This window comes from Labrus mixtus, chromosome 16 (assembly GCF_963584025.1).
Source record: "Labrus mixtus chromosome 16, fLabMix1.1, whole genome shotgun sequence".
In the NCBI taxonomy this organism is placed as follows: Eukaryota; Metazoa; Chordata; class Actinopteri; order Labriformes; family Labridae; genus Labrus; species Labrus mixtus.
The window spans coordinates 17,663,250-17,732,261 of NC_083627.1; the positions used below are offsets into that span (position 1 = coordinate 17,663,250).

The 69,012-nt window shown below is 40.3% G+C and overlaps 8 protein-coding genes across 10 annotated transcripts in view; 5 read left to right on the forward strand and 3 right to left on the reverse strand.

Annotated features, from left to right (window-relative positions):
* The first annotated feature begins 3,951 nt into the window (after positions 1–3,951).
* On the forward strand, positions 3,952–5,981 carry npvf (neuropeptide VF precursor). The gene is made up of 3 exons (XM_061059931.1): positions 3,952–4,435; positions 5,371–5,729; positions 5,828–5,981. Exons 1-3 carry the CDS (start codon positions 4,172–4,174, stop codon positions 5,889–5,891), a joined length of 687 nt encoding a protein of 228 aa, XP_060915914.1. The 5' UTR covers positions 3,952–4,171; the 3' UTR covers positions 5,892–5,981.
* A 4,279-nt stretch (positions 5,982–10,260) lies between these two features.
* LOC132990702 (cytochrome c-a-like) lies at positions 10,261–12,918 on the forward strand. The gene is made up of 3 exons (XM_061059071.1): positions 10,261–10,468; positions 10,893–11,070; positions 11,710–12,918. Exons 2-3 carry the CDS (start codon positions 10,902–10,904, stop codon positions 11,853–11,855), a joined length of 315 nt encoding a protein of 104 aa, XP_060915054.1. The 5' UTR covers positions 10,261–10,468; positions 10,893–10,901; the 3' UTR covers positions 11,856–12,918.
* Positions 12,919–13,321: 403 nt separating this feature from the next.
* On the forward strand, positions 13,322–23,550 carry wu:fc38h03 (acetylcholinesterase collagenic tail peptide). Of its 2 annotated transcripts, XM_061059067.1 has the most exons (18): positions 13,335–13,748; positions 14,349–14,470; positions 14,583–14,692; positions 14,795–14,914; positions 15,159–15,203; positions 15,334–15,360; positions 16,510–16,581; positions 16,653–16,715; positions 17,352–17,378; positions 17,472–17,516; positions 17,788–17,823; positions 17,896–17,976; positions 18,386–18,482; positions 18,862–19,001; positions 19,102–19,221; positions 21,283–21,412; positions 21,865–21,967; positions 22,693–23,550. In XM_061059067.1, the coding sequence occupies exons 2-18, from the start codon at positions 14,368–14,370 to the stop codon at positions 22,760–22,762; spliced, it is 1,389 nt and encodes a 462-aa protein (XP_060915050.1). In that variant the 5' UTR covers positions 13,335–13,748; positions 14,349–14,367; the 3' UTR covers positions 22,763–23,550. The 2 variants fall into 2 exon arrangements, with proteins under 2 accessions (XP_060915049.1, XP_060915050.1); XM_061059066.1 differs by having other exon boundaries at positions 13,322–13,748; positions 14,583–14,914.
* Positions 23,551–23,648: 98 nt separating this feature from the next.
* Positions 23,649–27,706, forward strand: LOC132990701 (peptidyl-prolyl cis-trans isomerase FKBP14-like). The gene is made up of 4 exons (XM_061059070.1): positions 23,649–23,963; positions 24,784–24,935; positions 25,396–25,523; positions 26,286–27,706. The coding sequence occupies exons 1-4, from the start codon at positions 23,770–23,772 to the stop codon at positions 26,442–26,444; spliced, it is 633 nt and encodes a 210-aa protein (XP_060915053.1). The 5' UTR covers positions 23,649–23,769; the 3' UTR covers positions 26,445–27,706.
* On the reverse strand, positions 27,694–37,033 carry wipf3 (WAS/WASL interacting protein family member 3). Of its 2 annotated transcripts, none has more exons than XM_061059069.1 (8): positions 36,724–37,033; positions 34,935–35,056; positions 33,473–33,623; positions 31,309–31,461; positions 30,465–31,175; positions 29,267–29,404; positions 28,859–28,960; positions 27,694–28,779 (listed from the first exon to the last, which is right to left on the reverse strand). In XM_061059069.1, exons 2-8 carry the CDS (start codon positions 35,037–35,039, stop codon positions 28,739–28,741), a joined length of 1,401 nt encoding a protein of 466 aa, XP_060915052.1. In that variant the 5' UTR covers positions 35,040–35,056; positions 36,724–37,033; the 3' UTR covers positions 27,694–28,738. The 2 variants fall into 2 exon arrangements, with proteins under 2 accessions (XP_060915052.1, XP_060915051.1); XM_061059068.1 differs by having other exon boundaries at positions 28,859–28,963; positions 36,724–37,029.
* Positions 37,034–38,332: 1,299 nt separating this feature from the next.
* On the reverse strand, positions 38,333–40,387 carry LOC132991378 (proline-rich protein 15). The gene is made up of 2 exons (XM_061060144.1): positions 40,126–40,387; positions 38,333–39,650 (listed from the first exon to the last, which is right to left on the reverse strand). Exon 2 carries the CDS (start codon positions 39,628–39,630, stop codon positions 39,253–39,255), a length of 378 nt encoding a protein of 125 aa, XP_060916127.1. The 5' UTR covers positions 39,631–39,650; positions 40,126–40,387; the 3' UTR covers positions 38,333–39,252.
* Positions 40,388–47,445: 7,058 nt separating this feature from the next.
* Positions 47,446–56,125, forward strand: oxnad1 (oxidoreductase NAD-binding domain containing 1). The gene is made up of 8 exons (XM_061059173.1): positions 47,446–47,596; positions 48,385–48,502; positions 49,733–49,799; positions 49,944–50,047; positions 52,216–52,357; positions 54,166–54,411; positions 54,552–54,660; positions 54,864–56,125. Exons 2-8 carry the CDS (start codon positions 48,396–48,398, stop codon positions 55,019–55,021), a joined length of 933 nt encoding a protein of 310 aa, XP_060915156.1. The 5' UTR covers positions 47,446–47,596; positions 48,385–48,395; the 3' UTR covers positions 55,022–56,125.
* Positions 56,126–58,128: 2,003 nt separating this feature from the next.
* Positions 58,129–69,012, reverse strand: part of rftn1a (raftlin, lipid raft linker 1a) — a 27,834-nt gene continuing 16,950 nt past the window's right edge. The window contains exons 3-10 of the mRNA XM_061059172.1: positions 68,790–68,973; positions 65,610–65,718; positions 62,319–63,012; positions 62,003–62,206; positions 61,312–61,421; positions 60,965–61,068; positions 59,568–59,643; positions 58,129–59,276 (exon numbers count right to left, since the gene is read on the reverse strand). Of these exons, the coding sequence (XP_060915155.1) occupies positions 58,851–59,276; positions 59,568–59,643; positions 60,965–61,068; positions 61,312–61,421; positions 62,003–62,206; positions 62,319–63,012; positions 65,610–65,718; positions 68,790–68,973 (1,907 nt within the window). The 3' untranslated portion in view covers positions 58,129–58,850. The remainder of the gene's footprint in view (positions 59,277–59,567; positions 59,644–60,964; positions 61,069–61,311; positions 61,422–62,002; positions 62,207–62,318; positions 63,013–65,609; positions 65,719–68,789; positions 68,974–69,012) is intronic.

The following is a 69,012-nucleotide window of genomic DNA, read 5'->3' on the forward strand; positions in this document are numbered from 1 at the left end:
GGAACTGCAGTTTTTCGGACCTTCTCATTGGCTTTAGTAATCAGTCTGGAGATTCCAGCTTGAGTGTGTGGTTCATTTACTAAGATAAATATATTTGGGAGGTGACAACACATTCTGTACTGTAATGGCACTCACTGCCTCTAGATGTCAACACTGTCACCATTTTTGTATCTTATAAAAGGAGGTTGTGCGCCCATCTTTTTAGTCGATTTCTTTTGAGTTATTTTACAGCATTAGTCAAAGTTTCTATCATTGTTTTGACTCGAGCTTTATATCTGTTCATTATTTTTTTCTTATAAAACCTTTAACTTACTTTTTTTTTTAAAACGTTTAATAATGTTAACTGTTGAAATTTCAAATTTCAAATTTTTGTACATCATTGTCAAATGTATCTTATCCAACTGCTTTTTTAATATACAGTATATGTGAAGCCCCTTGGCTGCATGGTTGCATGAAGAAGGTTCACAAATACAATTGACTTGAACTCAATTTGTTCTAATCTTGTGTTTTTGTGTTTTTGGATTCTCTACAGCTCTTTTTCATGAATTAGGACAATGGATCAGGGTTACAGTATAACATGAAATTATTCACATTTATATTCTTTGGATTTTTGAAAATATAACTATGGTGATTGGGGCACTCTTATTAACCAATCAGCTGTGTTGTGAATTTGAATTTGACTGTGAGGTCATAATAATTAATCTTTAGTTAAGGACTGGAGGATTTAAATCTCTCATTTCACACAAATCCTCTCTACAAGAAAGTCACATTTTGATCGCGTCTGCTTGTTTTCTTTCACTTTGTTGTCAACTTTTGCTTTTAGCAAACTTTACTGGTAGCTAATCAGTAATCAGCGTCTCCAAAGTTCTGCACTGTTTGTTTGATCACTTGGTTGAGACCATGGACTTCAGTTTGTCTCTTGAGCTGCAGAGAGCTAAGGCTGAGACCTGCAACTGCTCAAAAACTTCCTTTGTGGAAGGAAGTTATGTCCAACCTTGCTGTCCCTGCTGTGCTCACTGTCAGCAGTGACCTGGTCGAGGACCTGATGGTCCAGCTGATGCGGAACTGCACCCTTTAAAGAGCTTCAAAACACCTCACCTGGACCAGCAACAACTGCTGACACTCTGTATCCACATGAGTGCAGCAACTCTAGAGACCCTGAGGAAAGTCCCTGGTGTCTCTGGGAATGAAGACCTCCCTCCTTCCTTTGATGTCCGGGAAGCTGCAAGGCTTCTCCAGTGCAGCACCATAGGAAAAGTTTTGGACACTGTACACGGTGAGGAAGCTGTCGGTAAGCAAAGACCCAGCACTACTGAGCTTCATCCCAAACCAAACCATCGAGGCTGTCCTGAAAATATACAAGGAGCAAGCTTGTGTGTGGATTCCCCCACCGTTACCCTGTGATGAGGAAAGCTAGCCGTTCACACAGTGTCTTCCTGACAACGTCAAGGAGAAGATAGTGGAGCAGCATGGAGACTGGATAAGACGTACCAAGGTCTTCCAGATAGCTTTCCAAAAGACAACAGACGAGGAGATCCTGGAGAACCAGAAGATTCTAAGTGAGCCTCTTCTTCTCACCCAGGATGTTGTGTCTGTTGATGAGAAGGACTGTGTGGCTGATTGTAAACAGGAGGTAAAAACTGAAGCTGAACTCCACTGCATGCAGCAGGAGCCTCAAACTAACAGTGCAGACCATGAAGAAGTCTCCTGTTCAGAGGAAAAACAACCTGAATATGGAGCTGAAAGCCTCCAACCACCTCAGCTTTGTGTTGACCAGCTTCAGGCTGAAGAGTGTATAACTGTAGAAGAAAATCTGCAGACAGCCAGACATTTGGTGCCAGAATCCACCATCAGAAGTGTCCTGGTGAAGCTTTTGAAAGCTCAGCACCTTTCCACACAAAGGAGCCAGAGGAGGCAGGACATAGAAGATGAGCTGGTGGAGCACATTCACATGCTTCTTAAGGAGGAGGCCAAGAAGTATGGAAAGAACCGGGTCTTCCTAAAACACCTTAAATGCCTCAAAGACCCCAATCAAGAGAGTAGTAGAGTAGAGTAGAGTAGAGTATCAATCAAGAAGTAGACCAAAAAACAATCAGCCCAAGCATCAACACATTTTGTTGAATGCAGAACACTTTGGCTTTTGTGGGCATTTCTTCTTCTTGTTGCTCATTACATTTATACAAAATAAAATGTTTGTTTAATTGTCTAAATGAAGTCTTGACTCTCTCATGTGGCAGCTAAATGTCCAGGTCTAATTGATCACAGCTTTTGGTGCTGTGTTAAAAGACAAAAAGTCTGAAACAAATCCAGATCAGCAAGAATTAAATTTGGCTCCGTCTAGTGGTCAAATATCAGAAAGCACTGCCTGGTGGGACAGCACTTTTCATACAGTTACCCTTCCTATTCTGGTTATATTTTAAAATATCTGAGTGAAAGGGGTTTTCTAGTCAACCTGATATTTTCCTACTACAGTGACACTTATTTCTCTTATCCGGATTCACTAGGCAATTACTTGGTTTGCAACACAGGTTTTTCATTAAATTCATCAACACTTGCTGTGATTTAATCACTCTGTTAATAGTTGAGTAAAAGACTGTATTAAAGGTTATTGTGCATAAAAACCTGCAGTCACACGTGATGGTTTAAAGGGAAGCAGCGTTTGATTACAAGAGGATTTAGAAGAGATCTAACAAAATAATCTTTTATATTAATTTATGTGATCTTTAACTCTGATATTCAATTAAATATTTAGCATGCAAAGTTGTCAATCACATTTAGAAATATGATTATCTACCTTGCTGTGGGTAAGGTCCCACATGAGTACAGTTTAGTACATTTAAGTCAATGTACTCTTTTATATTTCCTGTAATTATCAAGAAGTGAAAAAATACTTATCCTGTGATAGTTGTCTTTACGTAACATTTCAAGCTGTCAACCTTTTTTAACGCTAATGACTCTTATTAAGGTGCAATGCCAAATCCAAAAGAAGACCTTAACATTTTGTTTTTGGATGTTGTCTTAAAGCTGCAGTGCCCTGCTGTTTAATAAAATGCTTCCTATCATACATCTGTTTTTCACCTCCTCCAATGGTAACCAATGTTAATTATAAGTGCAAACCAATCCCCTCTATAAAGCTTCTAATGGGTGAATTATGAACTGGTTTGTGACATGTGTTCTAATCAAAGCAATAACCAATGTCCAGTGTGAATGATTATTTTGGATATATCGATCTGTTAATTTTGAAAGTCAATGAAATGGATCATATCATCCACAGAAATAAATGTTTCTATTTAATCTAATACAAAATAAATCATAAAATGGATAAACTTAAACCAAAACCAGGGTCAAAAAGCAGTTTGTTCTTTTTACACCCACTAAACAAACTCTACACATCGAGGCTCCAGCTAAAGGGTCTCATACTGAAATAATCAAAAACGTATTAATTGCATGATGACATAAATTAAAAAGACAATTAATGTCTTTCAGTGCTGATTTTTCAATATGAAATGTTGGTGAAATCACGAACATGGAATTGATAACAGGAATAATAAATCAAATGGGTCATGTGTTTCATGCATGACAAAAAAAAAAACATTCAAATGAGCTCAAAAGTGGATTAAAAATGTAGTTAAGAAATGTATATGATTTTTTCTTTAATTGAACTGAAAATTGTGAAAATGTTCATAATCAATAAAAAAACAGGTGGATAATTAAGAAAAAAAACAGATAAAAGAGTTCAATATAACAATGTTCTATCTTTTCCTACAGCTCTTTCAGTGCTGCATGCCTTGTTTCTACACATCAGTCCTTGAACACAGCCCTTATTTAGGCTCATTGCTCCCTAATAGACATTGCAGAGCTGGATATAATTAGTGAGTGTTTGGTGAAGAAAAAATACAACATGAAACTGAAAGAGACTAGACATTCAAGTCTCATTGAGTCTGAATGCTGCTACCATTCTGTTTCTATTGATCACATGTTTTTGGTTTAGTGTCCAGTGATCTGCTCTTATGTTGTTGTTTGACTGAAATATGCCGACAGGTTCATTCTCATTATGAGCCTCATTAGGACATGCATGCCATTTCTAATGTATTCCTCAGAGCTGGATGATTACTGAGGCAGGAATTCACTGTGTTTAAATAAAGAGAATGAAGTAGTATGTAAGTGACGTATGTTTGCAGGGTCTTTAATAACTGGGACAGAGTGGTTTAATACAGGCACGAGTCCTGGTTCCGTCCTGAGAGACACTGAGATGTCGAGCACAGTGTTTCTGTCAGTGCTGCTGATGCTGGCGGGGCTCAGAGGGGCAGTTGCGTCTGACATGCAGGTTTTTGAGAAATCAGCTCACAGGGGTAAAAGTTTTCTGGGCAGCGGTGACGAGAGACACAGTGTGAGGAGGCAGCTGCACCAACAGGTAAAGGAGACATTTAAAGCTGTTTGTTCTTTAAGGTGAAATGAATATTTGATTGATCAACTTCTTAACTGATGATTGTTTCAGTTGTTTTTATGAGCTTACAGTCTCTGTTTCCAGCCTTTCTATTGTGAAGACAGTTTATCTTTGTCTTTTTTATTACCTCATCAAATATTGGGATTGGTGCTGGTAGGAAGAAGAAAGAAAAACCCAGCATCTTATAGTCTTAGAAGTTTCCTGACATTAGTCACAACTATCCATTTAGACAAACAATTAATGAAAGTGAACAGTTTTAAAGTTACAGCCATTTCTCCTATTTAGTACTTCTGTCAAGGTCATGAATGCTTTTTTTAAACAAGAAACAGTGTCCAAAATATGCATTAAAAATGTTTCCATTTTGCATATAACAGCTATATGCTTCATCTCTTCAAATGTTCTTGCAACGATAACTGAGTTGATGCTTGATAACGTCAGCAACCCTAAACAGGGAGGAGAACTGCACTAGTATTCAAAATGAACCAGCGACTTACTATTTATTTGGATAGCAATGTATTTGTCAACTATTTATAAAGACAACAAGAAGAGAAAAGACAACAGCCCAAGATAACATATAATGCTGATAACTAAACCATTTATTATCTTATTAAAATAAAAAGCAACAAACACACAGATGTGAGAAGGTGGAAGCATCAAACCAGTTTGCTTGAATATAACAGAGAGATCAGTGAATGATGAAATAGTTTAACTGCAAAGCCTAATATTCTTGAATTTTCAATCAACAAGAGTTTCTTTGTGATATCTCTTATTCCTATTTCTGTTATATTTTGTATCGCTCCCTCTCTACCTTTTCCTCTCTCTCATTCGCTAATAAGAGCAACTGGCTGCTGTGTTTCCCTCCCAGTAATTAATAAACTAGTTTTGATCCTGATCCTGATTCTTGAATATTTTTTTGTCTGCAGACTAGAAGTTTGGCTCTCGAGAGCTTCAAAATCCAATCGACCCCTACCAGTAAAATCAGCCTCCCCACCTTCATCAAGTTGTACCCGCCTACAGCCAAACCCCTCCACCTGCACGCCAACATGCCCATGCGCTTTGGGAGGCAGAGCAGCGCGGGTGAGGACGGAGAAACAAACTCCACCCCTAACTTTCCGCAGAGGTTCGGAAGAGCATGGGACTCGATTCAAATGTGTGCCGAGAGCCCCTGTGTCCGAGCCGCAGCGAACGCACCGCTGCCTCAGAGGTTTGGGAGAAACAAGCTGAACTGGAAACTTCTCATGATGCTGGTCAATAAACACTTACTGGACAACGGCAAGCACTGGTAGGGCCCTATTGTCGTTATTAATACAGAATATAAGATTACACATGTAGCACTATGAGTGTTATAAAAAACACAAACTGTGTTTTCTCCTCCCATAGGACTGAAGGTGATGTCCTATCAAGCAGCTCAGAAGAGATGGAGACGCCAGACAAAAATCTTTGAAGGATTATGTCAACACTCCAATAAATAATGTACATAAAAACAGTGTTTTTACTGTAAAGGCAAATGAATAAAATACAAATAAATATTAAAGATGTTTTGTTCTTGAGTATATGAAAACAAATGCAGATGATTGATTTCAAATAAGAATACATTATATAAGTGTTTTATTTAGTTGTATTCATTGAAACACTATCAGATACATCATTGCTCACTTAGACATGTCAAAATTATCTTCCAAATTTAATGAATTAAAGCAAGATATCAAAAATACTGGATCTGAAAAGATGCTACACAAAGTCACACATTCTACAAAAAATATGAAGTAAGACAATGTTTGCAACTCTACACTTCATGTGTGTGTTTGTGTGTGTGTGTGTGTGTGTGTGTGTGTGTGTGTGTGTGTGTGTGTGTTTTAAAATGAGTCTGATCTACCTCAGCCCGAACGGATGGACAAAAGATGCCACACATTTAATTAGTAAAGTTGTCATACAGTTTAGTGATTGGCCACTAGGTGGAGACAAAGAGGAAAATTCTAATCAAAACAAGGTCCCAAACAAAAACAGAAATCAAATCATGCTCTTCTTCTTACTGCTAAAAACATTTTCATGACTTATTCAATGGCAAAATGTAAGCATAAAATGAACTACCTGTTGGATTAAAATAAAATATTGTCATGCTTTGTTTCCAAATCTTTACATGTAGGCCTAAATGTTGATAAAGAATCGAGAGATAAAAAGGGCACATCCTTGTGCTTTGGTTAAAAAGTGTTGTGAGAGAAACCTTTATGCTCCATATGAAATGGACCAAACTTCTTCTTCAACTGTAGAAATCCGCTATTTGAAAAACAATCTGGGTGGAGGTTTCAACAGGCCAAATCTGGAATAAGCAGACCTCAGAAATCCATTAAATCCCTCTCTAAACATAACGGCGAACTGATATATTCAACTTACTTAACCCAACTCATCGCGACTGTACATCTTATTTCTCAAACAGGCACTCTGTATGCCCCTCTTATTGATTATTTCTAAGTTAAGTGGTCAAGTTCAACTTGATGTAGTGCTTTAAAAACAAACAGGGTTTTTGCCTAATTGCTTTACATAAATTAAGAACATGTAAAAATAAACCACCAGTTGAAAAATCATCATCATATGGCAAAAAAAACAAGTGTTGGTTCAGGCACGGAATAAAATGTAAGAGAAGGTAAGGGAATAAAAACAAGTCTTTAGATCTTTTTTAAAGCACTCCAGAGAATCTGCTGATATGTAACGGCAGGTTGTTCTACAGTCTTGGTACAGAGAAGGCCCTGTCTCTGAAAACGTTTTGATTAGAACGCGGGATGGTTAGAAGTCCTTGATCTGATGAGCTGAGGGGCCATAGCAGTACTGTATGGTGATCATAGTTCAGCCATGTATACTGGAGCACAGGCTTCGAACTCAAACAAGAAGTCTATAAATCTGGGGACACAACTGATATGAATAACTATAGGCCGATTAGTATTTTACCCGTCATGTCTAAGATCTCTGAAAAATGTGTGGCTGAGCAATTGACTGAGCATCTTAACAGTAGTCCTTTTACACTACACCCCATGCAATTCTGCTTTAGAGCCAATCACTCCACTGAGACAGCAAATTGTTTTTTTGTGGAAAACATCAAATCAAAAATGGACAAAGGAGGCATAGTTGGAGCAATTTTCTTAGATCTTAAAAAAGCTTTCGACACTGTCAATCATCAAATACTCATTCACAAAATGTCTTATTTTAATTTCTCATTGACTGGATGAGATCATATCTGTTAAATAGAGTTCAGTATGTAAGGGTTAGTGGTGAGACATCACCACCCCTGAGGAATGAACTGGGTGTACCCCAGGGATCTATCCTGGGCCCTATTCTGTTCAGCCTTTATATAAATGACCTGCCGTCAGTCTGCACTGGATGTGAGGTTCAGATGTATGCTGATGATACAGTAATTTATGTTCATGCAAAAACCAAAGCCCAAGCTGCTGCCAAACTCAGTGATACAATGGTACATGTACATAAATGGCTTGCTCACTCACAGTTGTATCTCAATGTAAAAAAGACAGTCTGTATGTTTTTTAGCAAGACTAACACTGTATCTCACTGTGAACCCAAGGTCTATGTGTCTGGGGAGGTCATTCAAACAGTTACACATTTTAAATATCTAGGTATTATCCTTGACACTACTCTATCCTTCAAAAACCAGGTGCGCAAGGTAATGCAAATAACCAAATACAATCTAGCCAACTTTAGATATATAAGGAACTGTTTGACAACACCTGTAGCAAAGCTTTACATGAATGCTATGATCATTCCCCACTTAACATATTGTATGACGAGCTGGACCCAGGTGAATAGCACAACATTAAGGCCTATCTTATCACTACACAAACAAGCGCTTAAAGTTTTGGACAGAAAACCCAAGCTTTACCACCACTGTTACATCCTTGACAAATATAACTTGCTCAGCTGGGGAAATATTTTAAAGCACACTGATGCATTCCTAATTTTAAATATTATCAATGGCAAGGCTCCCCCACCACTCTGCACTTTTATACAGCAGAAAAAATCCAACAGCAGAACCACAAGGTCTGCCCTAAGAGGGGACTGTGTAGTCCCTCTTAGGTCCAGCTCCTTTGGTCAATTATGTTTCTCTGTGAGAGCCTCTAAATTATGGAACCAATTGCCAGTGGAGATTAGAAATTGCACCTCCCACCATACATTCACCCACCGTCTTAAGGACTGGCTTTTACGCAATCAAAAATGTGAACACCTTTTATAGTATTTAATCTGAGTGCATGTTTGTCTGTTGCTATGTATTGTTGTAGCTGTGCTGTCTAACCTATGGTGGTTTGTATGAATGGTTGTATGGTTATATGTTTTAATGGAGCCAGTATATTGGCATCATGTTATACTGTTGTTATCTGTTGCTGTGTGTATTCTTTAACATGTTTTTATTTTTTAGCCATCCTGTGCCTACCTTAACCTCTTGCCAAAGGACTACAGTTGAAAATTAGCCTGCTGGCTAACACTGGCACATTTACAGAAATGTTGATTAATGTGCACTGTCCTTTACATAAATAAATGAAATGAAATGAAATTGAACTGGGAGACAATGCAAGGATGCTAAGTAAAGATGTGATATATATGATCCCTTTTTCTGCCTCTGCAAAGAAGTCTGACAGTGTCATTTTTAGCGAGTGTTAAACGGTGTATAGAGGATTAATAAAATACAGTGAATTACTTTTGCCCAATTTTCACATGACGGTTTTGTTTTACAACTCTGTTCCAAAATGTTGCTTGCTGGTGTCTTAAAGTTTAAATGAAATAATCATCCGAAGCCTTGGCCTGAAGTGTCTGAGGTGTCAACTCTTCAGTGGAAACTTCATTTATAATCCACAAAGTGGCTGTCTTCAGAATCCGTGTTCTTTTTAATAAAAAAAATATATATTGAATCTGTTCTGTTTTGACGGACATCCTACACAGCAGACACTTGTCAGGGCAAGAAAAGTCACCTCTGTTCAAAAACACATTAAAGGCTGCATTCTTTTTCAGTGTGTCAGTTTTTTCAGACCATGGCATTTTGCTGATTCGCTGTTACAGTATAACTTGCTGTGAGGTGCCTCAATAAAGAGGGGTGGGTAAATAGTCATGATGGTATAGTTCACTTTTACTAAGTCAAAAAGTCAAGGAAAATAAATAAATAAAGGTTAATGTGACATTTCAAAGCACACTAAAGCAGCTTCTTACTATTCAAGTATAATCAGCGTGGCATATGTGCATGCACCGTATCTGTTGTATTGTGTTTGTGGGCGAGACAAACAATTCTGCAAGTTTTAAACTCCTAAAGAGTTACTCTCTGTGACTTCAAATTCACTAATACACGTGGGACTATTTTCTACAAGTAGGCCTGCAAATGCCACTGGCAGGTGATCAGGAGTTTTGCTCAGAAAATACCTTCATACCTACATATTTTCACAACACAACATATTTTCATATAGCCTATAGCCACTGCAGGGAAATTACTGCGCGTTTAACCCCAGTGGCAGAATGTAAACCAGGGGAAAAACCTGTTCTACTGCTAATGCTTCACTGCATGTATCAGTCATGCATGAGCACAAACACAACACATTAGCGAACATTATAAATACTAATATTACACTAAAAAGTCAGATGACACAATTGAACATATATCAATAATATTGATACACTAATTTCTGAACAGCCAATGATAACTGTCGCCTATAAGCTACATAGGAAACAAACCTCACCTGCAGTTTAAGTCATAATGGGTGTAACTCAAATATTCTGTTTCGTCCTCTTTGAGTTGCGCCCTGACTTTTCTCCGAGTCAGCCACTCCCTTACGGAATTTGAGATTCTTCAGCATGAAGGTTCAGATCCGATCGTGTCCCCGAAGCAGCTAGTTTAAAAGCAGGCTAAAAGGAAGATAGGCCTACTTCAAGATAACCGAGAGTTATACAACTCTCGAGTCTACCAAGTTTGACTCTGAAAAAAGGAGGAAACTTTTACCTGGAGGTCCTTGAACTACACACTGCCGTCAGGTAGGCTACTGTAATGATTTAAAAAAAAAATATTCATATTAGCCATGGTTGATGTCCATTTACTGCCTAAATTGTGTCACTTTGTAACAGCCTTTCGTACATTTCATTATGCGTGTTCCAGTTTGAACAGGCTACTTCTTTCCGATATAGTTAGTCTATACGACACAACTATTACCATTCAACGAGCAGTCTTTTTTTTAATCCACGCTGGTAAACAAATTATAAGTTTGTGCTCAGTTTCAGATACAAACTGTTCAGGACTGTTTTCCTCTTAAATTTAGCGTTTTTCATCTTTTTCCTTCGAACCCGGAAGTTTGAGGGTAACTCAGTTTGCTCTACCCTCTGTGCCTTCGGCAGTCAGGCTATTGTGCCTGAAATACACTTTGAACACATTCTGTGTTTTTCATCATTTCACCTCCTCCAGCTGCTCGTCATGGGAGACATCGCGAAGGGGAAGAAGGCGTTTGTGCAGAAATGTTCGGCGTGTCACACAGTGGAAAAGGACGGCAAACACAAGCAGGGACCCAACCTGTGGGGTTTGTTTGGAAGGAAGACTGGACAGTCACCTGGCTACAACTATACAGCAGCCAACGTCAACAAAGGTACAGATAACTGTTTACTCATTAGGCTACATCGTGAACGGGCCACACAAGAGCATACACAACAAAAGAAAAAGGTTTCATGTAAAATAATAATTCCTCCTTAGTGTCTAAAGCTTTCGTTTTGTTTACACGTATACTCCAGGTTGTCACAGAGCATATTACAACATATTACCTGTCAAAGAGCATCATGCAGACCTGTGTATAGCCTATACCTAAGTGGAGAGAAAAGAAATGTGTCTTTTATCAATGCAGAATGGCATCATCATGCATATTAAGGTATTGTTTCATTTAAAAAAAGGTATTCCAGTTCACTTGTTCACTAAACTGACAATTTTAATGTGGTTTTAACATGATGACATATATCACTACTCTTTACTTAAATATAACATTAAAATGTGCCTCTGACTGTAAGAGGGCGACTGTTACTTGTAAAGAGCTTAGGAGCTACTGTATGTTGTGTTGCTGTCAGTCAGAGCAGCAGGTCTGAACAGGCTGAACAGCTCTGCTCGAACACGAGGCAATAAAACTAAACACAAGCAGGAATCTCAAGTGTGACAATGCAAATGTGTCCTTAACACTCCGAATGCGATAATGTTCAATATGACAAACGCCTTGAACATGTGTGTTTGTTTCATTCAGGTATCGTTTGGGAGGAGAAAACTCTGGATGTCTACCTAACAAACCCTAAGAAGTTCATTCCTGGGACCAAGATGATCTTCAGTGGACTCAGAAAGAAAAGCGACAGGAAGAATATCATCGCTTATTTAAAGGATGCCACCTCCTAGTGTTGTCAATGCACAGCACACACACACACACACACACACACACACTGCTGTGGACATAAACGCTAAACTGTAAGATCACAATGTGTTCTTTGTTTTAAGTTTGAGTCATAATTTGCATTAGATTTTTTAAATTCACATGACTATGTTGTGTTACCCTGGAGCATTGTTGCCACAGTGTTTCTGTGTGTGGGAGACTGTTTTTAATTATCACATGAGTCCGCCTTCAAGTTACATGTGGATTTTCCAGACTGTTCTCAGTTAAGGCTTCTTAAAGGGGCAGCATTGCATTCGGACTTTCTGAGTTGTTTACCTACAAATAAGACTACTGCTTGCACCTAAACTACACACTTAGTGGCATTTTTTGCCACTAGTTCTCCAGCTGCATTGTTTGTGGTTGTTGTTTTTTTACTTAATTTAAACGGGTAAACTTTAAAATTTCTCTATTTTCTTCTCTTTGGTAAGCCGGGTCATTACTTTGATTTTAGAAAGCTGCACTACAAAATACGGATGTTGGAATTTTTTAATGTTCTACTTTAATTTGACTTAAGAACGGTTGAGTTAGTCGTCTCTCAGCTGACAGGTTGGGGGTTCGATCCCCAGCTCCTGCTGCTACATGTCTAATGTAATGTAATGGCAAGAGACTTAACCCCAAATTGCTCCTGCTGCTTTGTCTGCGACGTATGAATGGGATTATTTACTGATGGACATTTTACATAGCAGCCTCTGCCATTAGTGTGTGAATGGTGTGAATGTGTAGGTGTGACCTGCAGTGTAATAGTGCTTTAATAAGACTAAAGCACTATACAAGCTCAAGTCCATTTTCCATTCAAGAACAGAATGTTCAGATGAAACTATATGTAAGTAACAAAGGTTTATGTAAGATTCATTACCCTAAAACTCAATGTATAATAATAGGCTAAATGTTTACATTTATATACACTTTTTACAAGTTACTGTTTTCTACCTTTGTTTTTTCTTTTTTAAGCAATACCTTGACCTTGTATTGAGTAACAGATGTGGCTTTATAAACTGTCTTTGTGATACTAAAGTACTCTCACTGGGATTGCATTGTTTCCTTCCTCTTTGAAATGGCATACCTACTCGTTCAGTCACTTGCTGTACTTAATATATGTTTGTAGTTTGTGAGGTCATAAAACAGTTAAATTGAAACATATTTATAAAAGCAAAACTAAAATGGATGAATGGATGATGGTTTAACTTGACACAGCCTAGATACAACTATATGTGAAATTTCTAGATCAATATACTGTCCCTTTAAGGGAATGAAGGTTATTTTTTCATTCAGAAAGCTAGCCTTTGTGTGAACAGCGTGGGGGTAAATTCACACATCTACACGGTGTATTTGCATGTCAAAATGCAGAGTGAAGGTATATGTAACATTTCTGAATATTGATTTTATTGATATAGTTTCCATTAACTGATATGTCCAGCAGAGGGCGCCATTTCGCTACTATAGAGCACATCAGCGCCACACATCGTGCCAAACGACTGTAAGCATTCTGATTTGAAATGTCAGAGCCATGCCAGCTATCCAGCACGTTGCTCTGAAGTCGATCCAGATTTGACAGCGGTTAATGAACCTATCATTCAGAGCCGCTGAGACGGGGCTGCCACCGCTGTGTTGGCCCCACTAGTGAGCATTTAGCACCGGGATTTAAAAAAAAAAAAAAAAAAAGGGCCCCTCCCTCCTCAATACTGGTGTTATTGATCAGCTGAGGGAAAGAAGCAGGCCAATAAGTGGATCAGATTTATTAGATTTCCATCTTGCCAGAAGTCAGAGGAGCTACAGTCTGCAGGGCTGCACACCGAGCAGGTCACTTCGAGGAGCGCGAGCCTGCGTGTCTACAAGTGCGGCATCATCTCAAGTGGAAGGTAAGTGGTGCTCGTGCATTAAAAAGGCATGGGTGTAAACGACACTGCTTCTATTTGTGCATTAAGGCATGCTTCACCTTTAATTACACGAGGAAGGGGAGGACATTTGAAGACAGTAATGAAGTTATGAATAACTGATTGAACACAGTGCAGCATGTTTTCTGCAAAACACGTGTCTAAACGTTGGATCATTTTCAGGATTTGTATCTTCTATCCAATATCATTAACTTGCATCCACCAGATAAAATGTGACCACACGTTGTTTGTGTGCATGGACCTGTGTCAGCCGCAAGATTGTTCTTTTATTTCTGTCATAATAAGCCTGTTTGTGTAGCCCCCCCCTTGGTCTAATTCTGGCACGAGGCTGAGGGGGTTGGTGCACGGCTGGAATTACAGTGGTGGCTGTATCTGCTGCAGTCTTGAGCTGCAACAAGTTTATTATGCTATGAGGAGAGAGAGAGAGAGAGAGAGAGAGAGAGAGAGAGGCTTCAAAGGACTAAGGGAGGGACAATAAGGAAAACTGACAGCTACCAGTCAGTGCATTACGTTCAGGCTGCAGAAATAGAGTGCATGTATGACAGCTTGTGGTGTATGTTTTAGGGGAAGTTAAACCTGCACGATGGAGCTGGTCAAACTTGCAGTGTCCTTGCACATTTTTCTGTGTCCTGCGTGGGCTCTACCCCGTCACTCCTACATGGACAGCATCCTGTCAGCACACTCAGGTGAGTAGTGTAAGTGTGCAAAAGGAACACATGTTGCATGCTTTTTCCACCATCTCAATTCATCATGACAGACTGATCACTAAATGCTGTTGGATGGATGTCTTTCTCTCAGTTCTCGGCTTGCTGGATGAGCCGGTGAGGTTTGACCCCTGCTGCCTCATGTCAGCCCCTCCGCCACCACTCTTCCCTCCTCCGCCTCAGCTGTGGAAGCGGGGCATCCCCGTAAGTCACACATGCATAAATACATCCCATTTACACTTGTGTAATCTCACAGTGGATCACTTCCTTAACTTCCTATTTTTCTTTGAATTTATGTTTCAAAAGGACGGTATAAGCGTCTTAGAGCCGAGTGTTTTTGGAGAAAGAATACCGGAAAAACAAAAACCTGAGACACCTGGGTGTTCACCTGGACCTCCAGGACCTCCAGGACCCGAGGGGCCTGAGGTAAAAAGAAAAATGTTGCAAACCTCCGATAAGGGGCTGCACCACTTTCAAGTCTAATTAAATCACAGCACATTAATCAGACATTGTACTCTGCATGCTGAAGCCACTTTAAGACAGTGGATGGAAATATTATTTTAAAAAATCTTGAAATGAAAAATTACCCTTTTAGTATTGATTTTTAACAAATGTACCATGTTTTTTTTAGAGTGTGTGAGCTGGATACAAATATGCTGTAATTTTTCAGGGTCAAAGCGGATTACCAGGCATTAGAGGACCAAAGGGGGAGAAGGTGTGTTGATAAAGCTCTTAAAATAGGCTTGTGATGTATTTTGCTACAGAAGTATTTCTGTTTGTGTCCTTGAGTTCCTCTTTGCTCCAAAGACTGCTTCATCTCCTCTACTCTCATTTGTCCTCTCCAGGGAGAAATTGGACGTCCCGGGTTGAAGGTGAGCCGCTCCTCCCCTCCTGCATGTCTTGATTCCTTGCTCATCTCTCTCTGGTCCATCTTGCATGTCCTTGGAATAATGGGATCTCAATATCCCTCTTTCTGCCTCTGTTGTCCCCTCAATGCATTCTAAATCTCTATGATGTGATTTGTCTATTGATGCGCTCAGAATATCCTCTGCAGCTGCTAAATGGGTCAAGCTACATTCGTCTCAGAAGCTGCTCTGACCACGCAACGAAGGTTGATCACAACCCTGAAGGTCTCCTGTCACTCTTCTGCTCCTCACCTCTCTCTCATCTTTTCTTTTTCCTTGGTGTCTTCCTTCCCTCTTTTCCTTTCCTTGGCCTGGCTCCATTAGTCCTTGTGCTGGACTCAAGTCCTGCTGATCCAAGCTCTTCAGCGATCCACTTCTGTACTTTAATCTCCCTAAGTGCTTTCGCTCTCCATGATAAATCATTCCACACGGCGGCAGGTCCGTGGTTTCTCTATAGGCTGCAGTTTTAATGACAAGGAGCTAAATGAGAGTACACTGCTAGCATGGCAGCAGCTCTGGAGTTCTTGTCCTGGTGTCACTGAGATGTGGGGCTATTGTGTAATCTGTTTGGCTTTCCTGCTTTCAGGGAACTGGCAACGGAACAAGTTCTATTAAGCCTTTATTCCTGTCCACTAAAAAGCCAGTCTTAGTGGCAATATTGTGGTTTGGCATGTATGTTTTTTTACTCTATTACTTCTGGTTAAGAAATCTCAGGAGGTCAGTTTGATGTGCTTCTGCCCCTTATTGATTCGCAAGAAAATCCTTAAGTCAGTTTTTCAGGGAAAACTGGGCCATGAAATGATCATTTTGATCAACAGAGATATTTGTATCAGCATATAGAGTAATGTACAATAGCAGAACCAAGGAACATAAAACAATAACAGCTTGTTATTGTCACAAAGCTATGCTAGCTGTTCCCCTGTTTTCAGGATTTAAGCTTAGCTCAGCATGCTAATATAACAGGGTATTAGCAATAGCCTTATGAATTTGAAGTCGACTTTAGAGGGATGCAGATCATGTTCTGTAACTCTTGTCAAGACAGTGAATGGTAATGTTTGATCCAAAGTAAACAGAAAAAGCATTACATTTTTTGCATCAATGTCTGTGTCTCTGTAGGGTCGTACAGGGGCTCCAGGCCTCCCAGGGAAACCAGGTCTACAAGGATGGCCTGGTCCAGAGGGACCAAAGGTACGTCCTATCCTCTAGATTTGCCTTAAAATATAGGATGAACTGTTACTTATTTTTGTGTCAATTTTAAGGGTGAAAAGGGGGATCCAGGACTCATGGGATTACCAGGACTGAGGGGACCACCTGGAACAAAAGTAAGTCACATCTTTTTGACATCATGAGCAGAATTGTGAACATGTTAGCAAAGACTACAGATGTTTCTACTCTAGCCACTAATGTGCCTGTTTATGAAATGGAAATTTGGAATTCAAATAAGTTTACCAGTCTAAAAGCAAGAAAATACTTTATATCTTGTGAGCCTGGTTATCTTTTCAGGCCGAGCGTGATACCAACTTGTGCGAGTATACAATGTCAGATTTGTTTGCAGAATACTGCTAACATTAGCAGATGACACAGCCTAAATACAACTCTATCTCAAATTGCTAGATCAATATACTGTCTGTCATACTGCGCTTCTCCTATGACATGCCATCTGCCTACAGTGCTGGTTTACATCTGGGCAGTAGAGCAGGGAGAGCAGGCCCATTAACTGGAGCATTAACTACATCTAGTGGTGGATGGCTGCATTACAGCTTAGACACAACATTTGAGGACATTATTATATTATATATTAATAGCTAACTGACTAGTAATTCTGGTGCCGATTTGTGAGGGTTAAAATGTTTAATCGTTTAGTTGACAAAGACATCCCCAGTAAAGACAGACTTGAGGTTTTTGTCGACCATTATTGAGTTTCGATCTGATGTTGTATCACTTACTTCTCTTTTCAGGGTTTGCCTGGTTACAAAGGAGAGAAGGTAATTTAAGAATCAATTCTAACTGTACACAGTTGTAACTTTAAAAATACTCTATCCTTATTTTAGTGTTTTTCTCTTCATTCTTTTTAAAAGGGGACTCGTGGAGACCCTGGAGCAGCAGGACCAAAGGGCGATAAGGTTGGTGGAGAAATATATTTATTTCAGGCCCTTGTTATTTTTTAGATTTTGTGTTGGTACTTCTTTGTGTCCCGTTTATGTGTGTCTTTCACTAATGGCACTTTTTACTATGTTCAATACTTGAGACACTTTTTTCAGGTCCCTTCATTTCAAGCTCTCTTGACTCCTCTATCTCAAATTTGGATCAAATGATCATTAAACACTTTATGAGACCTGCTCTACTGAGTTAATGACTTTTCTCACATCGTGTTCTCATTTTGTCTCCATTTAGGGCTCCATTGGTTTGCCTGGGATGCTTGGACAGAAGGTAAGAATGGTTCCATAATAACTACAGTTGAGAACAGGATTTAAACTGATCCTTCCTCAACTCCATTCCCAGGGTGAACAGGGACCAAAGGGAGAGCCAGGAAACTCAGGGAAGAGAGGACCTTCTGGACGGCCTGGGAAGAGAGGCAAGCAGGTGCGGAAGGACGTTGAAGAATAATGCACAGGGTGTTTGGTTCCCTCTGTGAACAATATGTTTTTGACGTATGTGTAAGATGTTTGTTGGCATCAGAAGTTCCACACATTTAAACGCATTGTGACAGCATCAATTAACCCTGGTGTTCGCACTTACACTCTGTGAACGAAGAGCTATATCTTTCACCAGCTATATGTCACAACTTCATATCCAGTGCTAACTTTAGACTTCCATAGGGGATTTAGGGTCTTTGACATCTCTATATATCTATACATCACTCACACGTTTATTTTCCATGGACTAGATTACCAAAGCTATGCACAAGTGGAAAAAGCATGGAGGTCACTTCCACTGCATGTTTACGTATGCTTGTATTCCCTGATGTTTGGATGTGACCTGGTTTGCACAGGGCATGAAAGGCCACAGTGGAACACCAGGAGTTATGGGACCCCCAGGACCCGCTGGTCCGAACGGACATCCCGGGCCACCTGGTCCACCTGCCTCAGGTACAATAGCTCATTAGTTAATTAACCTCAAATTTAAGTTTTAAATCTATACTACATAGACTTCATAAGAAGTTGATGTAGCCACACTGGTTTGTCGACTTAAGTCTTAAAAACATTAACCTAAGTAACTAGTTAAAGAAAGTTACCCCCCATAGATTGTTATTTGTTTGTGGTGTGAGCTGACATGTCCTGTTGGGAGAACTAGCTGTTGGTGAATTATAAACATTCATCTCTTCATAATAGCCAGTAGATCATGATGATTAGCGCTAATGTATACATTAAATAGTACAAGTTGCCACTTTGTTTTATATCAAACTATGATGTAGTCACATGAGTGTTAAAGTACTTTTCTTTGCCACACATTCTTTGATTTTTGCAGGTCTATATCTGGTGGGGGAAAAGGGAGAGAAGGGTGTTCCAGGTCCAGCAGGTCGTTGTGACTGTGATTCTACCCATGGTGCTAACAATGCTCCTTTTGGAAGCTACACACAGCGGACTGGTCCTAACAAAGTCCCTGCAGTAAGACACTGTTCAATTAAAACTGCAACCTTACAATATCCACTCTCAAAAATGATAAATCATTTCTCATCAGCTTTACCTTTCTCCTGTATGTGTGTAGATATTTGTTGTAAACAGTGAGGAGGAGATGGAAAATCTGCAACTGGACAATGCAATAGCATTCAGGAAAGATCAGAAGATGCTCTATTTCAAAGATAAAGATGGATGGAAGCCCATTCAGGTGACAACTATAACAGTGGTTTTAATCGCAATACGACGTATTTACACTGGATTTTCAAATAACAAGTGCTAGATGCTGTCATTTCTCAAACATTGACCAATGATTACATAACCCCTAAACACACTATCAGACATGTATTTTCCTAACAAACTAATATATCTGTAGAATTAATTTGAAAAATGGTATGCAGAATAAAGACTTGCAACTTAAGGGGACATAGAACTGAAATAACTTACAAGACACTTTTACAAAATGAACTATTTAGGGACAAAGCAACATGCATCTAATGTAACAGCATACACTGCTTTATTTGAAAGATCTATTTTAGGCCTTGTATGCCTTTATCTGATTGGACAGCCTATAGAGTAATCACCTGAAAACATAACTTAAGTTTTATTTCGTTTTCACCAACAATCTGTTTCTACAGGAGCTGAGCCGTGTGAGGAGGAAGCTTAATGTTATAACAATGTTGTTCATTACAAGAAAAATCAACTTGATAACGTAACCGAATAACATTGTGCACAAACAGATGCACTTACAGTACAAAACACCAGCAGAAGTTGGCATCAAACAGGAGAGATACAAAAACAACCAGTACGTTTACAAGAGGGGATGTGAAAAGAGTGTTTCTCAGTACCATGAGTTCCTGTCACAGTGAACATGAGCAGGAGGGTCAGAGCCAGCGCAGAGTGTGCACTGATTTATCCCTGATTACTCAGAAGATAAACATGTTAGGTTAAAATGGCTTGAAGAAAAAGAGGATTTTCTGGCACAAACTTCACCAACTGACAAGGTGCATGAAGAGTGAAAGGCTTAGAAGAGGCCAAAATGCTCCAGCAACACTTGTAGTAAGAAGATCAACTTAAAATGGACCATGTTAAAATGGCTTGCCATATAGGCCTACTTGGGCTATCATTATTATTATAATAATAATAATAATAATAATAATAATAATAAAGTTTATTTATAAAGCACTTATCAAAACCAACGTCACAAAGTGCTTTACAGAAAAAAGAAAAGAAAAAAAAAAGAAAATCCCAACAAATACACAACAATAAAATCCTATTAAAAGCTTGAAAAATAAAACAACATTCAATTCAAAATCATTCAATTAACAGAGAAAAGAGAAACAACCGAGACAAAGATTGGCTAAAGTTAACAGTAAAACAAATAAAACATCCTGGATGAAACAAGGATTATAAGAAGGCCTTACGATAAAAATTTGTTTTTAAAAGTGATTTAAAAAAAGACACTGATGTAGCTAGTCTGAGATCCTCAGGCAGGTCGTTCCACAGCCGAGGAGCCCGAGCTACAAATGCTCGATCTCCTTTAGTTTTCAAGTTTGAGGTGTGAACAGTAAGGAGGTTCCTGCCTGAGGATCTCAGGTTACGCACTGGCTGGTAAGGGGACAGCAGTTCAGGAATATATTCTGGGGCCAGACCGTGAAGTGCTTTAAAAGCAAGAAGTAAAACCTTAAAATCAATCCTAAAAGAAATGGCCAGTGTAAGGTCATTAAAACAGGTATTAATATACCTGGGTGTGGGGCCTAGGTTAAGTCTGTGTAGGAAACACTGGAAGTTCATTACCTTAATGGTAATGCCCCCTGGAATAATACAGAGGGCGCTGTAATGTAGGCTACATTTAGTTGAAAACTCTGTATAGATCTTTATATGTACTTAATTATCTATACATGGTGTGGCTGTGACTCAGTGGTAGAGTGGGCTGTCGCTCAAACAAAAGGTCAGGGGGGGTTTGATCCCCAGCTTCAGCAGACACATGTTGAAATGTCCTTGAGAAAGACACTGAATCCCGAATTGTTCCCACTACTGTGCAGCGATGTGTGAATGTGTATGAATGGGATTCGTTAATACTGATGGACACTTTATATAGCACCCTCTGCCATCAGTTTGTGAATGTGTGAATGAGTGAATGTGACGGGCGGTGTAAGAAATGCTTTGAGTCGTCAGAAGACTAAAAAAGAGATACACAAGCTCAAGTCCATTTACTATCAACCTGTGCTTTCTCAGTGGCTAATAAGGTCGTCTTTGATTTGGTTTGAAGCCCTTCCAGCCGTTCCAGTCCACAGAGAAAGTCCCGGACAGAGTTGGTGTGTGTGGGGATGGAAAGGTGCAGCCTCAGCACGGAGAGGAGTGTGATGATGGAAACCAGATCATCACTGATGCTTGTCTCGGTGAGTAACCTGCAAGCTTTATTATTCTTTATGAAAAGGACCATGTATGACAAGAATTTAGACCAATAACTATGCATGTTAGTCTTGAAAACAGAACAGCGTAAGTTAGACTTCTTGCTGCACAAGCACCACTTTGCTGTCTCGCACCCAGCTGTTCATGAGATACCCTGCAGAGCGTCGCCACAGTGCACCACAGAGTCTGAACCCACAGGGCAGCGCATAAAAGCAACGCACACTATGAAACTTTTCCTTGATCTTTCATTAATCTTGCCCTCTCTTTTCCTGCCATCCTCTCACTTCGCTCTGCTTCTCTGTTCAATTAAATTAGCAGAAAATGCTGTATTGGCATCCCTGAAACACACAGGAGTGCCAAAGCATTAGTAATGTCTTCTCTCTCTTTCTTTCCTCCCTTGCTCTCTCCTTACTCCTGCGTTTTCCCCATGTCCCCTCAGACTGTAAGTGGGCCTACTGTGGAGACGGATACCGACATGAAGGCATGGAGGAGTGTGATGGAAAGGACTTTGGTTATCAGACCTGTAAATCCTATCTTCCTGGGTATGTTTTTTTTTTTTTTTACTTTATTGACCTGCGTCTTTGGGCCAACATTTCTCATCATCTCCTTGGCCAAGATAGTGCAATTAATTTATTTAAGAAATCTGCAACCATCTTAAGCTAAAGACTGTACAGGTCACTTAAATTATCGTATTTACTTTTATTGATGATGTCTCTTAAATGAGGCTGCATTATGCTGCCAGCACTTACTGTATCATGAATTATAACTTGTATAAAAAATGCTGCATGATTTAAACCTATTTCTTAAAGTTATACAGTAATTCAGAAGTTTGGTAAAATATGCATATTTGCTTTTTACTGAGAATTGAAAAGATTGATGCCATTCGCATGTGGGTTAACTTAGCTTAGCATAATGACATGCACAATTCCAACCAGAAACTATCATTTTAAAACCTTTATTTGTTTGGCTGGTCCGAACTTCAGATACTGATCAAACCCACTTGTCAAACATTTTGACAAGAGCCAGAAGGCTGCTGTTTCATAATGTTTTGAGACTTCATGCTAAGCTAAGCTAATTAACTGCCAGTTCTAGCTTCATATTTGATGTGCAGAAATAAGACTGGTATTAACCTACCATTACACATTTCCCGAATTGATAACCATGTCTCTAAAAAAAGAGCTATTTGAGGTTTGCAGCCTAACTTCTGCCATTACTCAATGTAACTATTCACTTTTGAATAATACATATTTTTCCTTGTCTTCTGCAGGTCCTTTGGGCAGCTCAGATGCACAGACTCTTGCCTCATTGATTCCACTGGTTGCAAGTACTTCACCTGAACTGAAAAGTGGGGGAAAAAAATGGGCATCTCTACTTAATTACGGGGAATGTACTCCAGATTTCTCCTGAAGTTTTACCCTTTAAAAGTTACCTGCTGGACTAAGAAAGAGTCCTCAAGGGAAGCTCTTGTGCCTGCTCTGAGCCATGAAAAGTCACGGGAGTCTGCTTTGAATGGACCCGTCTCCCTTTGATCTTTAACTTTAGTGGACTCAGGGAGCAGCTTTATGTAACTGTCCCTCTATCGGCTGCAGGACTGTTACAGACACTTGTGATGACAGGGAACCTTTAAACGATTGTATCATATTAAATACTTACAATGTGTATGACTTGCTGACTGTTGATATAGAAATAAGCTATGTCCTGATCTTATTTTGTAATGAGTAAGGGTAAAAGAGCCTTTTCTTAAAGAAACAATGATATTGTTGATGCTGATTACTGTAGTATGCAAATCCGGGGTGTGCAAATGTGTTTACTCCTGTGCAAGACATGTAAAGTGCAATGTTATAATATTGCATGATAATGTGTACCAGAACACAGCTAGAAACTTTATATTGTGCTGTAAATGTATAGCCTAAGTTTTCCCAATTCAAATGGATGTCTAGATATAGCCCAGACAAAAGATATGTGTAAAAACTTAAACAAGAAGAAAACAACAACAATACCCTCCAGCAGCATGAAGAAACTGCTCAGTTAGTAATTCAGTCAAATATGATCGGTGGATAATCTTCCTGCATGACTGTAAATTTACTAAAACATGATACTCAAATAAAGATTGTAGGCCAACACATCAGAGTCCTAATTCTTTGAGCCAAAGTGTCTGTGGGCGGGGTTTAAAAAAAATCAAAGCCACCAATCAGAAGAAGACTTCCTGCAACAACACGTATAATGAAACAGCCACCGTGCCACGTAGAGGACCGTCCATCTGCACGCCTGCACAACATTTGTTCAAAAGTTTGACTTGCCTCTCTACCCTGTGGTTTTCTCGGTGTGGCTGTAGTGTGTAAGAATGCTGCTGTCGGTGCTGAGCTGGCTCTGCTCCTCTCTGCTTCTGTCTGTCAGCGGGGGGAAGCTGCCTGAAGCGGAGGTGCAGATAGAAGTCCTGCACAAACCTTTTCTCTGTCACCGAAAGTCAAAGTACGGAGACATCCTGTTGGTACATCATGAGGGGTACTTGGAGAACGGGACCCTGATTCACTCCAGGTATGTGTGGTGACTGACAGCACGGCGTGATTAGTTGTTACCATGTTAAAAAGTTGTTCTCTATTTATCCCAATGGTTACATTGTATGGACGCTACTTCCTGTATTTACTTTTCTTTATCAGCTTTAACACATTTGTACTGAAGTTGACATTGTTAGCTTGTTGCTTGTTACATTAGGTTTACATGACATTCCTTCAGCCGAGCAACATGTTCGTGTTGGCGCACGCGGGACGTCTCCTTGGTGACACCTCCTTGCAAGGGTCACGTGATATAACTTTAAAGGGTCAGGCCGCCAAATTGTAGCCTACAAAAATATATTTATTTCACATTACCCTTTACATTTCTGCCATTTGACTATCAATGATGTACAGATTTCTTACAGAAACGTCGAGTTTTTGCAATGATAACTTTATTTACATGGCACAAAGAGTTTACAAAGTACCTGGATAAATAAGGGAATCTAAAGAAGTAGGACACCGGGGCAAATACAGCTATAGTCAATACAGAGGTACATGCACAGGTCCTTTATGTCCAGTGACAGTTTATATGAATGTAGACCAAGAAGACAAATAATGTGGAAATCTATAAAGGTAGCAGAGGGTAAACAGAGAAAAAAGGTTCAACGCAACAATAAGAGTATAAGAGAATCAGTGAAACAGAAAGAAATAAAAATCAATAAAATAGCCCCATCTCTACAATAAAGGCACAAAAAGCCTAAAAATAAATCTTAAAAAAAAAGAGAGCGGATCTCCCAGTCCTTATCACAATTATTCCCTTCTCAGACACTGATCTACTGTTTCTGTATATGTGTGTCCACTAGTCGAACTCATGGAGACAAGCAGGCAGTGTGGTTCACTCTGGGTATCAGAGAGGTGATCAAAGGCTGGGATAAAGGCCTGCAGGACATGTGCTCTGGAGAGAAGCGGAAACTCATCGTACCTCCAGCTCTGGCCTATGGGAAGGAAGGGAAAGGTAGTTGTTGCTCTGTTCATAGCACGATGTAAGCTCTGCTGCATGAAGCACTTTTATTATTATTACATAACTTATTTATGCATGTTTTACCTGTCTGTCTTGTTTTAAATGGCTGTTTAGGACTCAAACGCTGAATGAAGGCTTCATTCAGTGATATTAGTCCACTTATTGTCTACATGGAGCATGTGAACAGTAGTGTGCTCTGCCCTGGTAAGCACATATCACCCTAACCAATCGCATCCATCTCTCCCATGTCTAACTAACTGACAGCATGAAGACAACTGTATGACATGTGTGACTCATTATGCACCCAAAGTTTGCTTCTCAATAACACTTACATTTCTGATTTTAATACTCACAATTGTATGCAGCATGTTTTTTTAACTCTTCTGGAAATCTCAGATGAAAGTCAGACAAAGTTTAATTTAACGTCCTGCACTGTGTTGTTGTCCAATGTCAGGCAAGATCCCACCTGAGAGCACACTCACCTTCTTCATCGAGGTGCTTGAGATCAGAAATGGACCAAGGTCACACGAGTCCTTCCAGGAGATGGACCTCAACGATGACTGGAAGCTATCGAGGAATGAGGTGAAGACAAGTAATACCTTAAAGGAAGAGTGTGCGACTTTTTGATCCAGTAGATGTCGCCCCTTGAGCGCCAGCATGAAACCAAAACAAACCGCTGTTTGGGGCGACACCTCCGCTATTCTGAAGTCTCCGCTCTCCTCCAGTGTCACACCTCCAACACCTCTCCACTCGCGTTCACCAAAAAGGAGTTATCAATTAAAACGCACCATAAAGTGCAAGCAGCGGACAAAATTGTCCTTTGCGTGAGCTACTATTGTCTGTGGCCTGCATTGTCGTGTTAGCAGGCTAATGTTAGCACACTCTAGTTAGCTCGTAGCTTCATATTGCACATAAATTGACACAGAATGACCAAGATCTAAACACACTAATGTGACATCCAAATAAGCAGTTAGTATGTTATTCTTATTTTCTCTAGTCCTTGACTAAAACAGCAGCATGTAAACATGATGTAAACACGGCTCCAACCACTGTACAGCTGGTGGGACTCGCGCTTCTCACTCATTGTAGACAGTCATGACTCAGAGAGACATTTACACAGGATATACTTGATTTCTGCTATATTTATCTTTAAAGTGTTGCACATTCTTCCTTTAACTATTTAATATTTCAGTATTCATGTGACTACACATATTACTGTAAATAGATGTGATGTAGACGTCCTCTTATTAACATGCCTTCTATTGTGTAGTTGGAGGTAAAAGATAGATCAGTCATCCAAAGTCAATTCTGAACACTGTAACTCATCCCAATCTCCTCCACCAGGTGAAAGAATACCTCAGGAAAGAGTTTGAGCGCCATGGCTACCCTGCCAACGACACCCTACATGAGAACATGGTGGCTGATATCTTCGCCAAAGAGGACGAGAACAAAGACGGCGTCATTTCCTCCAGAGAGTTTACCTACAAACACGATGAACTCTAAAGTCTCTTTAATGTGCCAAAATTCACTCAAGTCATTCATTCATGTTGTCTTCCAGTCTTCTGTGAGTTCACACAGTAGAAATACTTTTGTGCTTTTTTGAGTTCATTACTGAAACTGTCTCAGGTTACATGAAATATGTATCAGGAATTACTCTGCAGGACTTAAGCCAACAGCCGATTATATCTGTTTCTTTTTTTCTTTTGAGCAGGTTTTTACATTTGTGTGTATTTGCACAGGTCTTTTAAAGGCACCATGTGGCACATTCACATTTCAGAAAAATAATTTTCATTCATCTTGTATACACATTTTGAGACTATTTTCATTGTTTACAGTTGTCTCTTATTCATTTGCTAACATGTAATGTAAGTGGGTATCCATTTCTAGATTTCTTGTTTCCTTTTTGAAGGTTATTTGATTTAAAAATGTTCCCTTTGTTGGCCTTTGGAAGAAAAAAAGGTCTTGCTTCTTTTTTCTTGTAATAAAGAAATCAAACTTAGGCGAATAATAAGGATTATTGAGGTTTAGTGCAGACGCAATATGTTCTAACGTAATACGTGTCAAAAAACAGATTGTTTTTTAAAAATATATTGTAGTATATTCTGTATGTTTGGTCTTGGAAATGTGAACTTCAATTGTTTTTTGAGCATTAATCCTGTCTGCATTTTTTTGATTTACTTTCTTGAACAATATTTTTAGACAGAAGAAGTTGGGTTTTTTTTCTCAAAAAAGAGACCAACCAGTTGGTTTAAAAACAGAAAAAAATAACCAAGACCAAATTTATATTTATCAAAGGGCTCTAGTTAATTTAGTACGCACAGTTCTGGTACACCTCAACATAATCCAGCCAACACTATCAGAAACACCTGTTTGGCAAGTCGACATATCTGAAGCTGTTAAATTATACATGAATGCACTGTAGTGCAAAAGTGAAAAGGATATATTGATCAGCTCTGATCTTCAACATTTAGTGCAGTTTTAGGATTCTTTGTGGTTAGGATCAAATTTGTGTTTCTCTACAAAGAGTGATGATGTTCTTATTCTTCAACAGTACCTGTTTTGAGGTGTTTTTATGTGATTCTTGAGCTAGAAAATATTTCTAGTGCCAACGAAAATCCAGACTGTCTTGTTTCTGGTTTTGTTTTTACTTCTTTAAAGCAAATACATCACAATTTGACTGAAGAGCAATATCCCTGATCTTTTTATGGCATAATCAAACATTAACTTGTTTTTTTAAATAAAGTGCCAACTTTTTTTTTTTTTTTTACAGAAAATACTGTGGTTTATTTAGTGGTCACATGTTCTTTACACGTTGAACCAGCAGGTGGCACTGTCTTTTCATGTGTTAGTCTTGGTTAATACACAGGGAGAAAGGAAACAGTACACCTCATGCCATTATCTATTCATAGAAGACAACACCTCAGTGTTACTTTGAACAGATGCATTATCATTATCTTAAGTCAGTGTAGCTCCTTGTTTACAAATAGATTCATTTGTAAATTTGTCAAAAACAACTATCGCATAAACACAAAAAGCACCAAATTCTATACATGGATTTATAAAGCTTCATGGTTATGCTAGGGTTAACATATCCTGGACCACAAGTGACAAGATTCACCAGCCATTTTTGTTTTTGCAATAACTCTAAATGACATTTACTTAGCTTACAACTCATCTTGGTAACAGAGTAGATTTAGGTGATGTGGTTTACACAAAGGAAAACTGATGACATTTTGAAAGGATTGTCTCACTCAAACATTTTGAAAAAGCCTTTGGAAAAAATGATTGGGCCACATTTCTATACAAGTACATAGGGAAGTCCTTCTACAATTTTTACTTACTTTAAAAGTGGGACTTCACAAACTAAAAGCTCATGACATCTTTGACAAAAATCTCAGAGATGAAATTCATGTTTCTCCTCTGTATGTAGATACTGTCATGCTAACCAACGGTGTGAAGAGTCATGTTAAATATAGCTGCTGGAGGACACTGTCCCATGTGTGTGCGTGTATATGAGTACGAGCAGGGAGAGCCCTCCTCCTCACACACATTCAAAACATTCCACACTGGAAAAAGTCAGAGGTCACATAGTCAGAATAAGGCGGGACCCTGTTTGACACTCACATATACACACATATACACACAAATACACAAAACACAAACAATGCACACACAGGGAGCGCTTGCGTCCAAATGAGTCCACTGCTGTCCTGTTAACTCTCACAAGGAGGAGGAAGAGGAGGAGGAGGACGGAGTCTAGCTGCTGATATGTGTTTGGGGATGAAGATGAGTGTGACTCATCTGAGGTGTGTCCTCATCCCAGGTGGTTTGACATTCACTGCAAAGGAAGAAGAAGGGAAATGAAGGATGATTTTTTGAGTCTTAAGAGGGAAATAAAGAGTCCGCCGTGCTGTTACCTCTGTTTTCTTTGCTGGGGTAGATCCGAGGGAAAGGCTTGAATTCATCGGGCGGGGGTAAATCCTCTACAGGGTGGAACTGGAACTTGGATTCAAAATCATCTGCTAGAAATAAAATGTAAAGATGTAAATGAGAGGTCAGAACAATTAGGTAGCTTGCAACATAGCTTATTGTAATGCTCTTCAAAGCAGCCTGGATAAGAAGATCCACTGAATGCCTAAATTAATTCAAAAATATCAATATGAGCCATTATAAGATTCACATAATCTCCTTATGTACATCAACTGCAAACCCTAAATTTCCAAACATTTTCGAGTTGAGCTACATGTGTGAATATATGTAGCAGCTGTCCTGATTTAGTTTTTTTATTGCCAGGAGTGCATTTGTGAAAGGGGCTATCGTCTCACCCAGGCTGTGCAGGTGTCCATTCCTGAGGCTCGATGGGGGCATAGGAGGAGGTGGTGGAGGGGGAGGAATGCGGCTGGACAGCTCGGTAGAGGGGGAGCGTGCAGGGGGAGCTGGAGGTGGAGCCAGCCGACCCACACCTGTTACAATGGGACACATTAAGAAAACATCTAAGTCTAATACGGTCTTATATTCTAACTTATATTATATTATAATAAAAAGGCCAAAACACACTTTACTCTCAGTACACAGAAACAATGGTTTGTTGGCGCTGCTTGGAGAGTAAAGAGTTAAACAACACATACCGGGGTGGATTTAATGACATGCTGTAACTCCTTCCAACCTATACTTTTTTGGATGACAAAAACTAGCAATTACTACAAATATTTCTCTGGTGTTTTTTTTACTCTGGTGAAAAATGCAGTTGATTTTTTGACTTTGCACCAAATGCTTGAATTTTAAGAAGCTGATTGTATATTTGAATAATTCAGTATTTAAAATGTATGTTTTCTAATGTCACTAAATGTCACTTTGTATTTAAGTACCTGAAATTAGAGTAAAGAGAATAAGAATAAAGAAAGCATACACATAATTAATAAATGTAGAATTTTCATAAAATATTTAAATTTTTCATCTGCCTACCTTAGATGTAAATCTTTTTATCAAATCAGCATCACCTTAAAATATTTAATTTCCATTTATGAGCAAGTTTGTGCCTTGATTATTTTATTTGTATACTTTATAGAATCCATATCAAATCTGTTTTGGCTTGGGAACCCTTTGAACAAAGATATGTCTACTTACCGCTGTTGTTACAGATAATATATAAATAAGAAAGGAACTGATTGAAAGTAAAATCGTGTTTTGAGAATTTCCTGACGAACAGAACAAACGCTCCCCTGCATTTGAAAACCATTGTTACCCCAGAAAAATGTAATTTGTAGGTTTTCAAAAAGCCTCCAATTAAGAATTTAAAAAGTGCAATTTTATGCATCACACAAATTATCATCATCAGATCCACTTGTTGGCTCCATCTTGCTATCTATCCTCATGAACGCTGTGTTTGAACATGAGTGAAACATGTCATCTAACTGCTGCTTTGTAATGCTCACTGTAAACAAATGTGTGAGAAGGTTCTTTTTTTTATCTTGAATTCATTGGTAGGAAAATAAATAATTCCTCTTCTTTGTGTTGACATACCTGCACCCCTGGGCACAGCAGGCGGTCGTCTGGTGGGGGCGTTGCAAGGGTATGATGGAGGCAGAGAGCGCATAGTTGGGGAGGGCACGGGTGGCACCTTGGGTGGTGGAGGGGGGAGGGTAGATGGGCAGCTGGGGGTAAAAGAAACAGGGAGCGGTGGAGGAGGAGGTGGCGGAGGACCCAGTGGACTGTCCCGCAGGATGGGGAATCTGGACGGTTCAGAGTGGAGCGGAGAGGGGGGCGGAGGGTGGAAACACCCCGAGGAGCGGTCACCTGGCACTGCAGAGGGGGACTGGTAAGGTGGTGGGGGAGGAGGGGGGGTAGAGGGCTGGGAGATGGAGGTGTGGTGGGAGTGTTGGATGGGGAGCCAGGTGGGCTTGGAGACATGGGACGGAGGTGGAGGAGGAGGGCAGGTGGGTATAGGAGGATGCTTGTTGGCTGGACGTTCCTGGAAGGCTGGAGGTGGAGGAGGCGGAGGAGGAGCAGAAGGAGGGGTGGGTGGAGGCGGAGGAGGCGAGGAAGCGTAGAAAGGAGGTGGATGCTTGCTGCCATGGGAGGGGGAGGGAGGAGCAGAGGATGAAGAAGCGAGCGGGTGGTGGGCGGAGCTTCGGAGCTCTAAAGTCCTGTTAGGCTCAGAGACACTGCTGGAGTCTGCAGCTGAGGGGGGGTTCCACATGGGCTTCAGGGAGGCAGAGGAGCTTGAGCGTGAAACTGTAAAACATAAGCAGATACACACACACACACACACACACAAACATACACACACACACACACAGTAAGTTGTTTTGATGATCAAAACGTCAATGAACATAGAATCAGTTGGAGCAAAACATTTGTCACCAACCTGGAGTCTTTCCAGATTGGTCTCTCTGTCCTATAGGTCTAAGAGTGGGGAACCCTCTGGCAAAGAGCCCACCCAAAGGTGGTCCCATTGGCGCCATTCCTCCTGATGAAGCACCAACACTGTTGGATACATCTTCAGGACTGGTTTTGGGTTCTGGGGAACAGGACAAAGGATCAAAGGCAATTTTAGACCCTTTTAAGGATGCTTCGGCTCCTCTACACTTCAAGTGAGAACCCTTAAAATAATAAGAGAGGCATGAGCTCCACCAGATTTTTTTTATTTTGACAGAATCTTTGTATATATCTTAATCTTATATTTTAGCTACAATTTTGAAAAATTTGATGTAATGATCAGCCATATTCAACACAATCCTTTGCTACTGCCATACAGCATACCTTAAAGAAACACCACTCCTCTCCTTCCAAAAATCAGTCTTGAACCGACAGCTTTGAAGTTGTCAGTAGAGCATCAACCCATTAAAATGTGGAAACATGTAATATAATAAGTTGTACATTCTCAGTGTAACCAACTATATTAGCCTTTCTTCAATCAGGTGGTTCAGCTTGCTTGCTAACGTTATGCCGTGTGATATTAATGAGGAGAGCTTAGAGCTGTGTGAATCTTAGGAAACTAGGTGAATAGGTTGACAGTTTCTAGACTGGTAAAAAAAAAAGTAATTATACACAGTCTAGAGATGCATTGTTACATTTAAAAGCATTCAAAACTTGTAATGTAAAAGTATAATGGTATTTGCATTCAAATGTGACTTTGTACGGAAGTTGGTCTGGTTGCTGAAGAGGTGCCAGGTCACTTCCTGGGTAGTGCCAAAGGGCAAGGCACCGAACCCCTTACCCCTACCACGCTCCCTATGTAGCAGCCTCACTCTGACATCTCTCCATGAATGCATGTCTATAGGTCCTGTTTGTACATGTGTGTATTTCTGACCTAGGTGTGTGAGTAGCATGTCGCTCAATAACCGAGGTAGTACCAGAATTCCCCCTCAGGGATTAATAAAGTATATTTAAAAATTATTTTTAAAAAATCTAAACAATGAGCAGAATAACATATTATGCTGAATTCCTTGCTACATAGCATACAGCTAATTTAATAAAAAGAACTATAATGCCCCTGTATGAACTGAATACTTTTGCAAAAACAGCATATTCCATCTTTCATCTCCTTACAAACGATGATGTGGTGTAAAACTCATGTAACTTCCTGTTACTGTTGTTTTTATTAACAAAACTCTCACATGTGGGAAAATATTTCTTGCTGAGCACCCCTAAAGGTCCGACTCTAAAATCGCCCCTGCAAGTGGTTAAAACAGCTGTACCTGTGTTAAGAACTGTGTTTACTGTGTGTTAAGCAGTATTACACAGAACGTTTTTTTAATCATTAGAAATACTTTGAGAAAATTCAACCACTCTCACTCAGGTTATCCGGTTATTCTATGTCCTAAATAGGCTCAGTGTCATTGTCATGTGAATTCTGTTGGATAGAATTGTGTAAAATCAACCTAAAAGCAGCTGATAGCAAAGTTCAGGCAGGGACATGAGTACATTTTTACACCAGACAAAAGACTTCATGCCCCTTAACAAATGCACATCACTTCACTACACAGAGCGGTCTGTTACATCTGTCATTACTGCTCCATACAAGAAGCTAACACAACTACTGTAAGCTGCAGCTCTTTCAACAGGCCACATGCAAGTTCAACTAAAACACTGATCAACTGAATACACAAAGTGCTAATAGTGTTATATTTTTAACATATTTCATCTACCTAGTATATTCTCTCATGTGTATAAGATTATTGAATTGACTCTAACACGTTATGTCTTACCCATTGTGTTTGCCATCGTATACAGCTGGTCCTATTCTGCCCGTATCCTTATCTGCTATAATGCATTCCTTCCTAAAGTGCTGTTGGTGTGTGTGTGTGTGTGTGTGTGTGTGTGTGTGTGTGTCGATGGTGATGGTTAAATATAGTTCAAAGAGGGACATCATATCCAAATAAACTGTCTTTATTCCCTAATAGTGAACACCAGGTCATACCAGCACACAGACACACGTCACAATTACAGCGACTTGTGATGTATTAACTGTCTAACACAGCTTAAGTGAGAGTGTGCATATGAGTAGTCAATATGGACATTGCTCTTACTGTCGACAGCAGGAGCACTGCGGTCGTTGACCTGTGTGACTTTCCTGAGACGGGCTCCTTTCTCGATGTCGGCCAGCAGGGCATTCCTCCCACCTCCTCCTCCTCCTCCTCCTCCTCCACCAGACTGGAGCTTCAGAGGCTCAGACGGACACTGTCACAAGAAGAAAAAGCAACTTTTTACATCACCATGAAAAGTGTTTTACTTTGTGTGTTCTGTGAAAAGGGGCCCCCTTCAGGATACTCTCTTTCCTCGTTGTACCTCTCTGATTCCCCACATCTCGCCATCGTCCCCACAAAATGCAAACCTCCTTCAATCATCTGAAATAAGCTATGAGGTCTCCTGAGTCTTTGAACAGTTTTCAGCAACTGTAGAAGTCCATGCTTTTTTGCTCAGTTTTGTTATGCAGTGTTTTATGCTGTGATTTATCTGTTCATTTATTTCATCCATGTGTATGTAAAGCACTTATAACTATAGGCTACTACACCGTAACTGGCCGAGGATTTTAAAAAAAGGAAAATTTAAATAGTTCTGAAACTGATCGAAATGAATACTGATACCTCTGTATTTCCTACAAAGAAAAATAGTCCATCCACTGAAGATATGTTATTTCATAAGTAGTAATGCCTAAACCGGTACACAGGAGGTTCCAGAAACAAACCAAAGTTTCTCCAAGGAACTTTAACATAAGTGCAGAAACAATAAGACAATTAATATGTGAGTTGAGATAAGATTCTTGACAGTATGTTTTGATGAAGACTTACAGTTTTATGGTATTCTTTATTCTGTCTGTTTGTAAACTCACAGACTGGTGTAGGCCAGAGAGGCTAGCTAATGAAATCACCTTGGACTCTAGGACATTTGATTTGCAATTCTAACAATTTGTCCGACATATATTTCCAATTTAATCCCCCCCATGAAATTGTAACATCAAAAAAAAGGCATCAGATGTAATCCTGGAGGATGAATGCCAGATTTAAGGTTTTATTTGCTTTAATCTTTTTACATAAGAAGCTCGGTGGGGAACAAATGTATGGCAATATCATCATCAACTAAACGTAATTTCTTTGACAAATAAGATGTTCTACATACAAACAATGAAGAAGGTGCAGTAAAAGCATTCAGCACAGGGATAAATAAGGAGGGGAGAGGCTTATAAAAAAGGTTGATTTTTTTCCTTGTAGTCTGCTGCAGTGCATCACCACGGTGTGGCATTGTTTGCTGGAAGGGACAACTCTTCTAACATGAGGACACTGTGCGCCTGCTGTGGAAACATAACACTCTGCTGCTACTGAGAGCCTGCTGTTTGCACTACCTTGTGTGTGTATGTGTTTGTTTTCTGTGTGTGCATTACCCCAATCAATAATTCAAATCCCTGCAGGTGATGTCGACGGTCAGTGAGAAGGACACAAGCGAGCGTTTACAGTTGCATGAAAGAGACTTTGAGTCCAGACACAGTCTTACCTGTGGCAGGGCAGCGCTGGGTGGAGGAGGAGGAGGAGGTGGAGCCATTGGAGGAGGAGGAGGTGGAGGAGGAGGAGGAGGAGGAGGAGGAGGGGGGGCTGGCATGCTGACGCCTCAGATACCTGCAGACAGAAACACAGTCAGAAGCTGCTATTGTGTTAGGGGGCTCTTGGATGACCTCCTCCCCTCTTCTCTGGTCAGGAAGTTACTTCACCACCGTGCAGCGCAAAACAGGAAACAGCGAGCGCTGCATCCTCTCCAGAGAAGTCCGACATACACTCTCACACCCCTCCCATTAAACTCTGTCCTCCTCTTCTTCCCACAATGCTCTGTTGCAGGACTTGGGAGAGGAACAATGGAGCTTGTTGTGTGCAAAGTAAAGGACCCCATGCCCCTCAGACCTTCAGTGCAGTAGAGTGAATGAAAAACACATTGAGGAAACTCCACAGGAAAATACTCCAGTGTGCACTCACATTGCTCTTACAGCGAGCATAACTACACTCAGGGTATGTTGTTGTCAAGGAACAGTTTGAGGAGTTCAGGGTAGGATTATGTCATGTTTCAGTCTCCAGATGTTTTTTCTACTCACTTAGTAAATGATCCACAGCGACAGTCACTGAGACCTCCACCCAAACTCAGTGACATCATAAATTCTTCCCGAGCTGTCTTCCAGAGACTGAAAACAGCCTGAGGTTTATGCACATTCAGTTCTCTGCTGAATCTGCAAATGCCTCTCCTGAGCAATTTAATTAAACGGACAAGAGAACCTGCTTTTGTTGAATATCTATGACTCAATGTGTGTGTGTGTGTGTGTGTGTGTGTGTGTGTGTGTGTGTGTGTGTGTGTGTTTGGATCATGCCCCCCATCTATGCATCTGGCAGACCGTCCAGTGTTGCTATTTCTGTCTTCATATCTGTGTCAAGTAGCTTCTGTGACACTGTCAGCGTAGGTCTGTAAAGGGGGAGAAGCTGAATGTTGGTTAATTCAGCTCTAGAAAAACACATGGGCATCTCTTACACCAGTTGTTGTGAATCTTTGACCTGTTGTGCGCCTTCCTGAAGCAAAGACATTCTCAAGAGGCGCACGCAAGCAGCTGGAAGTAACAGCAACTTTTTATTTGAAGACTTGCAAAAGGATTGAGACAACTGATCCTATGAGTATCAATGACAGGGTATCAAGTATTCATTTCTGTTTGGGATGTAAGAGACCCCAGATGTAAACTACGGTTCAATTTGTTTATTTCAATCATTTTACCAGTGTGTCTCCTTTACAAAACACACGTCTGTCTTCTGGCACCTTCATCACGTGACACATTTGTAGCAAATAGAAAGAAAACGTAAAAGGTTATTTTTGTGTCATTACCATTGTGTTTTTCTATTTGTAAATTAGTAAATTATAGCTAGCATTATGTCAGTGGGAGCTCCAACAATGAGGACGTTTAAACCAAATCTACAATATGCAAGTGTTAATAGGCTTTTTTTACAATTTTATATTTTCATAGCAGGGACATTTCCCTAAAACTTTTCTTAACTTATTTCAAAAACTCCTCCCAACGTCACTTAAGTTTTGTTTCTTGACAATTTACCTTTTAAAAACAATTGACCTGGTAATGCTTTATCAAGACAAGATGCTGGGACAATCACAACACACCACATCCTCCCTCAACAGTCTCAAATGTCCTGTTGTTGTATTTTTTTTTTTTAATTACTCAGACAGTATTGTGAGAAAAAGCATGTCATACATACAAGTGTGTGTGTGTGTGTGTGTGTGAATAAGCCCACTGACTCACCTTCACAGAGTAGACTATCCGAAATACACCTGCTGTTACAGAAGCCTTCAATGGGATGGAGAACAGCAAACTGTCCTCAGTGAGCTCCTCATAGCGGGTTATTAGGAAAGTTTCCACGTTTTGTGTTTTCAAACGAGGACACCACGTAGGGCCTATCTGACGTATGAACTCCTTAAAGTAACAACAAAAACACCGTCCACAGAAAGTTTGACTTCACGTTGTATTTGAGTCCACGCCGCAAATGCTGACATGTAGCCTAAAGGTGGTCCCGTTCAATGCTCTCTCTTTATAGCGTTGGCTGTTTATTCTCTGATGAGCGCGCTTCAGGGGGGGGGGGGGGGGGGGGGGGCTGCGCGAGGCCACACCTCACCGCCCTGAACTCATCACGAGACCAATGGAGAGAGAGAGAGAGATAAAGAGGGAGCGCTTATTGGCTATAGGTGTCACTTTCCCTTGCCTTGAATTCCACCTGCTGTGGACTAAAAAAAAAAAAACATTTTGAAAAATTCATGAGAAATGGTTTTAAGAAGTCTTCACAAGGGACTTTAAGCGTAACTAGATCTTATGGGTGGAGTTGTACTATCATCTTGTCCTCGTATCTATTTCTCCGTCTTTGAAGTAGCACGTTATCGCCCCCTTGTGTTGAAACCCTACAACACAACAAGTCATCCTTCTTGAAATGAGTGCATGAAGTAATCAGAACATTGTTTCTGTTTCATTTACTGCATCTTAATTTACAAATCGGTGTGAATAATTACAACACCCTGTAAAGTTAATATTTCCTTTATATATTTCCTAAAAAAAAAATCAAACAGTTGAATTAGTTTGAAAAAAAATACAACATTTGTAAACTGTCTTCAAATAACAAATAACCCAAGCATAACAAAATAAAGATAGCCTACATGAAAACCACACAAACACAAACAGAACAAAAAGACAAAGTAAGACCTTAAAATGTGTTTCAATCACAAACACACAGAGATACAAACATGAACCTATGAACCATTCAACAAGCCTTTGCTGACATTTGTTCTTGTGGTTTTTTTTGGTCTGACTGTCACTTGGCGCTCTTTCAGTATTGTCTCAATAACATTCATGCCTAAAAAAAGCCTATTGAATTGAATTAAAACTGATATTTCCTCGTCATTCATGGTACATCAGTCACAACAACCAGGTTATATAAACATGAAAGCTGCAGACTCACACACCTCAATCCTCCACAGTGACACAGGAATGCAGTGATACAGGCGTGCTCCTCCCTATAACCCAGAGGACAGTGCAATTTGGCTTTGACATACTGTACACAGAAGAGGCTATATATAAATAACTTTAATTCCTTGTAATTGCCTTCGTCAGAGAATATGATAACTACACCTTCTTCTCCTCGCCGTTTCAAGTTTAGCCACGATCAGGCACCAACATGGCTCCCAGGAGGACTACTTTTGTGTCTTTTGTGCTTTCAGTTCATATCATATTTTCTCTTGTTTTTCATTTAGTGTGCATCAAAGACGCCTGTAAGACAATTTTTTTCAAACAAAAAAACAAAGTTTCCCATTTGCCTCCCAGGTTGGGCTTGGGAAATATAAGATGAAATACACACACTAGTAGAAAGGTTTGTAGCAGTTACCAGATTTATTTTTGCCTTCATTAATGTCTTCACAGGTATTCCAAAATACAGTAGTCCCTTTCAAAGTAAAATACAACAGGGGCTATTCTTTGTTAGTATCTCTTTCAGTGGGACATCAAAACATACACTCCTAATATCATGTAAGTATTAGCTTGTCTTTTGGTACCATTATGTCTTCACCATGCTGGATTTCATCCTTCATTTAGAGTCCCTTGTGCTGGCAAGTGTTGTGCATCTGACGAAAAGCTGCTCACAAGTAATCCTTAATGTCTTCCTCTAACCGATCATTTCCACACCTAATAAGGAAATCATGTTACACCTTCATAAATATCCTTCTAACCCTTTAGAATCGACACTTTATTTAAATGCATTTGTAAAAGGAGTATTAAAATGATCCTTCATTATAAAACATATATTATTCTTATCACAAGCATCATGTAAAAATCTTATTAACAATATTTTCCTGAGGCACATCACACTTTTTCTTGAGTATCGAAAACGGCATGGAGGATGTCATTTCTTAAAAGTTGACAACATTGCCCATGACTTTGGCTGTGGGGCATCTTAGCAATAATATTGGGCTCTTAAGTGTATTTCTACTGGATTGCTTCTCTTGAGCTCTGATAATGGGATGTAGTTGCTGAAATGGTTTGATAACCATCCTGAAAAAAACTAATTCAATCCATTTTCAAGTCATTTTTATCATTGTGGCCCTCTGGCACAAGTCCATCAACAAAAGTGTCAGCAACATTCATGTGCAACCTAACCTGATTCCTTCAGTACTTCCTGTTGTCATCATCATCATCACCACCATCATAACCGACATACAGTAGACCTTACTGTATTACTCAAATCCACCTGGCTCTCCTCAAGCATCGACATTCAAGCAGTCTTTGAGACGGTCACCGTCTCTCCTCCTTCCCTGTCGCCATGTTCTCAGTCTCTCTCTCCTGTATGGGGAGGCTCGATCGCACTCTCCTCTTCTCCTTGAACCGACCTGAGCGTGAAATTGCCATCTTCCTGCGACACGTCTGCTCGTTGAAGACCGAATCCAGGTGGGAATCATCGAATGTCTCATCGCTGAGGAGGTTGGTTCCCTTGTTGGAGTCCTGTTGGGTCAGGGACTGGTCACCAGGGGTCTTGATGGGGTCTTTTTGCTTTTCAGGGCCTGGTGCAAAAGGGTCAAATTCTGCGTCGAAGGGGTGGGTTACAGTGGAGTCCTTTCCTCCAGTCTTTTTCTTTGGCAGGAATGACTTCCACCACGGGGTCCTCTCTGTCATCTTGGACCAGAGTGAGGGCACTGAAACAGGAAGCAGATGCTTGGAGTAAAACAGATGTCGTTGAGGTGTGCATCATTATTATTAAAGATAAAGTAATTTAATTTTAAAAGTCATATTATCACGTGTCTATAAGCCTTGGTCTAGCTCCTGATACACCTGTACATTCTACTTCTCTTCTCTGTAATGTTTTTAATAAACCCTAAAACCACAATTTCCTTTCATCCTCATCAACATAATAATTTTAAATAATCGTTCATATGTTTTAATGTTGTCATTTGTTTTCTCTAAATTGGAATGAGATTTAAATTCATATTTAGAAAAAAAACAAAACATTTTGCAATAGCAAGGCCAACTAATCCAACAAATAGCCTAACCAGTGTAACCATGTTTACCTTCTCTGTAAAACTGGTTTAATGAGTCGTGAGAACAGAAGAGCAAACCCAAGCCGTGATTCACAGGTGAACAATGCGTAAAACAGCTCACACGAACACTCACCTGAGCTACAACAAATGCTGCGGACACTTCTGACGACCCCCAGAAAAGTGTATTTGCTACACTTAAGCTCGTGCTGAGGTATAATACAGGACAGGTGGGTGTCTTCTTCTCAGTGAGGGAGATAGTCCTTCAAAGGGTCGCCGCAGTATCCATTACACGCACAAGCGAGGTGTCCTCCTAACATCTCCCACCACCTAATTTTTGTGTTTCTCTTCCGCTCTGCTCATCAAGCGTCCCTTCTCTTCTTCGTCCCTTGCGAAAAGTATAAGTGAATTGAAACATTTATAAGGAGCGGCTGTCCTCTACTGAACCAGCAGGTTTCCGCCTCCGAAACTATCCTCTCCTAGCACCTGTCCCGACTTCTGATTGGATGAAATCTTTGGGGCTTGTCACGTGAGTGCCCGCTCAGGTGAATCCGATGGCATGGTGGGCGGGGTTTGTGGTTGCGTGGCAACATACCCCATGGGAGCGTGCTCCTCTAGAGTGACAGATTAAAAAAAAAGTTCTTTGTATTAGTTAAACCCAACCCAACCAGAGAGCCAAATTACGCACCATTTGTTGGACGCCCAATAGTTTAGGCCACAATGACTTGAACTCAATGATGCTAAGCAGAGGAATGTGGTAGTGAGATGTTTATTCTGTGTAGGCCTATGTTTATTAACCTAGGCCTAGTAACCTTAACAGACAGGGTAGCATGCAGTTATCACCTGGTTTATAATGAGACCCCGTCCTTCAATTGTCCGAGACAGGATGTAGTCAGAAGTTAAAGTGACATTACTGCTGTAGACGTGTAATTGTTACTGTTGTAAGTTCATATTTAGTGAGGGGAAGCAGCATGGCCTGGCGCCAGGTTCACCTGCTGGGTTTCTTTCGGATGCTTATACTCTTCCTTGTGCAATAGGCCTACCTATCTTTAAGTCCAACTCTACATATCTACAGGTGTGCAGACCTTTACTGCAGTTACAAACAGTTAAAAAAAAACATGTAGGCCTATGCTATTAGATAACAGGGTATGGCAGGGTGTATTAAATATACAAATGCTGAAGCAAACCAATTGTACCAGAGTATAAGTATCTTGGCACAATAATTGACAACAAACTGACATGGAACACCAACACAAAAGCAAGGTATGCAAAGGCTCAACAGCGCCTCTATTTTTTGAGGAAACTAAGAGATTTTAATGTTGACAGCACTATGCTGAAATTATTTTACAAGACTTTTATTGAAAGTGTGCTGACCTTTTGTATTCAGTGTTGGGGAGGAGCACTGTCCTTACAAAATAAGAACAAACTGGACAAAGTTGTTAAACTAGGCAGCAAGATAACTGGGAAGCAAATGTACAGCATTTCTTTCCTGACAGACCGGTACACACTGAATTTAGCCATCAAGATCACAGCTGACCCTCCATCCAATAATTATTAGAATGACATTAATAAGAGTCATAACCTTCCAAGATTAGCATTTTTTAAAATATATTTTGGGACATTTTTGCTGTAAATATACTTCTCTGGTTAAAATTGCATGATATTTCTTTAAACATGTGGATGTTTGGATTGACTTATTTAGTTTAGTTTAGTTTAGTTTGGTTTATTTGAATCAGGGACAGTGTACAAAAAAAAAACCTTAGTCTCAGAAGAGAAGAGATGTTTTGTACCAGATAGCCTATAGCTAACTAGTTCATTTCCACCTGGGTAGCTATCACCAGAAAAAATCACGTTAATAGTGAATTCCTTTTTTTACAAGGGAGTCCAGGCCAAGATAGCAGCATTAAAGTCTCACACAGAGAACAAACAGACCATCAGAACAATACATTTGATTTATAAATAAAACATTGACAGTGCTAATGCTAAAATGCAAATTTGATTCCATAACTCAGACCAAGATGAAGGTGCAAAAACATTTAAAGCACTTTTACCATTTAAAACAGAGCAAGAACGAGGAGTAACATACATGATGTATCCGTGAGGCTGAAGGTTACAGCTACTGAGAGTTTACAATAGAGTCAGTGGAGAACATAGATAAGAAGGCAGATCATGTAATAAGGCTTTATAAAGAAAGATACAACAATGTTCCAACCTTCTATTGTACAACAAAGACCAGCCTACTTTCTCATACAAGACACAATGATGTGTGCAGAAACCCAAACCAGAGACAAAACACAAGGCAGCATTGTACATTGAGTCCCACATTTTCAGTGATGATGACGAGATAGTATGCATATAAAGAATGTCACCATAATCAACTACTGATCAAAATATTATTAAGAATATTTTATTATTAGTATCATTCCTTTTAGCAAAAGAAACAATGATTTGTTTTTAGAATAAAACCAATGTTACCCATCATTTTTTAACTCTCGATATGATGACTAAATGACAGATTTGATATGTTGAGACTCATTCAATCAACTCATTGAATAAACAACAACACCAAATATTGCATAACAACAAAACTGTACTTAATAACATTTTCCTTCACCTACTTATAAATAATGTTTTAATGTTTTTAATTATGAAGACCTCCTTCAAAATGCAACATTCTCAAGCTAGAATCTGTTCCAAAAGTCAGCACTGAACTGGGGGAAAAGGCGTTTGCTGCTACCTTTACTTGGAACTAGTTAGAAAAATAGCTTAAAATATAAAGAGCTGCTCTCGTTGGATGCTTTTAAGGGGGTGTTAAATGACTTTGAGGCAGACACATCTGGCTGTAGATGTTCTCCCTGATGTGTTTTTTGGATGATCTTGACAAAGCGTGCAGTTTAAATTGATATTTTGTGTATTTTAATGTCTAATGTATTTTTCTGTAATTATACTTGGCTGCACGTTTTTTTGTGTGAAACTGTAAATTGTGCTGCTTCCTGTCTTGGTCAGGACACTCTTGAAAAAGGTATTTTTAATTTCAACTAGTTTCTTTCCTGGTTAAATAAATAAAACAATATGCCCTTGAATTATGTACTATTCTGAAAATATGTGCCAAAATAGCTGGAGGTTTTTATTGGAACCAGGGACATACTCTTTAATATAAATCAATCAATCAATCAATCAATTTTTATTTGTATAGCGTCAACTCATAACAAGTGTTATCTCGAGACACTTTACAAGAAGCAGGTAAAATACCTTACTCTTTGTCTGTTAACATTACAAAAGAGCAGATAAAAAGACCTTACTCATTGTTATGTTACAAAAAGCAGGTAAAAGACCTTACTTATTGCTATGTTACAAAGATCCGGCCTATCCATAAATGTGAGTTTGGAGTTGATATGTCCCAATAATTGGGCAATCTTTTCGACTGTGCCAAAGGAAAGTTTCAAATCATCATTGGAATCTCCATGAGAAACACATTCACATGATGTGACACTCTGCTATGAAAAGTTGTTATTCTTTGTATGTCTTCAGATTGCCTGACGGTTTCTGTCCAGGTGTGTGCCAATAGGGAAGACCCGGTCTGAGCAGCAAAACAGAGAGAAACAAACAGAAACAGAGAGAGGGAGGGGGGGAATCGGGGAATGCCTTGAGTCTCTCTCCTCCAAAGTTTAGAGCGAAAGTTGTTGTAGCAACAGGAATGTGAGCTTGTCTCGCTCTCCATCAGAGGTTGGTCGCGTGCATACCTGAGGGACTCCCTCTCCTTCCATCTCCCATCACAGTCGAAACTCTGCAGTCATTTCATCACACACAGATGGATGTCTAGAATTGTTCTCAATCCTACATGGGCACATATACAGGGTGAGCATGAATTCAATGGACACTGAAATGCATACACATTTAGTATGCATATGTGTTGCAGTTGGCTTTAAGAGTCTGCAGCTAAGGATATATTTCCACAAGCAATTCATCTGTTGTAACTTTTTTATTATTATTATTTTATCTATCAATGAATCTGTTGTATCTATTCTAATAATTATGTTGACTGCCCAGCCTGTAAAATATCTGAGAATAGTGAAAATCACAGTTTCACAGAGCCATAAATAATGTCTTTTTTTGTCCAGCCAAAAAAAAACCATATTAGTCAAATAATTGAGTATTAAATGCACCACCTCAACACGCATGGATTTAGCTTCTCTTGGATCAGAAGAGCATCATAAAAAATCAAAGGATTATGTCAAATCACCTCTCAGTTTTGCACTCCCTCTCCAACTCTCTGTTTCATATCTCCCAATCTGCTTTCCTCTCCATAACCCACAGCTAGTCTCACTGAAAGTTGATCATTTACAGCAACCAGAGCAGATAAAGAAAACATCCGTACAGAGATGTTTCAGATAAAGCTGCACTACAATCATCAGCCTCTCCACCCCGAGAGCATATCTCTTATTGAACATCTTCCAGCTGTGACTGAAGGATTTCCTCGTGGCCTGAAATCAGAGCATTTTCCCATTGAGACAGAAAGGCATGTGGAGAATGTGCGTACAAAATTGAGTGACACTATAGATGAGACATTGAAACAGTGAGTGGGGATTGCATTAGGTAATACCACTTAACTGTATTTGCCTAACTACTTGACTGTTTTCCATCACAAACTACAATGAATCAAAAAATGTTATACAGATGAGTGCACAGAACTCCTGCTTTTAGAAAAACTGAAGCTGTTTCAAAGAAAATACATGATATATTTTCCTATATGCAGATACTTGAAGTTACATTCATTTTAAGTGTGTTTTAAATTCAGTTATTTTCAGCACGCAATCGATGTCAGTCATTTTTATTTCAGTCCTTACTCTCTATATTTAGTTGCTGTTTGCAACACATGAACACAGTGACTCACTCAACCATGAATAAATACTTACGTTGACTCAGATACATAAACTACGTGGGCCCGTCTATGCTCGTGTTTTGGTGTGTGATGACGGGGATGTGCTTGCATCACGCATGTGCCGTGTGCGTATGAGTCCAGTACGGCCTTTGTGCAGTGATAAACCTGAAAATCTCTGTCTGACACTATGCTGTATTGTACAACAGGTTGAGCTGAGGTGTGCTAACCCTGGGAAAGAGAGCAGGAAGGCAGCCAGTCAGACTGGTAGAGTCAGCTGAGAAAGGGCTCTCAAAAAGGACTAAGTGGCTACTGTATCTGAGGATTTTAATGACACACAAGCACAGAGCTGGTTCAGAAGTGGCCTCCTCTGATGATACAAAACAACATGGGCCCTTTACCTCTGCCTACCTCACAGCTAAACACGTCTTTCTCAGCTCTTCTCTGCGAGTTATGAGGATGAAAAAAGAAGACATTTTTGCTAAATACAAATAAAGCAGTTGTCACTTCCAGAGCATTTGGGTGGAGCAGGCAGAGCTCTGATCTTGCGACTGGCATGAGTTTCGATGTATTGCTTTGTGCTCTTGATTTGAGGATTGTACAGTTTGGCCGGTTTTCTTCGTCCGGAATACAAAACTGTGATTACAGTTGCAGAAACTCAACTATGATTAGCCTTCAGGAATGCAGAAAGGAATTTGACAGTTACTGGCTATTTTATTTCTATTTTTATTGAATGTTTTGTTTTGTTTATTGGCATACCAGACAGACAAACAGAAGAATATGCAGATTTGCACACGCACACACACAAACACAAACACACACACAGATTTGGTTGACTTAAATCTTCCAAGGAAGAGAAGAACATAAACTAAACTGTACTCATCATGAGGACCTTTTAATTATAAAATAGGCCTTGATCTTACACCACACCTCTGAATACCTTAGTTAACCAGCTTTCACAATTGTTTTACTTCATTTCCTTGTACAGTAGACATTAAGAGAAGACCTGCATCATTTACTGAGTCCTTACACATTTTGTGGACCCTTCAATAAACCGACAGAAACACCTCCAACAGTCCCACTAAGGTATTCTAAAGTTACTGTAAAAACCCATTTCCAAAGTTTTTTTAAACTTGGCATGCAATATATATTAGGTTCCGAGACACAATTACAGCTTGAAAATGTCACTGTTAGTCACAGAAAGTAAAAAAAAAAAGCCTTATTTCTAGCAGATTATTTAGTGTAATATCATAAGAGTATCTTATAATAGAGTGGTGTTCCCATTAACCCCTTTACACTGTCCCTGAATGTTTTATGTACTGTTGCATTAACCTGCAATTCAGCCTTTTACTTCTTTAGGTTCACAGAGTTACAGAAAAGGTGGTATGAAACTTTGATGTTTACACATTTAAAATATGACCAGTTTAAGATAAGATAAGATAAGATATACTTTATTCATCCCAGCAGGGAAATTTAGATGTTCCAGCAGCCAGCATACATACAAATACACAACACAACACATATATACATACATATCCCACCCATACAAAAAAACATGAGCCCACAATACAGTTTGATATATGATATATGCAACTCAGGCTAAAGTTTAAAAGTTGAAATGTCTTCTGTCCTTACTTAAAGGAGAGTCATACTCCTGAGGAAGTAGCAGGGTAAGAAAAGCCCAATATTATGTGTCAGTGCATTCTGCTGTTTGACCACTAGATGGTGCTAAATGTAATTCTTAAACATCTGACTATTACTTTTGTTCAGCAAATCTGGTAAAACATCAGTAGTAAGAGATCATATTAGTTGTCAGGGCTGGAAGTTGCACGGAACACTTTATTTGGTACATTTGAATGATTTTAACATGACAGTTTTCTAGGGGTGGATCAGTCTGTAATCATTTAAGAGTGATCACTTGTTTTACATCTACTGTAAATATTTTCAGGATCATGAATCTGTCACCTCCTGCTATTCCTTCTGATAGATCACCCAAATAAAGGGAGATCGAATTTAATGTGAACAATTGGCCGAGAATCTGCTTCAAGATTTTCCAAATATCCAAAAAAACATTTGTATCTTAAGGCAGAACTAGAATAAGTTGGTGGTCTGCCTCATCACTCCCGCAGTCTCTCCAACATGCACAGCTTTCAGATACCAGAACATCTTACAGAATTTGCGGAATAATATGATTCAAAGTTACAGCATATAAAAAAATCGTATTAGTAGACATACATTTCATAAAACATGAGAAGATACAAAATAAGGTTTATTAATTTTACACCATCTATAAGAATAAACACAAACACTTTTTTATTTGAATAGTTTGCATTTTAGAAATAAATGGAAATAATGATAATAATGTATTATTAATGTGATTTTTCATTTAAATTGGACAGTGTTGTGAAATGTGGTTTATTTCTTAGTCGTGACATATTTTCATTTTTGCAGTAGTTGACATTGAATAAGTTAATTGGTGTTTAAAAGAATGGAGCAAATCGCAGGGAAGTTGTAAGTTGCCCTCACTGTCAAGAGAGGGCGCTACCGGGAAAAAATGTGACCGGCGCTATGTGTCGTAGAAGAAGACGAGAGCTTACAGCACAACATCGAAGAAGAAGAAGAAGAAGAAGACATCTGTAGAGTCATGTAATCACAACCAAGACCAAGGTTATACGGATGATACTGCAGACAAATATGAATAGCATTTGACAGTTATCATCTTATCTCGGTAAGGAAAATGTCCTCGCAGCTTGTTTTGTTGCTACAGTTTTGTCTGTCACAGAAACAACCACACCGGCTTGAAGCTAGCAGCTAACTGAGCTCAATGTGAGGTCAAGAGAAACTCACTTAATTATTCGCATGTTTACACCTTGCTGTATTTTGGTCTGAATGTAGTGTTTAAGGATGTGTATGACCTTTAAAACAGCGTTATCCTCGTCCACATAATGACACCACGGCGTGGGTCAGTACTGAGGTATTGAGGCTCATTTGATGACGTAATCAGGTGTCTCATGGTTTACTAGATGATTCTGCAGGTGAAGCCGGGTGTGGGGTGACCTCCCGTCCAAAGGGGGTTCATGTTTTAGCCAAGTGGAATGGTGGAGGGGCTTTGTTGATGAATTGCTGTGTTAAGGGTTAAACAGTGGCAGATACACTTTAGAGCAGGGGTGGGCAACTGGCGGCCTGGGGGCCACAAGCGGCCCTCGTCAACCCTCAATGTGGCCCTCAGGTCAATTTTTATAAATCAAAACATGACAAAATATGTCCATAATAATATTTGATCTCTGGTATATGTTGAGTTAAATTTGAGACTTAATTGACTGTAATTGTTTTTGTATCCTACAATTTGGCCCTCTGGCAGTGAGAATCAAATGAATGTGGCCCTTGCTGTGACCAAAGTTGCCCCATCCCTGCTTCAGAGTAAAAGGATGACTGTATGAACTTCTATTATGCGCACATACACACAGAGCTGTCAGCTTTGACACCTAGATGATCTCTGCTCTCTCCTGATTTCAGCCTAGGTCGCGATGAGTGTCCCCTGCTTCCTGTCCTCTGCTGCCCGAAGCTTCAGCCTGCCGTGTCCCGCAGCAGGTCTGCTCTACTGCCGGTTACTCGGCCCCAGCTCAGTAACAAGGTGAGATTCATGTGGTATGTCCCGGTGTTGTCTCTATTGGTTTCCGCACTCGCTTGTTTTTTATTTGGGCAGAAACTGCTGTTTGACTTGCGGCAGCAGATGTCAAGTCATATTTATTTATAAAGCACATTTAAAAACAGCTACAGCTGACCAAAGTGCTGTACAATACATTAAAAAAAGAAAAAAACAACTTCAGATCACAACGTCCACAAGAGAGAAATATATATATGTATACATATAACAAAATAATATATAAAGAAGCCAACAAAATAAAGAAAGCAACAAAGGAACCTGAAAGAAAGAAGATGTAGTAGTCTTGTCTCTGTTTTCAGATTCAACACAATTCACAAACATTTCTGACATCTCATGTACTTCACTGAAACTGACTGGGGGAAATACGTATGAAAATAAATATTAAGCAACTTATGCCGAGTTTGATTTGAACTTAGTACAGCAAAATATTACTACACCACTCTACTTGCAAGATGTTCATTTTCTTACATTTCTTTTTTTGTATGTGGCTGTAGTGGAGTGCTCACTGTTACAATCATTATTCCACAGAATATGTGATTCAACTTCAACATTTCCAGAAATATGTTTGTGAGGGAGTTAGGAATCTGATTACAAAGGCAGAAAGTCATTATTTCTGTGCAGTAAACCTAACAAACACCGGCTGGTGGAAACCAGTTGGGGACATCACTCTGGCTCTGTTTGTTGTGATCTGCGGTTGTGGCTGCTCACTCCTGAAGCGCTATGGAGACTGATGACAAACTACAAGATGATGTAATCTAGTGAAAATTCATCGTCAGATCTACTGCGCAGCAGGTCTCAAAGAGTTTGTAATTCAAGGATCACTACAAGTAAATTACAGATAAAAACCCAGATTTACTACATATTGACACAGGTTGTTTGTGCTTTACACATTTGTTCTTACCACATTCAATGTAGTGTTTTGAATTCTTTGAGCACTGCGAACAAAAAGCTGTTTGCCTCTGTTATAGTGGAACAATAGGTAAAGTGTCAATGGCCTACAATCCCAAATGAAAGCACATAAACGTTCTGGATGGCAAGACACAACCAGGTGCCGTGTGATTTAGTGGAACTGTCTCTTTAAATGTTCTCATTATGACCATGAGGGCAAAGTCCGCCTGCTGTTTTTAGAGTTTTTTGTAACACAGCACTGCTTCGTAGGTCTCACTTTTTGAATAAGAGATTCTCTCTCCTTTTTAGAAGAAGTATGTCGTCTAAGCGGCAGATGGATCATCTAGAGAGAACAGCAAAAGACTCCAGACAAAATGTAAGTACATGTAATGTGTTTAAATGTATTCATCCCTCTCCATATGATCTATCTCTTATAGTCCATGCCAACTGCTAACCTCAGTTCTTCTCCTCTGTTTGTGTGTTTGTGTGTATCATGTGCCTGACTGGCGGCATAACACAGGCTCTTTATCCGGCTCAAGTGTGTGGCATCGTAAATGAATCGGAGGCGGTGAAGCGCTTGAGAATAGCTGTCCACCCAGACTTTAGCTTCAAGGCTGGCCAGTGGTAGGTAGATACTAATGTTAAATGCAGGCTGTGGCTCAGTTGGTAGAGTCATCGCCTTTTAACCGAAAGGTCGAGGGTTCGATCCCCAGCTGAGCAACATGTCTGATGTGTCCTTGGGCAAGACACTTAACCCTGCATTGCTCCCGCTGCTTCGGTGGCGGTGTATGACTGGATTAGTGTTGTACTTAATCTCTGATGTACGTCGCTTTGGATAAAAGCGTCTGCTAAGTGAATTGTAACATTGTAACATTGTAAATGCTAAACAGCAAATAGGTCGTATACCTTGGCCATAGCCTGTCTGATGTAGTTTAGTTCATCACTAGAAAAATAGTCTCAGTGTTTCCCCTAGGTTTACAGCGTTGGGGGGGGTGGGGACAAGCCGACACAGCGACACGACCACACGACGACTTGAAGGAATCTTGGTGTTCATGGGTTACTTTTAATGACAGCTGTCCTTTTCTATTGGAAAGGTATCCTTAAATGACTTCTTTCCCTGATTTCCGACTCTATCCACTATCCTATCTCTACAATAAAGGCACAAAAAGCCCCCCAAAAAATGGCGGGCCGCCCCCCCCCAATATAATGGTAGGGGAAACACTGAGTCTGTAACAATGGTATTTGGCACCACAATGTACATTCACACAAGTTGTAAAGCAACAAATTAAGCACACATGTACATACACTAAACTCCCAGATCATGTGTCAGCATTTTGAAGATTTTTTAACTGTGAATGTTATAGATCCTCAGCTTAAGAAATGTCTTCATGAACACTATTGGATTTCTTGTGTCACAGAATGCAGCCGTGCAGCATTCAGTTAGTGATGAATATAAACAAACTTGTTTCGTCATATACTCCTCTGGTTTATTTTCCAGCTGCTGTAGTGCTCACAGTAACCACAAGGGGGTGGCATTGTCATTGACTTGTCCTGCTGTTGACCTGCTTGTTTTCTTTCCTCGCACGCTTTTCCTTGAGAACAAGTTACAATTTTGAAATGCCGTATTGTGTATTTTTGAGAAAAAGAAGAAGTGTTGTAAAGGACGGCATTGCATCAACCAGTGAATGGATCAAAGCTTATGAATCATGTGCAGATGTTTTGTCAAACAAGGATAATGATAATGAAAGATAAACTTGTTATCCAAAAAGACAACATCACCTGAAGTTAACTCTTAGATCTGTTTAGACAACATCTGTATGCACTGGTTTGTGTGTTTGCTTGCAGCTGTGACATGAAAGCTGCTCGGTACACAGTGTCTTCTTTTACTGATGGTGAACTTAAATCTATCTTCAAGTTTAAAGCGGACTTCCAGCCAGTCTTTTTTTAATCATAACAGAAAGTTAAGTTTGTCTTGGATGAAGGCACAGCTTTTTTTTCTCTGAGTCTGTCAGTGTTGCCAGTGTTAATTAGTGTTCCCTGCACATGCAGTAGATGTACATGAGCCCATACTGTAGGTGGGCGGTGGTGAGATATAAAACCAGCAGCCAGTTGCCCCGCAGCAACTGATAATGAATGTAAATAGATGGAAATCCTCGAGTTTCAGTGTTTCTGAGAAAAATGGCTGTGAAGTTTTTAGTCGCCAGGTGGGAGAGGAGGAGGAGGAGGAGGAGGAGGAGCAGCAGTAGAAGTAGAAGGTGGGTGGAACATATGTGTGCGTCTTTGCAGCAGATCCATATTTATGATGCCTGTGAGGGCTGTGCAGTGAGTGTCTCTCTCTCTGGTGTAACAGTGGGTCATTGTGTTGGTGGAACATTAGACCAACTGTTAAGCATTGCCGTTTTCCTCTGAGGGCACTCTGCCTCTTTGTTTGTTGACAGACAGATTGCGACCATGTTGGGTGTAAACGGGGACACCACGCACTGTTTCAACTTAGTTGTAGGAAAGTTTCCATCTGGTTTGATTTTGTTCTTCTTGGTTTTTGCAACAGGCCGCCCCCTTCATGAAGTCAAAGGACACCATGCTTCCTGCATTCACACTTTGACCCTTAGTGAAGCTTGTTTTTTTTTTATTTCTTTTGAATAAACTGTTGTGTTTAAAAGTCTGCAAAGTCAGTGAGGAAAAGGAACACGTTCTAGTTCTAGATAATAAAGCTCAAACATCCACATAGAAAATCAATATTTAAACGTATAAGAACATACATGAATGGCTTGTGTTTTCTGTTTTGCATGCAGGGTGGATTTCTTTATCCCTGGCGTGGAGACCGTCGGAGGTTTCTCCATGTGCTCCGGTCCAGGTTTGCTACAGAGGGAGGGTGTTGTTGAACTGGCTGTCAAATACTCCAAACACCCTCCAGCCCACTGGATCCACACCGCGGTGAGTGGGGCGGTCAGATATATATTACATACAATTACTTTAGTTCAAGGGACATGCTAGATATGGACTTGTTGCTCACTAGAAAGCATATTTATTAGGTTATTGTCATTTTTATCAGTTATAAAAAGCACTCAACTTTAGCATCTTAAAGGACCAGAGAAAAGCATTTGAAGATTATTATTCAGGTACATCCTTATTTTCTCGAAGAGATGAACCAGTTTCAAGAACCGGAATTGACAACAAAAGCAAACATTTTCTTGTAACTCCTGTTTGATGAAAATGTATTGTTAGGTCTACACCTGCACAACATGTGTATGCAGAGTGGAGGGAGCATGCAGATCGTCTCCTAGTTAAGCAATCTTGAGTGGAGATCTTATAAAGACAAAATGCTGCATTGATAACCATTATCTTAAATTTAGGATTATAACTTTACCTCCGTTGTTGGTTAACTTCACCTCGTTTGAGCCATTTTGTCACGGGACAATCACTGTGTCTCTCGCTGGCACTGCAGCTGTGAGTGATGCCTCCGTCAGGAGAGGTACACTTGCTTTCCAGACAAGTGGCACGTCTACTGCTGTGAACATGAATTGGCATTTAAGTCTAGACGCTAAAGACAATCCCACTTTTATCAGGTGTTTGTTAGGGGAGAAACACCTGTGAACAAAGGCTGCTTCAGCACCATGCAGATAATCACTTTGTCTGGCATCTACCCCGTCATGTCTTTGATGTTTTATCATTATTATAATTTTATTTCTAGATCATATAGAGGCATCAGGGATACAATAATTCTGTTTCATAGCCGGTGAAGAACTCCTCAGAAGGAGGTTTGATAATATGGATGTTTACATTAAAGATGAAGAAAAAGAGCAGAGAGATTTGGATGGCAGGAAATGTTTGAAGTGGCCGAGGAAGCCTCACAAGGATAATTAAAGTCGTGTGACTCCATAATTAAGGGGTATTAATAGAAATATCAAAGAGTTTGAAGGAAACTGGTTTCAGTCTCTACACTCCTTATCTGATATTTCTTCATTCATACACATATGGAAAGATGTGATGTTCTAAGTGAATTCAATTGTAGGTTGTCTATGATGATGTGTTCCAAAAGGTTTGTAGTGTTTTTTTAATCCGGTGTGTGTTTGTGTGTGTATAGTTGTTTGAATATGAACAATGTTTCCTTTCTGCTTACCTTTGCCTTCCATTTCTGTTCTGGCTCTGTTTGTTTGCAGCTTCTGTGTTTGATGATGAGCCCTAATAAATAGCTTTGAGCTAGAACGCCGTGTGTAAATAAGTATCAGAAAGCGCTGTGATGTGCTCCAGTGTTCAGACCCTTACAGCTCTCTGCTCTGGGATCGTTTGATGATGAGTGTGTTTGATATTTTGCGCTTTCGACTCCTCTCTGCGAGCAGGAATAGCACAGGGACCATGGCAGCAGATTAAGAGTGTGTGTGAGCATTGTTATTATGTGTATGTGTGCTCACATGTGTACAAAAAAACACATAGAGGCATATTTACAGCTTCTTATGACTTCAAAAGACCTTCTCTGGCAAACTTGTGAAATCGCTTTCAGCCGCAGCACAGCAAAGGTTTGTTGTGTTTATGCGTGTGGATCTAAAAGTGGCTTTTTTTTCCTTCTGTTTCCTGGGGCGGCGGCAAAGTTCAAGAGATGCTGTATTTTTCTGGGAATTTATTTCAAATTGTCGGAGGTGTATATCAGCTGCAAAGAGACATTATGGAAATAAACAATGCTCAATATGCCATCTTTCTTGTTTTGTTGTCCTTATCTCATCCCTCTCTCTTCCTCCCCTCAGTGTTCAGTCGGCTCTCAGGTGGCCATGCGTGTCGGTGGAGACTTCTTCTTCGACCCATTGCCCTCCGGCTCGGCTGTGGATCTGCTGCTGGTGGCAGGCGGTGTAGGGATCAACCCCTTGTACTCCATCCTGTTGCACACTTCAGATCTGCTGCATCTTAATCGAGCATCTGGTGGGCGGGACTACAACATAGGCTCCGCTCACCTCTGTTATACCGCCAAGACCATGCAGGAACTGCTTTTTAAGGTGTGTGTAGCACTATGAATGGAAAGTTGTGTTTTCCACTTGCTGCTGTAGGTGTATGATATATACCATGTGTGCTGCAGTTTGCAGTCTGCAAAAAATTATATAAAAAAAATATGACAGTCGACCGCTTTTGTTCCCAGAGCTCAATCATCGAGGCGTGCCGGGAGTTCCCTGACAAGTTCTCCTGTGACTTCCACATCACGCAACAGAGCACAGATGTCGACCCGCACCTCCAGCCATTCCTCAACCGTAAGTAAAGCCCCTACACAAACACGCAAACTTCTACACACACACACACACACACACACACACACACACACACACTTTTCTTTGTGTTGTTGGGGCAATTACTGAATTTTGATTTAATTCTCTCACCCACATATGCGACTAAGAAGTGCTTAAGCCCTGCAGTTAAGAATTTTGATTGATTGACTTCCCTCGTATCTCTTCAGGCGGAAGGATCACAGAGGAGGAGCTGCAGGCTCATGTGGACCCACAGAGGACTTTATGCTTCCTATGCGGGCCCCCGCCCATGATTGAAGCAATTTCAAAAACCCTCATGGACCTCGGCCTTCCGAAAGACAGAATCCTCTTCGAGAAGTGGTGGTAGAACTTCAGGGACCTGCTGGGGTTCCTCCTGACTGGGCTGGCACTCCTCCTCTTTTCAGCCTAAGATGGGGAATGTATGGAGATGGGATGAGAAGGAGAGCGTTTGGAATATTCAACTGATTTGGACATTAATGAGTGTTGGAAAGCTGGAGAAAATTCACCCTCCAATCGTTGCTGCTGCAGCCTGTGCCTGATCTGTGATACCCCGCTGGGACCGCCCACTCTGGATCCAGCAGCTGACTCACTCAAACAACAGAGATGAGTTGTGTTTCTTCAAATCTGAAAAGGACAACTGAACAGACTGTTCAAACAAAATCTACTTTGGCAACATGTTTATCAGCTCACGTCCTTGATGGATATAACAAGGACTGTGACAGACTCAATGTGACAGTTTGTAGCACATTTCCAAATCTCATCTCAGTTCTAGCCTTTACATGCTTTCCTGAGGATCTGATTAAATATCGTAGGTGTTGATCCATTTTAAATCACTGATTTACCTTTGCAAGCATTTCTTACAGCAATAATTTCACATTTAAAAAACAAAATACACATGTTCACTTTCTGCTAAGAGTCAGATAGTAAGTCTAATATCATACGTGTCAATACTAGCTTAGTTTAAAGACATTCAACCAACTTCCAGGGAGTGAAGAAATACTCCTGCATATTTACCCATCATGAACGTGAAGTGTTTTTACTCTTTAGATTTTGCTGTGGGGAAATAAGACTGAACTGATTAAATAGTAATCTTTAAGGTGGATATTGTAACATTAGAAAGGAAGAACTCTTTGCTCTTATTAGTTCAAACCAGCTGCTGGCTTTAACCTCATATTCTGTGGCCAGATGTGAGTGTACCATTGATCGTTCTATCTTACTCTTAGCTAGTGAATATGTGTATTTTTGAGAAAGTTAACTACAGGTACTGCTTCAATGTCCTTAGATGATAGATGATCAGGGTGAACAATAGCAGTCTGTACTGTTTTTTTATTTCATTTTCTTCAGTCAAATACCTCAAAACATTTGTTAAAGTTTTCTTACAGATGTTTTACTATGTGTATGTATGCCTAATGAAATAACTTATATTTAATTGCAGAGCTGAAGATTTTAAGCTGTTTGACTGAGTTACTTTGAAGCAAATGTTTCACATTTTATTCGCATGCAAACTTCACACCAAGTGTATTTTTAGAGTCAAAACTACACAAACATTCTCCCACATATTGGCCAATTTTAGTCACTCTCTCACATATTGGCCAGTTTTAGTCACTCTCACACTATTACATGCATACGGTGCCTATCTCGCACACACTTCAACTCCATCACACACATCCACATACGAATAAACATGGGGACGTGAGTATCCCATGGTGTACTGTAATGGAACCTCCAGGTGGTCTCTGATTGGCTCAGATCACTGAACATCCCTCGGAGATGGTAGCGAGCTTCTTGTTATCGTCTCTCGTGGGGGGGGGGGGTCGTGCTCTTGAGACTCATTTTCGAGTTGTTTCTGTATTTCTTCTTCATATGAGGAAATAAAAGAAAATTGAGTCAATCTGTTTCAATCATTTTATTGACCTCTGCTTTTATACAAAGACTCACATGTCACACTACTTACACACCTGATCTGGTCCAGGAAATCAGTAATGAATAGCTCATTTCTAAAATACACATTTTCTGAAGAGAAAAACCCTTTTAACAGGTGAGTGCCAAATAACAAAACACATTTTAACATTCCTCCTGAAGAATCTTCGACCACCTGATAACGTGTACGGACATAGTTTGACATTACCACGTTGTCAGATTCATCGGAAAAGTATTTTACAACAACAAAATCCCTTGTAACACTGTCAGCCTCATGTTCTGCATTCTGTCTAAAGTAATGTCTCTTGAATAATTACCAAATATAATTCAACAATACAAACATAATGCTGAATCTCTTAACCACATTATATTCAAAATTCCTGTTTTCAATGTTTCACTGGTAACAGTTGCCAAAAAAAATTAATTCAGGTTGAAGCTTGTATTCGTTCACTGTGAGCACAGAGCTGTTTTTATTATTGGGTGACGGAAAGGGGTAGCAGCAGCTCAGTCCGTTGTTCTGGTAGCTTCAGAGTACTGTCGGGGTGCCCTTGAGCAAGGCCCCAAACCGCTCAGGTGTGCTGTGTGTAGCAGCCCCAGTCTGACTTTTCTCCATTAATGCATGTCCACAGCTCCTGTTTGTGCATGTGTGTGTAATTCAAACCCCTGTGTGTATGAGAAGCATGTCTCTTAAATAACCAGAGTGTAAACCAGAATTTCCCTCAGGGAGTAATAAAGTATACACAATTCAAATAAAAAAAAAATACATGTTTGCAAATAAAAAGTTAAACTCCCGCACACTAACTTGCAAACAAACATTTATTGGCAACGTTTTGGTACTAGACCTTCTTCATCTTTGCCTGATAAAGGACTAGTACAGAAACGTTTGCGGAGAAATACATATTTACAAGTGAGACAGTGTGCAGGAGTTTACCTCTAACTTTTTGATGGACACATTGCTCTCCTATGCACCTGTCTTGTGGAATGGATGTGCAATTTTTTTTTCAATAATTGGGGAGAAAACAGTTTATAAGAACATCAGCAGAAGTAATTTTTATAACGTTCTTTAATAAAGGGCTGTATTGTACCTCTTTTTTGACCATCCAAACTTTCAGGACTTATATATACATTTCAAAGAAGGTATACTAATGAAAAAGGTTTGAAAACCACAATTTACTTCAGCCAGGACTTTGCTTTTGAAAAGACGTATGTAACGACCAGAACAACCTCAACTCCTACAATCAACTCCACCCCTGTAAGGATGAGCAGTTTAGTGGATGGATGGATGGATGTATAAAAGATTAGTTTAAGATTACAGAAAAGTGTATCAAATATCTGTATGGTCAGACGTGCATCTGTACATTTTCTCTACGTTGTTATTTTATCATATCCGGTCGTTTCCTCCACATCTCGGCTTAATCATCTCATTACCTCAAGCCACAATGACGATGGTCTCCGTGCCGTGCAGCCATTACCCACGCTAACGATGTAAATTAAATACTTCAAGGTAAGTTAAGTTTATTTCTGTGCTTGTTTGGTGCTTTTGCAACTCTTGGGGATACAAGATTAAACAAGATCTTGAGAAAACAACCAGAAATGATTTCTTATCACAGGAAAATTAAGTCAATTGATGAGTTGTGTGGATGGATGGATGTCTGCTTAGTGCTTCCTTAGCTTGCTTTAAAACTTGTTTTTATATTTGACACTTTAGGATATCATTTCTACATGAAAGTTTCTTGAAAACGTCCAAAACTTAAGTTGATCCTGATGTACAAATCTGTCAGAAGCTATTACAACACTGCAGATGAATCAGTCAGTCCCTACAGATTTATCCCTGTCTTGTTTCTAGCTTAAATAACGTACTTTATATATAAAAATACAGCAAGCCCAGTGATGTCAGTACTCCCCTTTTAACAGTCATATCCAAAGAAAGTACTAAAATACAGCAAAGGGAAATAATACTTAAGGCTTTAACAGCAGACTTGCTCAGAGGTTGTACTCTTGTAGCCTTGCAGAGTTTCATTTCACAGAGAAATCACAGAGAAACACTGAGCCACAGCAGAGAACTGACCGACACTTTCCCCAGCTACAACCTCAGAGGCTAGCAAGAGTGACGCAGTAACTGTACACAATGAGTTACAGTATGGCTGTCCACAGAGGAACTTTAAAACTAGAGCAACAGAAAAAAGTTTTCAAAGGCATTTTTTGACAAACTAAACCGTTTCCGCTCCTCTTTTTCGGTTTCTTTGCCCGATGTGTCAACACACGCCTGAAAACAGCTGCATTTTGATCCTCTCCTCCGTCTTCCCCTCCTCTTTGACCCCTCCTACATCCATCTTATACACATCTGTCCATCTCACAGACTTCTCCTCAGTGGACTGCAGGATCTCGTCGATGTCGGTTTCCTCATCCTGCTCTTCGACATAAACCCTGCTTCCTGGCAGGAAGGAGAGTCGTCTTTGATACTGCTCCTCCTCCTCCTCCTCTTCCTCCTCGCTCTCCTCTCCACCTCTCTGAATGCTGTCCCTTCTCTTCCTCCTCTTTGCCTCTTCCCCCTCATCTGTTGTGTTTCTTCTCCACCTGTCCATCTCCGTCTCCATCACAGGGGACCTGTCCTCTCTCTCCTCCTCTGGTTCTCCAGTAGATTTCTTCTTCGCCTTGCTGCGACCCCTGAGGTTCAGCATCTGAAACCAAAGCGATGAGTTTGAGACAGTATTACACTTTGTGTTTCTTTTTCTTTCCATCTCTCCAGACACCTGACAAATCACAACAAAGCATCTTTCATTGACGCCTCTTTCCTGTAGTTTCAGGTCGGCTACCTGCCTATTATTAGACTTCTCCTGAGTGGCTTTATATGCTGTACATCCCATATTTAGTAACATGACTTTTTAATGACATATGCTAGCGTATCCTAAAGGCACAACAGAGACGAGTGACAGATCCACAGTGAAGATTGAAGACGAAGGGGAACAAACCTTGAAGTCTTTTCTCTTGCGCTGCAAAACGGGTCTCTGAAGGAAGAGGATCTGCTTTGTCGACAAACTCCCGTCACTACAGAAAGGATGAAAAAAAAAAAAAAAGCAGCACTTTTGCTACTGTTACCTGTTATGTTATATTCTGAGGAGCTGGCACATCTCTATGTACATCTAAATCCAGCTTCTTTGTGGTTTCTACAAAGTGACAGGTTACAAGACTACAGCACAGCAGCTACTTCGCAGCTCCGACGGATATCAAAGGGGTTTCATGTTGAGATGAGCATATGATCATGATTTGTCAGATCTCAAGCCATCTGTCCCATGTATCTAAAGCTGCAGTGTAGGCTCTAATTCCAAAGACAATGAGACAGACAATGGGATCGGCCCTCACTGATTCTAGAATGGTATTCAGGGGAGGGAATATAAAGAAAATGTAGCTGACAGGTTTACTCGGGCTAAACGAATGATAACTTAAATGTAACCTTAAATCTCCTGATATTTTTTTTTTTTACAATTAATCAAGGATTTCTTTTAGTCTATAAAATGTCTCAAAGTTGTTCAAATGCATTTTGCTGATTGTCTGCAACCAAGGGGTGGATCCGGAGGGTAGCCTGGACCCCCTTGGAATCTGATAATTCACCCCTGCAGAACCCTAAACTATTATTAGAAACATAGACAGACACTTTGTTGATCCCGAGGGATATTCAGGGATTAGTTGGGGTTTTTTGTCAGAGGTGATACTTGTATTAACGTCAACTATTCTGGCTGTTTCAACAGGCTGCTAGTAGCTTTCCTTTGCAATTCAGTCTGGCACATTTCCTTTTGTTCGGGCTTTAAATTGTGACTTTGGACATGCATCTTCTTTTTGAGTCCTTAAGAAATGTATTTGTGGGGCGCTGGTGGCATAGTGGTTGGTGTGCACGCCCATGTACGGAGGCTGTGGTCCTCAAAGCGGGCGGCCCGGGTTTCGAATCCGACCTGTGGCTCCTTTCATGTAACTCATTCCCCACTCTCTCTCTCTCTCTCTCTCTCTCTCTCTCCCCCCGATTTCTGACTCACCACTGTCCTATCTCTACAATAAAGGCACAGAAAGCCCCAAAATAAATCTTAAAAAAAAAATAATGCCACACCTGCAGAAGTCATTGACCCTGTTTGACCCATTAAAAAGAGGCATAGTTAGCCCTTGTCGCAGCCCAAAGTTATGTCAAACAGTTCATAACTCAAAAACATTCTTTTATTAACGACTAAAATCTGCTAAGAAGCTGTAACTTTGCTACATGATAACAAAACTGATTCTTAATTGTTTGTTTTGGTTCATTAATTAATCTCTGAAGCTCTTGTCAGTAGGAATGTGAGCTTATGGTTTTAACTCTGGGATCTCCGGATGTAGTTGCTACCTGTTTGTCTTGACAATTGGTGTAGGTAACACACACATCAGCCTCCATCCGTACGGAGCCAGAGACTGTAGCAAAGGGATGTAGTCTGTCTTCACCACAACACCCTTAACAAGAAAGACAGATGGACAGATAGAGAGCAAATTCACACACGTGGAAAATATGCACATTACAGTAAAAGTGTGGGTCAGACTGTAGCTCAGTCACAAGCATGCAACACTTCTTTCCCTCCTCTCCTCTCTTATGTAATGTTTGACAGAAAAGCAGCATAAGCCTTCGGTCACACAGGATTTCTCACGGTGCACATCTCAGAGTATTAAAAAGCTAAAAAAAAAAAAAAAAAAACCCACATCAACGACGGTCCACTGCTCCACCACGATGGCGTCGTAGGAGGTGCCTGTGGTCTCTTCCGCGGAGCTCTGGAAGATGAACACACTGTCCACACATGAGAGCCCATTGTCTGCAGAAAGAGTACAAATTAGAGACAGAGTTAGATAAACAGAAGAGGATGTGTGTGAATCAGGCACGAGTTGCAGGCTCATCTCCTTTATCCAATCTCTCACTATTGATCCCATGCTCCCTTTGGTTTAAGCCTTCTTATTCCACGGGTGACTGAACAGTGACTTATGGAGTAAGCCGTGGACTTACGGCACATCATTCCATGCATATCATCCTTTACCGAGCAGTGGAGCAGAGATCTAATGCTTGAGAGGATTTCTTGTCTTGTCAAGAGGCAGATGAGAGAGACCCAACCAGTAAACAATTTGTTGGTTAAATCAGGGAGGGAATAGATCAAATGATAGAATAGTTCAGGTTATAATGTAATAATACACACAGATAATTATCACCCCTTTTTTGCTCCCAGTTTCCACTATCATGAAGATTCTTTTTTATCTTCTTTTAGCTCTATGTTTTGGTCTTATGACCCGCAACTGTGTTGTTTCAGTCCTGTTTTTCTACGCATCAGTGTGAGTGAAGGGTGAAAGTGCTTCCAAAATGACATTATCAACGATAGTTCATAGCTTTGACCGTCAAACTTACCGTTACCATCTCTAAGGTGGAAGAACCCGTCGACTAGGAGCGCACCGCTGGTGAAATGCTGCGTCATGTGGTCGAGCCAGTGTGTGTCTACCTCTGTGACTTGACCTGCTTCCTTTTGAACTTGCAGCGGCACTCTAACCGAGTAAAACCTCAAAGGTGTGTTCAGCTCTCCTGTGTGGTTGTACAAGGCAAAGAGCTGCATCCCTGCAGGCACACAAAGATGAAAGGTTGACAATCAGACACTAAAATAAATAAATAAAAGTAACCGTTATAATGATTGGCAAATGATCCGACAAACTAACAGGAATCCACTTACTACCCTGTGCTGGTGGCGAAGTTGAGCTGTTATCTTTCTCTGAACTTTTTAGCCTGATGTGGTTGTTGTTTTGTGTTGTCACTCTGCTTTGTCCGACTGAAAAGGTAGAGCCGGGCTTTCTTTCATGGTTTCTATCCAGTTCTGGAGAGCTGAGCCAGCTGTCAGAGCTTGAACTCTGTCTCTCTCGCTGGGCGGATGCTTTGACGTCTGGTAGGTGGCCCCTCTGCCGCCTGATCACGCCTGCACTGTCTGGAGGGCTGGGACTTACTTGGTTTTCGTCTTCTTCTGCTGGGTTTTGATGTGGACACCCTTGAAGTGCCTCTACGTCGGGCTTGCTGTGGTCTTGAGGTTGGTTTGCTGAGTCTTTGAGGCTGGTCTGAAACAGATCGTTGTCCTCCTCTTGGTCAGGCTCTGAAGTCTCGGTGGGATTCAGAGGCTTTGCGCTCTGCTCTACACCTTCATTATCTGACTCTGGAGACTCAAAGGGACGGTCAGGTTCGACGTCGTTATGATGTGGTTCTGTGGGATCTGTCGGGCTGGTGTTGGTGCTGTAGGGGAGTCGATGTATGGGTGAAGGGCTAGAATGTAAAGAAGACAACTCCTCTGGGTCCCAGTTCCCCAAGTAGCAGGGTCCTCCGCCCGGCTGCTGCAGGAAGCCTACAAACATAACCCCTTGCTCGGCTACATCCTGGATCTGCAGGGATTCACATAAACACATATTGTTAATATACAATCACACTTTTTTTGGAATCATTTTGAGCTACACGTACGTATAAAGGAAGCCATTCACAGCATCACAAATACATTTGCACCTTCTTTTCCAAACAAAGCCTCATTTACACACCAACAAAGGCTGACGTGCGATATTCTGCAAAATAACATCCTACCTAATCATGTGCAAAGATCAAATATTCAAATGACAAAAGGAACTCATTATCTCAATGCCTCAGTGTGTGTGTGAATAAATGTGTGTGAGTGTTTGTGTGTGCGTGTGTGTGTGCGCGCGTGTGTGTGCGCAGCACCCACCCGTAGAGTTCTGGTTGTTAATTGTCAGCTGATATTTGGGCTGTCAGTTTTCGACAAGCTCAACAGGAGAGAAATCAGATTGCAAACTACCACCAAACAATAATGAGACACATCTTCCCCTATTATACACTACTTTTGACACTTCACTCATCCATACACACACACACACACATGCGCAAACACACACACACACTTCAAAAATAGAGAGAAAGTATTTCTATTACTGCTGAACACGCTCACAAAAACACACACTAACACAGCTTTATCTGATGGTAAGTCTTGAGACAGATTGAGAGTGGGTGGGCTTGTGAGTGCTGGATAAATAGAAGTATAGAATTTTTAAAACTGAACACACACACACACACACACGCACGCCTGTCAGTCTCTGCCCGGTGCTGCTCCTGGTTCTTATCTCGAAACTCTCTCTGGCAGTTTCTTGATCTGATTGGTTATTCATGTCACGCTGCCGGAGCCTATCACATTATGCACAGTGATGTGCATTTCCATCCAATCAGGTTTCCCTTTGTGCTCGATGGGTGTTCAGATGCAAATCTATTCAATAGAGCACATTTTCATTTCCCATTGTTGGACCGTTGGCGAATTCATGAGCGGAGAGGCTAAAAGTGAGTTTTACAGCTGATAAAGGCCCGTGATGACACTGTGGTGGCTGCGCATTCAAGGGTTAAATCCATACTAAACTTTAGCATCGTTTCTATAACATGTCTGTTTTCTATATTCAGCTTAGTTAACGGGGAGATGCCACTGGTGAAAATCCAATATTGTTAGAAATCTTCCAATCAGGTAAATTTGCTGAATTTGAAATGGACAACCTTGAATCACATTTTCTCCTTTTGAGTTCTGCGTGTGAGGGAAAAACACAGACTTAGGATATGTTACAGATAGGCAATTATAGTCAGCTGCCGGTGGCCCTTTGAGCCCTGTAATGTTTCTGTCACTGTCACAGCAGTGACGTGCCAATGAAAGGCAAACAGGAAGATGGAGCAACAAGTGGGGAGACAAAGAATGAGGGGAGGGATTGATTAAAGAGTCTTAAAGTCAATTTAGCTTTTAACTCTGCTCTTATGATAACCAGTGGGCACTAACCCTGATTGTTACATTGAAACTGTGTTGATAACAGGCTGAAATCAGTTTGCAAGACCTTGTAAGCCTAAGAGTTTCAGGTGTTTTTATGCTAGTAGCGGCTAAACAGCCTTGACCTGCTAGCTTGAAGGAGAGATGAGAAACAGGTTACCAGAAAGCTGACATACGCACTTTTTTATGACTTCTCATAAATGATTTCATTCATTTCAATTGTTCTGGTCTTCAACCCAAACTAGACGAGGGTCTGGTTTAGTTTAGCTGGTAGAGAGAACATCCCACGTACAGAGGCTGAGTCATCACAGCATGTGTCCATGGCTAGATCCCGACTCTTGTCTGTTGGTGAATGTCTTACCCACTCTAGCTTTAAAATATAGCCCCTCTAACTTTGCTGACCCTATGTAATAAAGACAAAAGGCCAGAAAAGATCATCTTTAAGCTAGAGTTACACATTGTAAGAAGAGTAGGTGTACATGGGGAGCACTCAAGAAGTCTAGTTATTTGGATTTACTTAAAAGAACCTTTGCTTCATTTTCAGTTTGAAAAATGTTGGACTGGTAATTTTTCATGTTATTTTGAACCTATCTGGGTAGGACAACTTATAAAAACAATGTTTAATAAAAACTGACTGACTATTCAGCTCCATGTAAAATGAAATCAGGTATTGAAATTTTAAACAAGTGAAAAGAGAGTAAGGATCACATCAGCACTTGCAGATTCCAATAGTCCACGTAGCTGAAACTGAATAAGTGGAAAAAAGTTATATCTGTTAATTCTCTGTACTCTCAAACTGGATTAAAGGGATAAGGGTAGGTTTAAACTATTTCTCTCTAATGTTGCTTCAGTTTCATATAAGCATTCAGTGTCCTTGAGGTAGGTTTGCTAGATTTGCTGTTGCATATTTTCACTAAAAGGCTTTTTCTTGAAATAATTCCAGCAATGTTAAGCCCTTATTTCTGCGTAGGTGCATTATTATGAAAAGCCAGGATGTACAAAGATATCCCATTTTCAAAAAAGCAGCAAGAGAAACAAGAATGCGTAATATAAGAGCAAACATTAGTCTGAAGCTTCAGGCATCTACTGTAAGTTTGCAGACAAATTCATTTAAAATAAGCCATATTAAGCCTGAGCAGCTTTGTTGGTATGTTTGTTCCCCTTTGAACTCACCCTCTTGACGTAGCTCTGGATTATTTCTGGGTCAGCAGCCTGGTGACCGGCCACACAAACATCTGTCTCCAGACGTTGACGCCCCCACCTCAGCCGGCTTTTCTCTGAACTATTGGAGGGAAATGGACAAAATTGAATAATATTCAGCATTAAGCATGTGTCAGTCTGTTCAGTTCAAATCTGGTTTTAGAACTCTAAGAATGTCTTGTACATGTACTCATGTACTCGTGTCATGACTTCCCAGTCCACTGACATCAGAGCAGGTCCTTCATAATGTAGCATTACACTCAATGAGACCGAGCTTCACAGACACTGTACATTACTGCAGTCACCCATGTTCATGAGCACTCATTGACCCACAGTGATCACAGCAGAAACATAAAGTCAATTCTAGTGCAGGGTGAATTTCCCATTGAAGGCGAGAGCACACTGACTGAAATCACAATAGTCTTATTACACAGAAAAAGGGACCGAATTTCCTTCTTCTCCCGCTGCATGACACAATCATAAAAGGAGTATTCAGATACGCCTCTTCAGATTTGGATTGAGGTCAGAGCGAAGGCCACGGTAATATCTTGTGCTCTGAGGCGTGAGTGACATTCCCAGCTTCTCAGCCTGATTTGAAACAGTGGATCTGTCACATCTTCTCTTTCATTTTTAGGGTTTCCGATGAAAGGGGGACGGCGGCGGCGGCGGCAGCGATGGGGACATAAAAAGGAGAGTAAAGGGGACTCGGGGGGCTGCTGAGGACAAAAGAAAGAGGGGTGGTGGCCATCATTGAAGTAAGCAGATGAAAGGATGGAGAGATGATTCCTTTCTTTCAGAGCGCAGTTCCCCTCTGGCAAGAGCTGGTGATGCAATCAGCCGTCTCCACGGTGACAGGTGCCAGGAAGCAGCAGGACCACTTGGCAGGAGGGGCATCAAAGAGCAGCCCGGCACCTGCCTGTGCACTAGCATGAGTGTGTGTGTGTGCTAATGTTTGTGTGTGTGTGCACATTACACTGTTCCTTCAACTTAAAATAAAAAAAAAGAGATCACAGAACAGGATGCCCAAAACTGTCAGCTAAGCTAATTTATCCCTTTCACTGTGTAGAGCATGTGATAACAAATGGAGGATACAGATTTAACCAGGGGCTTCCGTCTCTTTACAATACAGAATTCAAAAAATCATCATGAAGTTCTAAGCTAATGACAGATTTGTTGGAGAGTGTGAAGTTCGTTTTGATATAAAAATCACTAACATGCAGAGTTTTTGTAGACATAGCGCCCTGATCCCCCTTACAATATTAAATACACAATTCAAACTAATTGTATAACTCTTGCTAAGAGAATGGATTCATGGCTATCTATTTGGCATGATTCCCTGAAAGTGCGTACATCATTTTATTATTAGCATGCCATTTTACAACACAGTAATCCTGAAAAGCCTCGATTTATTGATACAATACTTAAATATAGATCATTTAAATGACTGTACTGTACACATTTACTTTGTTTTTTTAGATGTTTAGGTTTAGGTTTTTAGTTTTATGTGTGGTTTCTCTGTAGATATTCTTATTTGTCTCTGAATCTCTCAGCACTTTTTCCAGGATATAAAAAAGCACCAAGCAAGTATCTTAATGAGTACCGTCATGTAAACAAAGTGTTTGTTGTTTGGGTTACAATTCCTTTATTTTTTTAAACCAAACCTTCAATGTAAAGTGCTTCAATAAATGCTAGTATCAAAAGTCCTTAGTTATGCAGCATTTTATCGCTATATTTCTCTGAAGTTTAGGCAAGAAGCTTGAAATATTTGCTATAAAGAGTAAAGACAAATTAAAGCTAATAAACAGACTAAGCGCCTGAAGCCGTGTTAGGGTCTTTGTTTCTCCCAACAAAATGATAGCATCAACATGCAATCATGGTCGAAATGACAACAACAGTTTATGTTTAGCTGCTATGATTTTTACCCTGCTCCATTTTAAGATGAGCTAGTTAGCACTAAACATCGAAAGCTAAGGCTGAGAGTCTGTAAACATCGTTGCATCAGATGAGAAGTTAAGGTTTCACCAAGGTGTTAAAATTCTTCCCGAGGGAGACACAAAAGTATGTTCCAAATGTTGTGCCAGTCCATCAGATAGATGTTGAGATGTTTCACATCACTAGAGTCACTAGGATTCATCCCGTGGGAACCCAGAAGACGTACATTACAATAAATAGCATATTATCATTTTCATTCATAGAGCCATGCTGAGAAAGAACTAAAGGTATTATAAGAAATGATTTTCCCTTCTACACTGGGACCAATGCAATCAATTATTGAAGACTTTTTTTTATATAAACTGGGTCAAAAAAATAGGAACAACTTCCATTAACTAAGAATGAAATCAGAGTGATGTGAAAATCCAACACCAGACCTACATGAATGATGGGAGCAGGTCTCTGCAATGCATTGATATGGTTTGTGTTTGCAGCAGATGTGTCAATAACTTCCACGATGAGACCTCCATAATAAAGCTCAGCTTGCACGCTGTACCAGAGCTGATAGCAGGGAGGGAAGAAAGTAAGTCTCTGCTCAAATATGGTGGCAGATATTGTGGTTTTAAGTCACCAAAAGGAACTGGGTTACAGAGCAGATACGCAGCACATACTGTGTAGCCACAAAGAATTATATATTATCATGTACACTCACAAGTGAAAGAATTGGGACAAAGCTAAAGTTAACCATTTTTGTGGCTGACTCTGCAATTAATTTTTCATCAAGAGAAGGAGGTACTACTTTACTTTTGGTAATGGGTCTCAATTGGCTTCAACGTCAAAACAAAGAAGTCGTAAGAGCAGCTATCTTCTAACTTTTGTCCAAATCTGGCTGCTAATGAATCACCTCATTTATCCCCATCAACCTGCTGCATAAATCATACCTGTTAAAAAACTGGTATATATGGGGCGTTGGTGGCGCAGTGGTTAGTGTGCACGCCCCATGTATGGAGGCTGTGGTCCTCCAAGTGGACGACCCGGGTTCAAATCCGACATGTGGCTCCTTTCCTGCATGTCATTCCCCTCTCTCTCTCTCTCCCTGATTTCAACTCTATCCACTGTCCTATCGCTACAATAAAGGCACAAAACGCCCAAAAATAAATCTAAAAAAAAAAACAAAAAAAAAAAACCCCACAAGTGGTAGGGTGTGTTTACTTTGCGTACCTTGGCGTCTCCCGGACCAGCACAGCCCGGTGGAGCTGACGCTGGATGTGTGCATGACGAGGGCCGCAAGGATGGACGAACGGGTGGACGGCAACCAGGACGAAACCCTGCGCGTAGAGTTCCCTCACCTGAACAGGCAGCTCTCTGACAGAGGAGAGACACAGCACCGATGACACGGGCACCTCTATAGGGAGGGAGGAAACACGTGTGAGGAGGAGGAGGA

Excerpts from the sequence above, each read along its gene's own strand:
- npvf (XM_061059931.1), top strand. The coding sequence starts at position 4,172 with ATGTTTGCAGGGTCTTTAATAACTGGGACAGAGTGGTTTAATACAGGC. Across the intron at positions 4,436-5,370 it reads TAAAGGAGACATTTAAAGCT|ACTAGAAGTTTGGCTCTCGA; the intron begins GTTTGTTCTTTA and ends TTTTGTCTGCAG. Across the intron at positions 5,730-5,827 it reads CTGGACAACGGCAAGCACTG|GACTGAAGGTGATGTCCTAT; the intron begins GTAGGGCCCTAT and ends CTCCTCCCATAG.
- LOC132990702 (XM_061059071.1), top strand. The coding sequence starts at position 10,902 with ATGGGAGACATCGCGAAGGGGAAGAAGGCGTTTGTGCAGAAATGTTCG. Across the intron at positions 11,071-11,709 it reads AGCAGCCAACGTCAACAAAG|GTATCGTTTGGGAGGAGAAA; the intron begins GTACAGATAACT and ends TGTTTCATTCAG.
- wu:fc38h03 (XM_061059066.1), top strand. The coding sequence starts at position 14,368 with ATGGAGCTGGTCAAACTTGCAGTGTCCTTGCACATTTTTCTGTGTCCT. Across the intron at positions 14,471-14,582 it reads CATCCTGTCAGCACACTCAG|TTCTCGGCTTGCTGGATGAG; the intron begins GTGAGTAGTGTA and ends TCTTTCTCTCAG. Across the intron at positions 18,483-18,861 it reads ACCTGGTCCACCTGCCTCAG|GTCTATATCTGGTGGGGGAA; the intron begins GTACAATAGCTC and ends TGATTTTTGCAG.
- LOC132990701 (XM_061059070.1), top strand. The coding sequence starts at position 23,770 with ATGCTGCTGTCGGTGCTGAGCTGGCTCTGCTCCTCTCTGCTTCTGTCT. Across the intron at positions 23,964-24,783 it reads GGGACCCTGATTCACTCCAG|TCGAACTCATGGAGACAAGC; the intron begins GTATGTGTGGTG and ends TGTGTCCACTAG. Across the intron at positions 24,936-25,395 it reads CTATGGGAAGGAAGGGAAAG|GCAAGATCCCACCTGAGAGC; the intron begins GTAGTTGTTGCT and ends GTCCAATGTCAG.
- wipf3 (XM_061059068.1), bottom strand. The coding sequence starts at position 35,039 with ATGCCAGCCCCCCCTCCTCCTCCTCCTCCTCCTCCTCCTCCACCTCCT. Across the intron at positions 31,176-31,308 it reads CCAATCTGGAAAGACTCCAG|TTTCACGCTCAAGCTCCTCT; the intron begins GTTGGTGACAAA and ends TATGTTTTACAG. Across the intron at positions 28,964-29,266 it reads TGGACACCTGCACAGCCTGG|CAGATGATTTTGAATCCAAG; the intron begins GTGAGACGATAG and ends TTTTATTTCTAG.
- LOC132991378 (XM_061060144.1), bottom strand. The coding sequence starts at position 39,630 with ATGACAGAGAGGACCCCGTGGTGGAAGTCATTCCTGCCAAAGAAAAAG.
- oxnad1 (XM_061059173.1), top strand. The coding sequence starts at position 48,396 with ATGAGTGTCCCCTGCTTCCTGTCCTCTGCTGCCCGAAGCTTCAGCCTG. Across the intron at positions 48,503-49,732 it reads GGCCCCAGCTCAGTAACAAG|AAGAAGTATGTCGTCTAAGC; the intron begins GTGAGATTCATG and ends TCTCCTTTTTAG. Across the intron at positions 54,661-54,863 it reads CCTCCAGCCATTCCTCAACC|GCGGAAGGATCACAGAGGAG; the intron begins GTAAGTAAAGCC and ends GTATCTCTTCAG.